This window comes from Ranitomeya variabilis, chromosome 5 (genome assembly GCF_051348905.1).
Source record: "Ranitomeya variabilis isolate aRanVar5 chromosome 5, aRanVar5.hap1, whole genome shotgun sequence".
Lineage (NCBI taxonomy): Eukaryota > Metazoa > Chordata > Amphibia > Anura > Dendrobatidae > Ranitomeya > Ranitomeya variabilis.
This window is the reverse complement of record NC_135236.1, coordinates 478,983,804-479,055,892: the sequence shown is the minus strand read 5'-3', so window position 1 is coordinate 479,055,892 and position 72,089 is coordinate 478,983,804. Positions and strand designations below refer to the sequence as shown.

Sequence of the window (72,089 nt, the reverse complement as noted above, 5' to 3'; positions counted from 1 at the left end):
TCAGATAATACTCAGTTTCTTCCTGAAAATTATTGCAAACACAAATTCTTTGGTATTATCTTCATTTAATTTGTCTTAAATGAAAAAACACAAAAGAGAATGAAGCAAAAAGCAAAACATTGATCATTTCACACAAAACTCCAAAAATGGGCCAGACAAGTATTGGCACCCTCAAGCCTAATACTTGGTTGCACAACCTTTATCCAAAATAACTGCGACCAACCGCTTCCGGTAACCATCAATGAGTTTCTTACAATGATCTGCTCGAATTTTAGACCATTCTTCTTTGTCAAACTGCTCCAGGTCCCTGATATTTGAAGGGTGCCTTCTCCAAACTGCCATTTTTAGATCTCTCCACAGGTGTTCTATGGGATTCAGGTCTGGACTCATTGCTGGCCACCTTAGAAGTCTCCAGTGCTTTCTCTCAAACCATTTTCTAGTGCTTTTTGAAGTGTGTTTTAGGTCATTGTCCTGCTGGAAGACCCATGACCTCTGAGGGAGACCCAGCTTTCTCACACTGGGCCCTACATTATGCTGCAAAATTTGTTGGTAGTCTTCAGACTTCATAATGCCATGCACAAAGTAACCCCAAAACATCAGGGAACCTCCACCATGTTTGACTGTAGGGACCATGTTCTTTTCTTTGAATGCCTCTTTTTTTTTCTCCTGTTAACTCTATGTTGATGCCATTGCCCAAAAAACTCTGCTTTTGTCTCATCTGACCAGAGAACATTCTTCCAAAACGTTTTAGGCTTTTTCAGGTAAGTTTTGGCAAACTCCAGCCTGGCTTTTTTTTGTCTCGGGGTAAGAAGTGGGGTCTTCCTGGGTCTCCTACCATACAGTCCCTTTTCATTCAGACGCCGACGGATAGTACGGGTTGACACTGTTGTACCCTCGGACTGCAGGGCAGCTTGAACTTGTTTGGATGTTAGTCAAGGTTCTTTATCCAACATCCGCACAATCTTGCGTTGAAATCTCATGTCAATTTTTCTTTTCCGTCCACATCTAGGGAGGTCAGCCACAGTGCCATGGGCTTTAAACTTCTCGATGACACTGTGCACGGTAGACACAGGAACATTCAGGTCTTTGGAGATGGACTTGTAGCCTTGAGATTGCTCATGCTTCCTCACAATTTGGTTTCTCAAGTCCTCAGACAGTTCTTTGGTCTTCTTTCTTTTCTCCATGCTCAATGTGGTACACACAAGGACACAAGACAGAGGTTGTCAACTTTAATCCATGTCAACTGGCTGCAAGTGTGATTTAGTTATTGCCAACACCTGTTAGGTGCCACAGGTAAGTTACAGGTGCTGTTAATTACACAAATTAGAGAAGCATCACATGCTTTTTCAAAAGGTGCCAATACTTTTGTCCACCCCCTTTTTTTATGTTTGGTGTGGAATTATATCTAATTTGGCTTTAGGACAATTCTTTTTGTGTTTTTTCATTTCAGACAAATTAAATGAAGATAATACCAAAGAATTTGTGTTTGCAATCATTTTCAGGAAGAAACTGAGTAGTATCTGACAGAATTGCAGGGGTGTCAATACTCTTGGCCATGACTGTACATACATACATATTCTAGAATACCCGATGCGTTAGAATTGGGCCACCATCTAGTGTGTGTGTGTATATATATATATGTGTATGTATATATATATATATATATATATATATATATATATATATATATATTTGTATAGTCTAAGGGTCTGTTTGTCTGTAACCGAACTCCCGCTTCGCTGATTGGTCGAGGCCGGCCGGGCGCTACCAATCAGCGTTGGAGGACAGTCTGTGAAGGAGAGAATAACATGGAGGACAGTCTGTGAGGGCGATAATAACATGGAGGACTGTGTGAGGGAGAGAATAACATGGAGGACAGTGTGTGAGGGAGAGAATAACATGGAGGAGTGTGTGAGGGAGAGAATAACATGGAGGGCAGTCTTTGAGAGAATAACATGGAGGACAGTCTGAGGGCAAGAATAACATGAAGGACAGTCTGTGAGGGAGAGAATAGCATGGAGGACAGTGTGTGAGGGAGAGAATAACATGGAGGACAGTGTGTGAGGGAGAGAATAACATGGAGGACAGTGTGTGAGGGAGAGAATAACATGGAGGACAGTCTTTGAGAGCGAGAATAACATGGAGGACAGTCTGTGAGGGCAAGAATAACATGGACAGTCTGTGAGGGAGAGAATAGCATGGAGGACAGTGTGTGAGGGAGAGAATAACATGGAGGACAGTGTGTGAGGGAGAGAATAACATGGAGGTCAGTCTGTGAGGGAGAAAATAGCATGGAGGACAGTCTGAGGGAGAGAATAACATGGAGGTCAGTCTGTGAGGGCGATAATAACATGGAAGACAGTCTATGAGGGCGAGAATAACATGGAGGACAGTGTGTGAGGGAGAGAATAACATGGAGGTCAGTCTGTGAGGGCGATAATAACATGGAGGACAGTGTGAGGGCGAGAATAACATGGAGGACAGTGTGTGAGGGAGAGAATAACATGGAGGACAGTCTGTGAGGGCGAGAATAACATGGAGGACAGTCTGTGAGGGAGAGAACAATATGGAGGACAGTGTGTAAGGGAGAGAATAAAAATGTTCCCTGTTTTTAAGTTTATCATATGGTAAAATAAATGGTGTCTTTGAAAACTATAAGTCATCCTGTAGAAAACAAGCTGTCACACAGCGATAGATGACTAATAAAGTTTTGATTCTTAAAATAAAGACAGGAGAAAAACAGTGGCAGTGTGTCCAATGGGTTAAAACATAAATGTAAGCACCAATGTTTATATGAATACTAGATGGTGGCCCAATTCTAACGCATCAGGTATCTATAGTACTATATAATCGTCTAATTCTGTCTGTCCGTAACGGAAATCCCGCGTCGCTGATTGGTCTCGCCAGCTGCCCGTGACCAATTAGCGACTGGCGCAGTCCGGCCGCGAATTTGCCCGGGATTTGAACCACGCTTTGCTGATTGGTCGTGGTTGGCCGCGACCAATCAGCGATATTGGCTTGAGATTTAAACCCCGCTGCGCTGATTGGTCGCGTCCGGCCTGCCGCAACCAATCAGTGATATTGGCGCGGGATTTAAACACTGCTTCACTGATAATGTAGATATTTTACCCGGAAAATCCTGTGTATTCATTGCATTATTCTTAAATCTTACTGTCTGCCATTATCAGATATAATCGCCACACCGTCCGCCCTTATGAACCATGGCCTATACCATGGTTGTCCCCTCTCCACTGTTTTCCCTTACACTCGCTATATCTCCAAACTGCTAACCTCTCTCCATACTGTGCTCCCATTTCAGGCTGCCCCTTCTCCATATCCATTCTATGCTCCCTTTTCACATTATGTCCTCATACCACGCACCACGTTGTACCCCCTCCTCACATTGTCACCCTACCAAGTATGATGGTCACAACACAGCAGCCCAAACAGTATGATAGCCCCAACAGCTCCCTAATATACACTATGATGTTCACTACAGTCCCTTGTACAATATGGTCACCATAGCCTCCCTATACAGTATGATGTCCTCAACAGCCCATTACACAGTATGGCCACCACAGCCCCAACACAGTATGGTCATCAGAGCCCCCTTTACAGTTTGTACAATGACACTATATACAGAGCTCCTGCATATGTCACTGGTGATCCCTGTATTACCTGTATACTGACACTATATACAGAGCTCCTGTGTATAATGTCAATGGTGATCACTGTATTACCTGTACAATTACAATATATACAGAGCTCCTGTGTATAATGTCACCGGTGATCCCTGTATTACACGTACACTATATAGAGAGCTTCTGTGAATCACGTCATCAGTGATCATTGTCTACACTATATACAGAGCTTCTGTGTATAACATCACTGGCAATCACTATTACCTGCACACTGACACTAGATACAGAGCTTATGTGTACAATTTCACTGGTAATCACTATATTAGCTGCACATTATATGCTATATACAGAGCTCCTGTGTGTCACTCACTGGTGATCACTGTATATAGTACCAGTGTACAGGTAATACAGAGTTCCTCTGTTTGATATCACTGATGACTGTTGTATTACCTGTACACTATATACAGGGCTCTTGTGTATAATATCACTGACGATCCCTGAATCACCTGTACACTGACACTATATACAGATCTCCTGTGTATGTCACCAGTGATCCCTGCATTACCTGTACACTGACACTATATACAGAGCTCTGGTATATAAGGTCACTGGTGATCCTTGTATTACCAGTACACTGACACTACATACAGAGCTCTTGTGTATAATGTCACTGGTGATCCCTGAATTACCAGTACACTGGCACTATATACAGAGCTCCTGTGTATAATGTCACTGGTGATCCCTGTATTACCTCTACACTGACACTATATACAGAGATCCTTTGTAAAATGTCACCAGTGATCCCTGTATTACCTGTACACTGACACTATATACAGAGATCCTGTGTATCATGTCACTGTGATCACTGCATTATCTGTACCCTTACATTATATATTAATACTAAATGTCCATAGAGGAGTAACAACCAATAATTGCTCCTGCTATATGTACCAGAGATGGCATGTAACAAATAATTGATAAACTATAAAGAAAGCAGGCAGATATATTTCTCAATATATATTAGTATAATGAAGCTCCGTCTACCAAATCCTCTCTATAATGGGGGCCAATATCTTATCCCCATGTGTGGATATACAAATGGTCTTTTTTTTAGCCCTGTTTACTGATTAGGTTTTTTAAAAAAATTTGTAATAAAATATAATTTTTTTAAAAAATTGCTGCCTACATCACTTACTATCCATGGGCAATTGTAACTAGATGGATATTGTTGTTTCCTTACATTATATAGTATTTAAAGAGCTCCTGTGTATAATGTCACCAGTGGTAATATTAGAGCTATTAGCACTGTGGTTTTTATTCATGATCAGTATTGTATTATTATTTGGCCACTATGGGTGGTAATAAGTGATCTGGTCATAGTCAGGTGGTATTTGTTCCTTGTATGTGGTATTATTGGTCTTGGTATAGTAGATTGTGGATAGTGATCACTTGTTCACTCTAATGTTAGTAAGGAGAATATTCTTTTTTTTTTTCCACTAGAGATGATGTACAATAACAAATTGTATTGGGTTAGCCAGAAAAATCGATGTGACTACTTTTCTGCCCAATGATGACAGAAGTATTCTAGGAGTGATACCTTTATTGGCTAACCAGAAAATATGTTTGCAAGCTTTCAGAGCACAGTGGCTCCTTCTTCAGGCAAGAATACAAATAGATTAATAGGAAAAAAGCACAACATTTAAAGAATACTACAGCAGGACATTTGTTTAGGGGGTTGGAAAGTGTGATGCCTCCTAAAGATAAGCCAAGGAAATCAAATTAGGCATTTTCTTACAAATGGAGAAGCAGTGGGAATAATGTTCTTAGTTATCCTGAGTCCAGTAGAGATGAAATACTTGGAAGTTTAACCCCTCCCTGTCCTGCGACAAACCATTACACAATAACGAAGATGCACTTACAGGGATTCTCTGGTGAATAGTGTTGAGCGATACCGTCCGATACTTGAAAGTATCGGTATCGGAAAGTATCGGCCGATACCGGCAAAGTATCGGATCCAATCCGATACCGATACCCGATACCAATACAAGTCAATGGGACTCAAGTATCGGACGGTATTCCTGATGGTTCCCAGGGTCTGAAGGAGAGGAAACTCTCCTTCAGGCCCTGGGAACCATATAAATGTGTAAAAGAAAGAATTAAAATAAAAAATATCGCTATACTTTACCTCTCCGACGCAGCCGGGACCTCAGCGCAGGAACCGGCAGCGTTGTTTGTTTAAAATTCCCGCTTTTACATGGTTACGCGAACTCCCGGCTTGTGATTGGTCAGGGCGCCCATGTTGCCGGGCCGCGGACCAATCACAGCAAGCCGTGACGAAAATACGTCACGGCTTGCTGTGATTGGTCCGCGTCCCGGCAACATGGCCGCCATTAACCAATCACAAGCCGTGACGTCACGGGAGGCTGGACTTGCGCGCTTTTGAAAAAGCGCGCGTGTCCAGCCTCCAGTGACGTCCCGGCTTATGATTGGTCACGGCGCCATGTTGCCGGGACGCGGACCAATCACAGCAAGCCGTGACGAAAATACGTCACGGCTTGCTGTGATTGGTCCGCGGCCCGGCAACATGGCCGCCATTAACCAATCACAAGCCGTGACGTCACGGGAGGCAGGACAAGCGCGCATTTTAAAATTGCGCGCGTGTCCAGCCTCCCGGCTTGTGATTGGTTGATCGCGGCGCAACCAATCATAAGCCGGGACGTCACTGGAGGCTGGACACGCGCGCTTTTTCAAAAGCGCGCAAGTCCAGCCTCCCGTGACGTCACGGCTTGTGATTGGTTAAAAAACCTAAAAAAACAGTGGGAGAGTAATATTGCCCTTTCAGCTTGTGTGCCAGTCTTGACTCCTGGGTGTGCCACCTCTCTCCCTCTCATTCAGTGGGCCATAGAAAGCCTATTTATTTTTTTTTTTAAATATTATTGGGTTTCTAAAGTCTCCCTGAAAAAAACAAAAAATACATAAAAAAACAGTGGGAGAGTAATATTGCCCTTTCAGCTTGTGTGCCAGTCTTGACTCCTGGGTGTGCCACCTCTCTCCCTCTCATTCAGTGGGCCATAGAAAGCCTTTTTTTTTTTTGGTTTTTTTAATATTATTTGGTTTCAAAAGTCTCCCTGAAAAAAAAAAAAAACCTAAAAAAACAGTGGGAGAGTAATATTGCCCTTTCAGCTTGTGTGCCAGTCTTGACTCCTGGGTGTGCCACCTCTCTCCCTCTCATTCAGTGGGCCATAGAAAGCCTATTTATTTTTTTTTTTAAATATTATTGGGTTTCTAAAGTCTCCCTGAAAAAAACAAAAAATACATAAAAAAACAGTGGGAGAGTAATATTGCCCTTTCAGCTTGTGTGCCAGTCTTGACTCCTGGGTGTGCCACCTCTCTCCCTTTCATTCAGTGGGCCATAGAAAGCCTATTTATTTTTTTTTTTAAATATTATTGGGTTTCTAAAGTCTCCCTGAAAAAACAAAAAAAACCTAAAAAAACAGTGGGAGAGTAATATTGCCCTTTCAGCTTGTGTGCCAGTCTTGACTCCTGGGTGTGCCACCTCTCTCCCTCTCATTCAGTGGGCCATAGAAAGCCTATTTATTTTTTTTTTTAAATATTATTGGGTTTCTAAAGTCTCCCTGAAAAAAAAAAAAAAACCTAAAAAAACAGTGGGAGAGTAATATTGCCCTTTCAGCTTGTGTGCCAGTCTTGACTCCTGGGTGTGCCACCTCTCTCCCTCTCATTCAGTGGGCCATAGAAAGCCTATTTATTTTTTTTTTTAAATATTATTGGGTTTCTAAAGTCTCCCTGAAAAAACAAAAAATACATAAAAAAACAGTGGGAGAGTAATATTGCCCTTTCAGCTTGTGTGCCAGTCTTGACTCCTGGGTGTGCCACCTCTCTCCCTTTCATTCAGTGGGCCATAGAAAGCCTATTTATTTTTTTTTTTAAATATTATTGGGTTTCTAAAGTCTCCCTGAAAAAACAAAAAAAACCTAAAAAAACAGTGGGAGAGTAATATTGCCCTTTCAGCTTGTGTGCCAGTCTTGACTCCTGGGTGTGTCACCTCTCTCCCTCTCATTCAGTGGGCCATAGAAAGCCTATTTATTTTTTTTTTTAAATATTATTGGGTTTCTAAAGTCTCCCTGAAAAAACAAAAAAAACCTAAAAAAACAGTGGGAGAGTAATATTGCCCTTTCAGCTTGTGTGCCAGTCTTGACTCCTGGGTGTGCCACCTCTCTCCCTCTCATTCAGTGGGCCATAGAAAGCCTTTTTTTTTTTTGGTTTTTTTAATATTATTTGGTTTCTAAAGTCTCCCTGAAAAAAACAAAAAAAACATAAAAAACAGTGGGAGAGTAATATTGCCCTTTCAGCTTGTGCGCCAGTCTTGACTCCTGGTTGTGCCACCTCTCTCTCTCTAATTGTGGGCCATAGAAAGCCTTTTTTTTTTTTTTTTTTAATATTATTTGGTTTCTAAAGTCTCCCTGAGAAAAAAAAATAAATAAATTAGGTGGGAGATTAATATTGACATTAGTGCTTGAGTGACAGTCCTGCGTGTGTGTCATCTCTGTGATTTTGTGCCACAGAAAACAGAGTGTGTAACATTGTGCCTGATTTTCCTTGTGGTCTCACCAACCTGTTAAGGGATATTGAAATCATACTGAAGTTATAGCTCACCGTGTAAGTTGTTTGATAGCAACAAATAAAGTTACTTTGGTTAAGATTTTAAAACAATGAGGAAGTCTGGTGCAAGAGGTCGTCGTGGGCGTTCATTGTCAGCTGGTAATGATGGTAGTGGTAGTGGAGCATCAGGTGGTCGTGGGGATAAAAATATTCCACCTAAGTCTGGAGCTGTGGAGCCAGTTTCGTCGTCAGGCTACACAAGGCCTCGAACGCTCTCTTTTCTGGGAGTAGGAAAACCGCTTTTAAAGGCGGAGCAGCAACAGCAAGTTTTGGCTTACATTGCAGACTCAGCCTCTAGCTCTTTTGCCTCCTCTTCCGAAACTGGTAAATGTAAAAGCAGCGCGTCGCTTGTGGATGTTCACGGTCAGGGACAAGTCGCTTCCTTGTCCTCCTCAGCAAAAACTACAACAAGAGAGAAGGATGCAGCAGGCGACACAACGGGTCACTCCATGGAGCTCTTTACACATACCGTCCCTGGCTTAGAAAGTGAAACATTTAACAGGCCATGCCCATTACAAGTATATTCTGACATGGAGTGCACTGATGCACAGCCACAGCCAGAGTACTATGCTGCTCCTTTGACTCAGACCACCACATTGCCCTCTCAGGGTACAGATCCACAATCAGACCCTGATGAGACTATGTTGCCCCGCCACGAACGCTATACCACCGACCGACACAGTGACACAGACGAAGTTGCACACGAGCTCGAAGAGGAGGTAATAGATGACCCAGTTATTGACCCCGATTGGCAGCCATTGGGGGAACAGGGTGCAGGCGGCAGTAGTTCAGAAGCGGAGGTGGAGGAGGGGCCGCAGCAGGCATCAACATCGCAACAGGTTCCATCTGCCGGGCCCGTATCTGGACCAAAACGCGTGTCAAAGCCAAAACCTGTTGGAGCACAGCGTTGCCATCCGGTTAAAGCTCAGTCTGCAATCCCTGAAAAGGGATCAGAGTCTAGGAAGAGTGCAGTCTGGCATTTTTTTAAACAACATCCAACTGATCAGCGCAAAGTCATCTGTCAAAAATGTTCAACTAGCTTAAGCAGAGGTCAGAATCTGAAAAGTCTAAATACTAGTTGCATGCATAGACACTTAACCACCATGCATTCTCAAGCCTGGACTAACTACCAAACGTCCCTCAAGGTTGTAGCACCCTCGGCCAATGAAGCTAGTCAGCAACGCAACATCCCTTCCGTCACTGTAAGGCCACCATTTTCCGCACCACCGGCAGTATCTGTGCAGGTTTCTTTGCCAGCCAAAAGCAGTCAGGGTCAGGGAATCACCAGTTTTGTAGGAGGAAATATTGCATGTAGGGCACCGGCGGAAACAATACCGTCTCCAACCGTCTCTCAGTCTGCCATGTCCACCGGCACACCCGAAAGTTCCACGATCTACAGCTCTCCAGTCCAGCTCACCCTACATGAGACTCTGGTTAGAAAAAGGAAGTACTTATCCTCGCATCCGCGTACACAGGGTTTTAACGCCCACATAGCTAGACTAATCTCGTTAGAGATGATGCCCTACCGGTTAGTTGAAAGCGAAGCTTTCAAAGCCCTGATGGAGTACGCTGAACCACGATACGAGCTACCCAGTCGACACTTTTTTTCCAGAAAAGCCATCCCAGCCCTGCACCAGCATGTTAAACAGCGCATCGTCCATGCACTCAGGCAATCTGTGAGTACAAAGGTGCACCTGACTACAGATGCATGGACCAGTAGGCATGGCCAGGGACGTTATGTGTCCATCACGGCACACTGGGTGAATGTGGTGGATGCAGGGTCCACAGGCGACATCAATTTAGGGACAGTTGTGCCTAGCCCACGGTCTAGGAAACAGTTGGCTGTAGGCGTTCGCACCCCCTCCTCCTCCTCCTCGTCCTCCTGCAGAAGCTACAGCTCTTCCACAGAACGCAGTCGGCCAACCACTCCATCGGCAGATGACACTGTTGCACACCAGTTGTCCCATTATGGGCCAGCTACTGCCAAGCGTCAGCAGGCTGTATTGGCTATGAAGTGTTTGGGCGACAACAGACACACCGCGGAAGTTCTGTCCGAGTTCTTGCAACAAGAAACGCAGTCGTGGCTGGGCACAGTAGATCTTGAGGCAGGCAAGGTAGTGAGTGATAACGGAAGGAATTTCATGGCTGCCATCTCCCTTTCCCAACTGAAACACATTCCTTGCCTGGCTCACACCTTAAACCTGGTGGTGCAGTGCTTATTGAAAACTTATCCTGGGTTCTCCGACCTGCTCCTCAAAGTGCGTGCACTTTGCTCACATATCCGACGTTCGCCTGTACACGCCAGCCGTATGCAGACCTATCAGCGGTCTTTGAACCTTCCCCAGCATCGCCTAATCATAGACGTTGCAACAAGGTGGAACTCAACACTGCACATGCTTCAGAGACTGTGCGAACAGAGGCGTGCTGTTATTTATTTGTGGGAGGATACACGGGCAGGCAGTAGGATGGCAGACATGGAGTTGTCAGGTGTGCAGTGGTCGAAGATACAAGACATGTGTCAAGTCCTTCAGTGTTTTGAGGAATGCACACGGCTGGTTAGTGCAGACAACGCCGTAATAAGCATGAGCATCCCCCTAATGCGTCTGCTGATGCAAAGTTTGACGCACATAAAGGAGCAGGCGTCTGCACCAGAGGAAGAGGGAAGCCTTGATGACAGTCAGCCATTGTCTGGTCAGGGCAGTGTACAGGACGAGGTAGCGGGCGAAGAGGAGGTGGAGGACGAGGAGGATGATGGGGATGAGTATATTTTTAATGCGGAAACTTTCACGGGGGCACAGGAAATTGGTTGCGTGTCACGGCCGGGTTCTGGTTTTTTGAGGGACACAAGTGACGTAGATTTGCCTGCAACTGCCCCTCAACCAATCACAACCGGAGATTTGACAAGTGGAACTTTGGCCCACATGGCGGATTATGCCTTACGTATCCTACAAAGGGACACACGCATTACGAAAATGATGAACGATGACGATTACTGGTTGGCCTGCCTCCTTGATCCACGCTATAAAGGCAAATTGCAAAATATTATGCCACATGAGAACTTGGAACTAATATTAGCAACCAAACAATCAACTCTTGTTGACCGTTTGCTTCAGGCATTCCCAGCACACAGCGCACGTGATCGTTCTCACACGAGCTCCAGGGGGCAGCAGACTAGGAGTGTTAGGGGTGCACACATCAGAAGTGGCGTTGGACAGAGGGGTTTTCTGACCAGGTTGTGGAGTGATTTTGCTATGACCGCAGACAGGACAGGTACTGCTGCATCAATTGAAAGTGACAGGAGACAACATTTGTCCAGTATGGTTACTAACTATTTTTCATCCCTTATCGATGTTCTCCCTCAACCGTCATTCCCATTTGATTACTGGGCCTCCAAATTAGACACCTGGCCAGAATTGGCAGAATATGCATTGCAGGAGCTTGCTTGCCCGGCAGCAAGTGTCCTATCAGAAAGAGTATTCAGTGCTGCAGGGTCAATATTAACCGAAAAAAGGACTCGTCTGGCTACCCAAAATGTTGACGATCTAACATTCATTAAAATGAACCACAACTGGATTTCAAAATCTTTTGCCCCACCTTGCCCGGCCGACACCTAGCTTTCCTATGAAAAGCTCTTGCCTGTGAATTACTTTTCTAATGTCTAATTTGCTGCTGCAGATTGTACAGCATACGACATGTTTACACCTCCCTAAATGGCCAAACTCCCCACACGGGGCCGTGGTATCGCGACTTGGCGCAAGCACCCGTGAGACTGCTGTTTGTCTGAAGAGGTGGGTGTGCTCGCTTTTGGTTGACGGCATTGCTACTGGGTCCCTCATAGTACAATGTAGTGTCTCTGGCGGTGGTGGTGCGCACCCAACGTCAGACACACCGTTGTAACATGAGTGGCCCTGGGGCGGTCCCGCCGGCCTCAAGAGAGTTCCCCCCTACCCCAGCTCAAACTGGGCTCTACTACGTGCAAAATTATGTCGCACAGCTCCACCAATCTTTAGTCTATTCGCTGACATCATTCAATGTCTGGCACTGACAATACAAATTTGTAGACATCTATGATGCAACTTAAAGTAGTCTGTGTCTGTGTCCTATATTGGCACCATTAAATAGTTACTGCCAAATTACTATGTCAGAAACACAGCAGATGAGCCCACCCCTGTACCTAAGTATGCCATCTTTTTTTTTGTTTTGGTTGTTTTGCGAGACATTAACATCTATTTATATTTTGGGAGTACTGGGACAGACACTCCTTGCACTACTCCTCCACTCAGCACCAAGCTGCCTGCCCGTGTATCCATGTAACCGCTGTAAAACTGCCATGAGCCTATTGTTTGTTATTTTAGGCCTTTGATAGCCTGTCTGCGGTCCCTACTCCTCCACTGACCACCAAGCTGCCTGCCCGTGTATCCATGTAACCGCTGTAAAACTGCCATGAGCCTATTGTTTGTTATTTTAGGCCTTTGAAGCCTTTCTGCGCTCCCTCCTTCCACTAGTCCTCCACTGACCAGACCACTGCTGCCCGTGTACCCCTGGAACCAATTTTAAAGTGCCTACAGCCAGCCCATTTTATTGTGTTAGGCCTTCGAAGCCTGTCTGCGGTCCCTCCTTCCACTAGGCCTCCACTGACCAGACCACTGCTGCCCGTGTACCCCTGGAACCAATTTTAAAGTGCCTACAGCCAGCCCATTTTATTGTGTTAGGCCTTCGAAGCCTGTCTGCGGTCCATACTTCCACTAGTCCTCCACTGACCAGACCACTGCTGCCCGTGTACCCCTGGAACCAATTTTAAAGTGCCTACAGCCAGCCCATTTTATTGTGTTAGGCCTTCGAAGCCTGTCTGCGGTCCATACTTCCACTAGGCCTCCACTGACCAGACCACTGCTGCCCGTGTACCCCTGGAACCAATTTTAAAGTGCCTACAGCCAGCCCATTTTATTGTGTTAGGCCTTCGAAGCCTGTCTGCGGTCCATACTTCCACTAGGCCTCCACTGACCAGACCACTGCTGCCCGTGTACCCCTGGAACCAATTTTAAAGTGCCTACAGCCAGCCCATTTTATTGTGTTAGGCCTTCGAAGCCTGTCTGCGGTCCATACTTTAAATACTCCTCCACTCACCACCAAGCTGCCTGCCCGTGTATCCATGTAACCGCTGTAAAACTGCCATGAGCCTATTGTTTGTTATGTTAGGCCTTTGATAGCCTGTCTGCGGTCCTTACTTTAAATACTCCTCCACTCACCACCTAGCTGCCTGTGTATCCATGTAACCGATGTAAAACTGCCATGACTGCCTACTGTTTGTTATTTTAGGCCTTTGATAGCCTGTCTGCGGCCCCTACTTGCAATACTCCTCCACTGACCACAATGCTGCCTGGAGTGCCTGCCTGTGTATCCATGTAACCGATGTAAAACTGCCATGACTGCCTACTGTTTGTTATTTTAGGCCTTTGATAGCCTGTCTGCGGCCCCTACTTGCAATACTCCTCCACTGAGCACAATGCTGCCTGGAGTGCCTGCCTGTGTATCCATGTAACCGATGTAAAACTGCCATGACTGCCTACTGTTTGTTATTTTAGGCCTTTGATAGCCTGTCTGCAGCCCCTACTTGCAATACTCCTCCACTGACCACACCAATGCTGCCCGTGTACCCCTGGAACCTATTTAAAAGTTCATAGAGCCTAGTTATATATTTTATTTACTATTAATAAGGCCATGATGGACTACGCTGTACCACGCTACAAGCTAACCAGTCGACACTTCTTTTGCGAGAAAAGCCATCCCAACCCTCCACCAGCATGTAGAAGACCGCATTGTCCATGCACTCTGGCAATCTGTGAGTACAAAGGTGCACCTGACAACAGACGCATGGACCTGTAGGCATGGCCACGGAAGATTACGTGTCCATTACGGCGCAATGGGTTAATGTGGTGGATGCATGGTCCACAGGGGACAGCCTACTAAGTCTGTCTGCAGTCCCTAATTCAAATTGTCCTCCACTGTCTAAATCGGAACTTCCACCTTCTGGCTTTCGGCCTATAGTATCAGAAATTAAACTGCATTTGGCCTTCAACTTTGGTTAGGGCCTACTAACGGCTTCTGCCCCTCCCTGGTGTTGCCCTCAACTAAATAAAGCTGAGCTTCAACCTTCCGGCTCTCATTATGTGGTTTTAAAAAAAAAAATGGTGGTTAGGGCCTACTAACGGCTTCTGCCCCTCCCTGGTGTTGTCCTCAACTAAATAAAGCTGAGCTTCAACCTTCCGGCTCTCATTATGTGGTTTTAAAAAAAAAAATGGTGGTTAGGGCCTACTAACGGCTTCTGCCCCTCCCTGGTGTTGCCCTCAACTAAATAAAGCTGAGCTTCAACCTTCCGGCTCTCATTATGTGGTTTTAAAAAAAAAAATGGTGGTTAGGGCCTACTAACGGCTTCTGCCCCTCCCTGGTGTTGCCCTCAACTAAATAAAGCTGAGCTTCAACCTTCCGGCTCTCATTATGTGGTTTTAAAAAAAAAAATGGTGGTTAGGGCCTACTAACGGCTTCTGCCCCTCCCTGGTGTTGTCCTCAACTAAATAAAGCTGAGCTTCAACCTTCCGGCTCTCATTATGTGGTTTTAAAAAAAAAAATGGTGGTTAGGGCCTACTAACGGCTTCTGCCCCTCCCTGGTGTTGCCCTCAACTAAATAAAGCTGAGCTTCAACCTTCCGGCTCTCATTATGTGGTTTTAAAAAAAAAAATGGTGGTTAGGGCCTACTAACGGCTTCTGCCCCTCCCTGGTGTTGCCCTCAACTAAATAAAGCTGAGCTTCAACCTTCCGGCTCTCATTATGTGGTTTTAAAAAAAAAAATGGTGGTTAGGGCCTACTAACGGCTTCTGCCCCTCCCTGGTGTTGTCCTCAACTAAATAAAGCTGAGCTTCAACCTTCCGGCTCTCATTATGTGGTTTTAAAAAAAAAAATGGTGGTTAGGGCCTACTAACGGCTTCTGCCCCTCCCTGGTGTTGTCCTCAACTAAATAAAGCTGAGCTTCAACCTTCCGGCTCTCATTATGTGGTTTTAAAAAAAAAAAAAATGGTGGTTAGGGCCTACTAACGGCTTCTGCCCCTCCCTGGTGTTGCCCTCAACTAAATAAAGCTGAGCTTCAACCTTCCGGCTCTCATTATGTGGTTTTAAAAAAAAAAATGGTGGTTAGGGCCTACTAACGGCTTCTGCCCCTCCCTGGTGTTGTCCTCAACTAAATAAAGCTGAGCTTCAACCTTCCGGCTCTCATTATGTGGTTTTAAAAAAAAAAAAAATGGTGGTTAGGGCCTACTAACGGCTTCTGCCCCTCCCTGGTGTTGTCCTCAACTAAATAAAGCTGAGCTTCAACCTTCCGGCTCTCATTAAGTGGTTTTAAAAAAAAAATGGTGGTTAGGGCCTACTAACGGCTTCTGCCCCTCCCTGGTGTTGTCCTCAACTAAATAAAGCTGAGCTTCAACCTTCCGGCTCTCATTAAGTGGTTTTAAAAAAAAAAAAAATGGTGGTTAGGGCCTACTAACGGCTTCTGCCCCTCCCTGGTGTTGCCCTCAACTAAATAAAGCTGAGCTTCAACCTTCTGCTCCAAATTACCATTTTAAAAAATGCAATAGGCTTTTCCGGCCTACTAAAGGTGTCTGCCCCTCCCTGGTGTTGTCCTCAACTGAACAAAGCTGAGCTTCCACATTCTGGCTTTCGCCCTATACTATCAGATATTAAACTGCATTTGGCCTACTAGTGTGGTTAGGCCCTTGAAACAGTGTCTGCTGCTCTTGGGTTTGCTACTCCACTGAACAAAGCAATGCCGCCTGTTTAGTCCTGTTACCAATTTTGAACTGCATGTAGCCTACTTTATTCTTTGGCCCTATATCTGTTTCCTCCTCATCCTGCCCATTGCCCAGCCACTGCTAAATGAGTCTGCTGGTACATTGACCTAGACCACTACATTCCCCTTGTACTCTACACAGCCAGAATCTGTCCCTGCTGAAAGTAAGGTTCCCCTTCCCGCATGTTATACCACCTTACACAGGGACAAAGAGGAAGGTGCAGATGAAAGTGCAGGTTCCTTCATCAGGTGGGGGGGCATACTCGTTGGCGACGTCACTGGCACAGGGCCCCTCAGAGTACGCAAAAGTGTCGCTGCTGGTGGGAGGCGCCCCCGCCATGCAAACACACCGCCGTACTTTGAGGGGCCCTGTGCCAGTGGCAATGCGAACGAGTGGGCCCCCCCTGCTTGCTCAGGATCACAGCACTTGCAACTTTTAAATACTTACCTTTCCCTGCAACACCGCCGTGACGTAGTCCGCATTTCCTGGGCCCACGAAAAACTTGAGCCAGCCCTACTCCCCCCACAACTTTCCCCCAATTCCCTATGCCCAACTATTATTATACAGTTAATTAAGATTGGCAAGCTTCAGAAACAAGAATGGATGTTTTTGGCATTAAAATGGGCACTGTAGGTGTTTTCCTGGCCTCCACTCACTGCCGACTATGCTTCCCCATTGACTTGCATTGGGTTTCGTGTTTCGGTCGATCCCCGACTTTTAGCGATAATCGGCCGACTGCACTCGACTCGACTCTGGACAAAATCGGGTTTCCCAAAACCCTACTCGATCTTAAAAAAATGAAAGTCGCTCAACCCTACTGGTGAATACTAGTAATCGCCTATCCACAGCAGAAGTGTTAGGCCATGTGCACACGTTCAGGATTTTTCGCGGTTTTTTCGCTATAAAAACGCGAAAAAAACGCTAACCTATGCCTCCTATTATTTACAGTGTATTCCGCATTTTTTGTGCAAATGTTGCGATTTTTTTTCCGCGAAAAAATCGCATCGCGGAAAAAAAAGCAACATGTTCATTAAAAATGCGGAATTGCGGGGATTCCGCACACCTAGGAGTGCATTGATCTGCTTACTTCCCGCACGGGGCTGTGCACACCATGCGGGAAGTAAGCAGATTATGTGCGGTTGGTACCCAGGGTGGAGGAGAGGAGACTCTCCTCCACGGACTGGGCACCATATAAGTGGTAAAAAAAAAAAGAATTAAAATAAAAAATAGTGATATATTCACCTTCGATGTCTTCCCGCCTCCGCTGCATGCTGCCGCTTCGGTTCCTGTAGCTGGTGTGCGGTGAAGGACCTGTGATGACGTCACTGTCCTGTGATTGGTCGAGACCGGTCATGTGACCGCTCACGTGACCGCGACGCATAAGCAGCATCTATAGTAAAAAGTTGGTCACACTTGTCAAACGCTATGTTTGACAAGTGTGACCAACCTGTCAGTCAGTTTTCCAAGCGATGCTACAGATCGCTTGAAAAACTTTAGCATTCTGCAAGCTAATTACGCTTGCAGAATGCTAAAAAAACGCAAAAAAAAAATGCGGATTTCTTGCCGAAAATTTCCGGTTTTCTTCAGGAAATTTCTGCAAGAAATCCGGACGTGTGCACATACCCTAAAGCTATTGATTGGTGAGGTTCCAACTGCTGGGAACCAGCTCAGAGTGGCAGAATATGGAACTTCTATCATGATTAGAATGGAGCGTCTTGGAGGACTTGACTACTGATCCATTCATTCCCTATGTGACAGCGAGGGCTGCACGTGGCTTTTGCTGGCAGTCCCAAAAAGGATGAATGGAGCTGTGGTCAGACATTCCCCCCCAGTTGGCTAAGGCTATGTGCACACATTGCGGATTCTCTGCAGATCCGCAGCGTTTTTTATGGTGCAGAAACGCTGCAGATCTGCAATTGATTTAGGCTATGTGCACACGTTGCGGATTAGCCTTAGGAATTTCTGGTGCGGACTCTGCCTCTCCTGGCAGAAAACACAGCTGCGGATTTGTTGCGTTTTTTTGTGAGGATCTGCAGTGTTTTTGTGCATTTTTGCTGCGGATTTCTACAATGGAATGGGTACAAAAACGCTGCAGATTCCCAAAAAGGAAGTGACATGCTACTTCTTTTAACCCCTTCCCGACCTGTGACACCGTATGCGTCATGAAAGTCGGTGCCAATCCGACCTGTGACGCATATGCTGTGTCACAGAATGATCGCGTCCCTGCAGATCGGGTGAAGGGGTTAACTCCCATTTTACCCGATCTGCAGAGACAGGGGGAGTGGTACTTCAGCCCAGGGGGGTGGCTTCACCCCCCCCCCGTGGCTACGATCGCTCTGATTGGCTGTTGAAAGTGAAACTGCCAATCAGAGCGATTTGTAATATTTCATCTATGAAAATGGTGAAATATTACAATCCAGCCATGGCCGATGCTGCAATAGCATCTGCCATGGCTGGAGACCCCGATCTGCCCCCACCCCACCGATCACCCCCCCAGTCGTCCTTTTTGCCCCGATCTCCGTTCCGCTCCCCTCCTCCCTCCTGTCGGCTCCCCCGGTCCTCCTGTCCGCTCCCCAGGTCCTCCGATCCCCCCCCCCCCCCCGTGTTCCAATCCCACCCCCCCATACTTACCTAGCTCCGATGTCCCTCCCGGTGTCCGGCCGTCTTCTTCATGGGCGCCGCCATCTTGGAAAATGGCGGGCGTATGCGCAGTGCGCCCGCCGAATCTGCCAGCCGGCAGATTCGTTCCTGCACATTTTGGTCGCTGTGATAAGTTCTATCACAGCGATCAAAATAAAAAAAATAGTAAATAAATCCCCCCCTTTATCACCCCCATAATAAAATATAGAAAATATAATTATTTTTGTTTTTCCATTAGAGTTAGGGTTAGGGGTACGGTTAGGGGTAGGGTTGCACTTAGGGTTGCACTTAGGGCTAGGTTATTCACATGTAATCTTGCGGTGCAGGGAGGGTTTGTGAATACAAAGAGGATGACAGCTGTTTCATGCTAGGTATGCACTTCAACAGATCCAATGACGAGTGAGAGGGAGAAAAGGCTTTTTGACTGAAAAGGTCTTAAAACCCCTCCCATTATTCACTTCATCATAATGGACAATTAGCCACTATCCGGAGAGAAAATATAGTGAAACAGTGAAACATTTAAAACAAAATAAAAACATTTAACGGGTGATGAATGATAACATTTAGGAAGAAATATACTATAATACAATAACAATGAAAAAGAGATCTCTTACAAAAAAACCGACATATCTACTCTGTCATTGAACCCTATTGGTCCAGATGCATTTGCTCTTAAAATCCACCTTGCCTCATTGCGCAAAAGTATGCGATTTAAATTACCGCCATCCTGTGGTAGGGAAGTTTTCTCTATCCCTGCAAAGCGGAGCATTTTTATATCCCCCCTGTGTTGTTCATTCATATGTTTTATCAAACGGGGGACTCCTTTGCCAGTGCGCAATGAGTTCAGGTGTTCTCTGAATCGGACAAACATTTTTCTAAAAGAAGTCATACTTGGAGAAAAAATCAAAATAAAAAAGACTACCTCACTACTGACTCTGAGTCCAGTGCAGGAGAAGACATGGGAGTAAGGCCAGAACCATCCACTTCGGTTGTCAGTCGCTATTCAGACACAGCATCCCTCCCTTTAGACGGAGGACACGGCGTGGAGGAAAAAGAAGGAGTAAATGGCAACGAACGGAAGAGAAAACAAGTTTCATGGAGACCGCAGTAGCGGGGAATGACAGAAATTTAATTGTTAATTTAACGGATTTTCCTTTGACTGAGGCACATGTGTCAGCCCTGTCAAAGGGTTTGAATTATTGCCTCCCAGAGGAATTTGATATAGTTGATTTTAAGATAGATCTGTATAAGGCTGTAAGAAAAGTTCACCTATATAAAACATTTACGCAAAAAACAGGTGATAATAATAAAAAACAAAATGAGAATGAGAAAAAAATATTTTCTGCAGAACAATCTGGTAAAATGGGCCCCCTAGGTTTTTCATTACTAATGGATCTCTCAGAAAATGTACAACAAGAAGCGGAGTTATTGGTTAGTTTAACTAATGATTTATTACCAAACACAAGAATGCCCCCAACAAGGCCTTTTAGAAAAGGGGTTAAATCCACATATGTCCCTCCGGTATCCCCAGGAAACCTAATTGATGCCTTTGAGGCTCAAGTAGTGAAGGACGTGGAAGCAATACTATACAATAAAATCGGTATAAATTTGAAACCAACAGAATTAGAAGCTATAAAAGATATACAAAAACGTCCGGACATTATAGTTCGCAGAGCAGATAAAGGAGGTAACACTGTTCTCCTTAAAAAAGAGCTTTATATGAAAGAAGCTTTAAAACAACTTTCAGATAGAAAAACCTATAAAGTATTGAAAGGGGATCCCACTTTTAAAATTCAGAACTCACTGCGTTCCCTTTTGAGAGTTTTTGTGGAGAATGGTACCATGTCAAAAACACAAGCGGAAAAACTTTTCCCGGAATTTCCGAGAAAACCGCATTGGTACCATTTACCGAAAATCCACAAATCTCTAGAGGAACCGCCAGGACGCCCTATCGTTTCCGGGGTGGGTTCGGTAACGGAACCTCTATCAGCCTACATGGACTGGCTCTTGCGTCCTTTATTGTGTGATACACCGGCATATGTAAGAGACACTAAACATTTTCTAAAGACTGTGCGAGATTTTGACTGGCAAGAGGGATTTTCCTTAGCATCAATAGATGTGGAGAGCCTCTACACCCGTATCCCACAAGATGCGGGGGTAGAGGCAATCCAAGAAATTTTGAAAAGTACTCCTACAGACCTAAATACTATTTCATTTATAAGGGAAGGCTTGACCTTTATATTAAAAAACAATACCTTTCAATTTGATAATACTTGGTACAGACAGGTAGAAGGTACCGCCATGGGTACACCAGTCTCCTGTACCCTGGCGAACCTCTTCCTGTCTGTATTTGAAGAAAGGTATATATATTCAATGAAAAATCCATACCTCAGACACATAAAATTCTACGTGAGATTCGTGGACGACATGTTCGTGGTGTGGGACGGTGACCAGGCCTCTTTCACACAGTTTGTGGAATACCTGGCGCTGTCCAACACCATGAACATGCAGTTCACCCATCAGTTTGGAGGTACAGAATTGACATTTTTAGATGTGTGTTTAAAAGTAATTGATGGTATTTTACACACAGAAGTACATCGCAAACCCTCTTCTTGTAATTCCTTACTGCACTTCAACAGTGCCCACCCAATGTACGTAAAAAAAAAGCCTTACCTTATAGCCAGTTCCTGCGAGTGAAAAGAATAAACAGCAATGATGAGAGTTTTCAAAAACAATCCCAAGAATTATATGGAAGGTTCAGAGATAGAGGGTACCCTCAATCAGTTTTGAACTCAGCTCTGGAACAAGCAAAAGCATATAATAATAAAAAAGAGAAAACATCTAAAAATGATAAAAAATTCGTTTTTTGCTTTAAATATGGTCCAATGGACGCACAAATTAGAACAGCAATTCGAAAAAATTGGCAAATTCTTTGCCAAGACCCAGCGCTGAAGGAAATGACAGAAAATGGTCCCCTCTTTGCCTGCCGCCGCAGTAAAAATATAGGGGACTTAATAGTTCGAAACCGAGTAACTTCACCTTGTAAAAATTGGCTCCAAAATACTGCGCCCAAAGGAAATTTCCGATGTGGGCATTGTAATTACTGTGATCAACATCAAACAGGGACCACTTTAAAAATCGGCCCAATAACGCATACAGTACGTAACTTTATCTCATGTAGAACAACCCATGTGGTTTATATTTTATATTGCCCTTGTGATTTTTTCTATATTGGAAAAACAATTCGCCCCATGTTTGTCCGATTCAGAGAACACCTGAACTCATTGCGCACTGGCAAAGGAGTCCCCCGTTTGATAAAACATATGAATGAACAACACGGGGGGGATATAAAAATGTTCCGCTTTGCAGGGATAGAGAAAACTTCCCTACCACAGGATGGCGGTAATTTAAATCGCATACTTTTGCGCAATGAGGCAAGGTGGATTTTAAGAGCAAATGCATCTGGACCAATAGGGTTCAATGACAGAGTAGATATGTCGTTTTTTTTGTAAGAGATCTCTTTTTCATTGTTATTGTATTATAGTATATTTCTTCCTAAATGTTATCATTCATCACCCGTTAAATGTTTTTATTTTGTTTTAAATGTTTCACTGTTTCACTATATTTTCTCTCCGGATAGTGGCTAATTGTCCATTATGATGAAGTGAATAATGGGAGGGGTTTTAAGACCTTTTCAGTCAAAAAGCCTTTTCTCCCTCTCACTCGTCATTGGATCTGTTGAAGTGCATACCTAGCATGAAACAGCTGTCATCCTCTTTGTATTCACAAACCCTCCCTGCACCGCAAGATTGTGAATAAACCGCCCTGATAGTTCAAAACTGGTGAGTGCGCTTTTTATTTTCTTCTTATACGTTACAGTGGAATTGTTTTTTTCAAAAGCAGCACCAAGGTGGAACCTTTGCAGCGTTTTTTGGTTTATTTGACAAAAGGTATAGACGGTGCGATTTCATGCCTCTGGAGCAAAAAGGGTCTGGCGTATAGCGGCTGTGCGATAGCATTTTTTTTCTTTATTGTGCACTTAGGGTTGCACTTAGGGCTAGGGTTGCACTTAGGGTTGCACTTAGGGTTGCACTTAGGGCTAGGGTTGCACTTAGGGTTGCACTTAGGGCTAGGGTTGCACTTAGGGTTAGGGTTGCACTTAGGGTTGCACTTAGGGCTAGGGTTGCACTTAGGGTTAGGGTTGCACTTAGGGCTAGGGTTGCACTTAGGGCTAGGGTTGCACTTAGGGCTAGGGTTGCACTTAGGGATGCACTTAGGGCTAGGGATGCACTTAGGGCTAGGGATGCACTTAGGGCTAGGGTTGCACTTAGGGCTAGGGTTAGAATTAGGGTTAGAATTAGGGTTAGAATTAGGGTTAGAATTAGGCTATGTGCACACGGTGCGGATTTGGCTGCGGATCCGCAGCGGATTGGTCGCTGCGGATTTGTATCAGTTTTCCATCACGTTTACAGTACCACGTAAACCTATGGAAAACCAAATCCGCTGTGCCCATGGTGCGGAAAATACAGCGCGGAAACGCTGCGTTGTATTTTCCGCAGCATGTCAATTCTTTGTGCAATTCCGCAGCGTTTTACACCTGCTCCATAATAGGAATCCGCAAGTGAAATCCACACAAAAAACACTGGAAATCCGCGGTAAATCCGCAGGTAAAGCGCAGTGCGTTTTACCTGCAGATTTTTCAAAAACTGCGGAAAAATCCACACAAATCCGCAAAGTGAGCACATAGCCTTAGGGTTAGAGTTGGAATTCGGGGTAAGACAAGGGTTAGGGGTGTGTTGGGGTTAGGTTTGTGGTTAGGGTTGGGATTAGAGTTAGGGGTGTGTTGGAGTTAGAATTGAGGGGTTTCCACTTTTTAGGCACATCAGGGGGTCTCCAAACGCGACACGGCGCCACCATTGATTCCAGCCAATCTTGCGTTGAAAAAGTAAAATGGTGCTCTCTCCCTTCCGAGCCCCGACGTGTGCCCAAACAGTGGTTTACCCCCACATATGCGGTATCGGCGTACTCAGGAGAAACTGGACAACAACTATTGGGGTCAAATTTCCCCTGTTACCCTTTGGAAAATAAAAAATTCAGGGCTAAAAAAAATTTTTTGAGAAAAGAAAAATTATTTTATTATTATTTATTATTTTTTATTTTCATGGCTCTGCGTTATAAACTTCTGTGAAGCACTTGGGGGTTCAAAGTGCTCACCACACATCTAGATTAGTTCCTTGGGAGGTCTAGTTTCCAAAATGGGGTCACTTATGGGGAAGCTCCAATGTTTAGGCACACAGGGGCTCTCCAAACGCGACATGGTGTCCGCTAATGATTGGAGCTAATTTTCCATTCAAAAAGCCAAATGGCGTGCCTTCCCTTCCAAGCCCTGCCGTGCACCCAAACAGTGGTTTACCCCCACATATGGGGTATCATCGTACTCAGGACAAACTGGACAACAACATTTGGGGTCCAATTTCTCCTGTTACCCTTGGGAAAATAAAAAATTCTGGGCTAAAAATCATTTTTGAGGAAAGAAAAATTATTTTTTATTTTCACGGCTCTGCGTTATAAACTTCTGTGAAGCACTTGTTGGTTTAAAGTGCTCACTATGCATCTAGATAAGTTCCTTGGGGGGGTCTAGTTTCCAAAATGGGGTCACTTGTAGGGGAGCTCCAATGTTTAGGCACACAGGGGCTCTCCAAACGCGACATGGTGTCCGCTAACGATTGGAGCTCATTTTCCATTCAAAAAGTCAAATGGCGCGCCTTCCCTTCCGAGCCTTGCCATGCGCCCAAACAGTGGTTTACCCCCACATATGAGGTATCGGCGTACTCAGGAGAAATTGCCCAACAAATTTTAGGATCCATTTTATCCTGTCGCCCATGTGAAAATTAAAAAATTGAGGCTAAAAGAATTTTTTTGTGAAAAAAAAGTACTTTTTCATTTTTACGGATCAATTTGTGAAGCACCTTGGGGGGTCTCCTTTCCAAAATGGGGTCACTTGTGGGGAAGCTCCAATGTTTAGGCACACGGGGGCTCTCCAAACGCGACATGGTGTCTGCTAAAGATTGGAGCCAATTTTTCATTCAAAAAGTCAAATGGCGATCCTTCCCTTCCGAGTTCTGCCGTGCGCCCAAACAGTGGTTTACCCCCACATATGAGGTATCAGTGTACTCAGAACAAATTGGACAACAACGTTCGTGGTCCAGTTTCTCCTTTTACCCTTGGGAAAATAAAAAAATTGTTTTGTGACTAAAAAGTTAAATGTTCATTTTTTCCTTCCATGTTGCTTCTGCTGCTGTGAAACTCCTGAAGGGTTAATAAACTTCTTGAATGTGGTTTTGATCACCTTGAGGGGTGCAGTTTTTAGAATGGTGTCACTTTTGGGTATTTTCAGCCATATAGACCCCTCAAATTGACTTCAAATGTGAGGTGGTCCCTAAAAAAATGGTTTTGTAAATTTTGTTGTAAAAATGAGAAATCACTGGTCAAATTTTAACCCTTATAACTTTCTAGCAAAAAAAAATGTTGTTTCCAAAATTGTGCTGATGTAAAGTAGACATGTGGGAAACGTTATTTATTAACTATTTTGTGTCACATAACTCTCTGGTTTAACAGAATAAAAATTCAAAATGTGAAAATTGCAACATTTTCAAAATTTTCGCCAAATTTCCATTTTTTTCACAAATAAACGCAGAAATTTTCGACCTAAATTTACCACTAACATGAAGCCCAATATGTCACGAAAAAACAATCTCAGAATCGCTAGGATCCGTTGAAGCGTTCCTGAGTTATTACCTCATAAAGGAACACTGGTCAGAATTTCAAAAACCGGCAAGGTCATTAAGGCCAAAATAGGCTGGGTCATGAAGGGGTTAAACCACAGCGTTTCCACAGTGGATTCTCTACAAAGTGTGCACAGCTTTTTTTTTTCTCTCATTGATTTACATTGTACGGTAAATCAACTGCGGATCTGCAGCGTTTCTGCACTGCAAAAAACGCTGTGGCTCCGCAGAGAATCCGCAACGTGTGCACATAGCCTGAAAGCTCCACATTCTCCCAATAGGTGCGGTTTCCAATGGCCAGAGCCTCCAGTGACCAATAAGTTATTACTTGCCTCACCTGTGGATCGGTGATAACTTGTCTTCACCACAGAACCATTACTACCATGATTGTGCGTCCCAGCTATGGCGGTGCACAGTAGAGGCAGGAGCCGCCTGGGGTTACAGTGCACGCTCCACTATAAGGGGCTACCAGGCATTGTGTAGAGCTGCAGTATGGCCCCCTAGAGTCAGTTCCTCCTGAAGGCCCCAAACCCCCCAGTCCAGCCGTCCGGAACATACTTTTTCTTAGAAGCAATGTGCCGAAGGTGTGCGCAATGGCGGACATGTCGTGTACTCCTGCATATGTGCAGGCTGGGCAGGCACTAGAATATCACCAGCACACATGTAAGGAAAGGTCACTGTGTGGAGACGACCTCTTCCTGTGACATTGGAGACGATACTGAGGGATATACTAAGCCCAGAGTCACGCAGGACACCGGTCAGCTGAGACGCACGCTCCCTACGCAGCGCTCTCCTTCACTGGGGTCACGTGACTGAGACCGTCCTTCCTTTGAGCAGCAGCCAATAAGACTATAGGAATATATGACGTCGGTAGCAGAAGCCAATTAGCTTGGCGATAGAGTTGCAGGGGCGGGGCGCTGACGTCACGGAAGGACAAATTCATTAGGTCTGGAGGACGTTCGCTCTCTGTTAGCCGGTGACGGCAGAGTGAGCGCCATCTTCTAGGTGAGTGCGGCAGTGTGAGGGAAGCCTCGGGCCTCTCGCCGGCTAGTAATGTGGGTGACGCCGCTATGGCCGGGTTAGCGCTGTGGAGAGCCGGCTGTACCGCTGTGTGCCCAGAGCTCACTTGTGGTCGGCGCAGGGACGTTTGGCCTCGTGGCTATAGTGAGCTGTATATGCGGGGGTTACACATTCTGCTTCAGGCCCCCATCCGTGGGCGGCTGTCCTCAGAGAATGCCTGCGCCCTCCATGGCAGCGGTGGCCTATAAATAGCCCGGAGGCCCAGCCTTCCCTCCCGTGTGCCAGTGATGATGCCACACATGGGGTTTCCACCAATGGCAGCTTCCATATTGCCTGACTTACAAACTTCCTGTGTCTGCAGGGAGTGGGAAATGGCTGGTGCCCTCGGGCTTCTCCATGTCTCCGCTGCTCTGATGTCTCTGGAGAGGTTGGTGGTCTGAGCCTTTGTGTCCTCATACGAGAGAGTAGGCGTGGGTCGTTCATGACCCATCTGTCAGGACTAGCTGGCCGCCGGCGCTGCTGGTAATGGTGGGAGCAGGCCACCATCATCTCTGAGCGCTCTGGCTTTATAGGGTTAAAGGTGGGAAGGTGCACCTAAATGTTTGGCCACACCAAGGGTGCACTGAGTGTCTGCTTGGTTTGAACCAGGGCTGTGGAGGCGGTAAGCCAAACCTCCGACTCTGACTCCTCAATTTCCATGACTCCCACTCCACAGCCCTGGTTGTAACAGTCATTCTGTGCTGACAGACGTAAACTTTTAATGTCTTAACTTGCAGTTGAACACATAATTAATACAGATAGGAGATCTAATAGATCCGGCTCATTCTGGTGAGCAGAGCCGAGTGATCCAGGACACCCATCACTGGTAAAGAGGACTTTCCCACAGTGACCAATCATAGTATATCTTTTGTTTCTTAGAAGCCTTTTTTTAAATGAAAGGGGAAATCTGATTGGTTTCTTGGACAGCCAGCTACAGCACTCTTCTTGTGACCTGTTCTGACTCCATCCATGTGCAGCACCAGCCTCAGGTTCTTCTGTCCGCTTAGTTGTCACATCCAGATACTGAAGTCTAATAGTCTACCAGTGCACTCTCTGAAGATCTTCCGACTGTAGTTTTCATCAGTGTGTGACTACCTACATGTATGATGACGGTCCTACTTTATATCCACAGCTGCCACCATGTACTCCACTGTAGCCCAGTTAGCCCGGGTGAACCCGTTTAATGCTCCTCACTTCCAGTTGGGACCGGAGAATGTGACTTTACGGAAGAACGGTTCCTCCCAGGTCCAACCAGTTCGCCGGCTGGCTGCTGCTGCGGCTGTGCAGGAAGGTATGTGTACAGAGCCGTGACACCAAGGGGTCCTAGTGACCAAGGTCATATCATTTTCAATATGAAGGCCTTGTGTAAATAACTGGAACGACTTCTTACCATTAACTCTTCAGAAGCAATAGTGATTTGCCTCATGCAGATGTTATCTAGAATTTCTGTGGTTATACTCTTCATACTGTCTGTCAGTGTTGTCTCATGTGGCCTATTAGCCAAACTAAAGTGACGACGTTCAAACATTGATCCCTTCCTACAACATGACGTACGTTTACGTCATGCGGGTATGTGAGCTGTGCCTACATGATGTCGCCGGGCGATCATGAAAGTGATCAATAAACGTTGTCTTGCAAGAATCAAGTCCTCACATGACTGTCGATATAAATATAGAAAAAAAATTATAGCTCTCAGTATATGGCAATACAAAAAAAAGTGTCTTAGTGTGACAGCAGCCAAACATAAAAAAATATATAAAACTGGCATCACAGTAATGTGCCAACCTGAATAAAGTCGCCTAATAACTTATACCGCACGAGGAACAGCATAAAAAAAAAACCGATTTATTCTTCCTTCTAAAGATCGCAGTAAGTCTCAACACATGTTTAATCCTGCGCTCTACGCTGAGTGCTTACAGTGGGATCTTGGTGTAAATCTCAGAAACATGTGATTCAGACAAAACCCCCAGTGGAAGATTCCCTATAATGAGGCAATATATATTTGCTGGATCCGTTTTTTTCCCAAAGCGACGGATGCCAAACGACGCAAGTGTGAAATAAGCCTTACTGTGATGAGAATAATTTTATTCACACTTAATGTATTAATTTTGATTAAACAGAGGAATATAGCTGTGCGTATGGATCTGGGAAGTTCTTTGCACTATGCGGCTTTGGTGGAATCATAAGCTGTGGTACAACGCATACTGCATTGGTCCCATTAGATCTGGTTAAATGCAGAATACAGGTTTGTCTGCATGTATCCTGGAGTGTAAACTAACCAGTGTTTCCTAAATGAGCTTGTTGTGCCACTAAACAGTGTGAGCAGCGCATGTTTGTTATAAAAGCATGGTGTGTTCTGGTTTGTTCATGCAGGAGAATACAGTTGTGAATATGGCTCGGCACAGTTCTATGCAGTGTGTGGCTTTGGTGGCATCCTCAGTTGTGGTATAACACACACTGCACTTGTACCTCTGGATCTGGTGAAATGTCGAATTCAGGTTGGTATAACACAATCAAATTAACATTCTTGTGTGTCCGTTTTTTTTTTAAATTTAGATTTAAGCTGAATATAATGTAAATATCCCCCATCTACCAATGTGGCTTTGCAGCACTTTCCCATAAAGGGGGTGATCCAGTCACTGCCCCCAAATAGTTATTTAGTAGTGATGAGCGAGTGTACTCTTGCTCGGGTTTCCCCGAGCACGCTCTGGTGATATCCGAGTATTTATGACTGCTCGGAGATTTAGTTTTCATCATGGCAGCTGAATGATTTACAGCTACTACCCTGCTTGATGTGGGGATTCCCTAGCAACCAGGCAACCCCCACATGTACTCAGCCTGGCTAGTAGCTGTAAATAATTCAGCTGAGGCCATGAAAACTAAATCTCCAAGTACCACTGTACTCGTTGCTCGGAGATCACTCGAGCAACGAGTACAGTCTCTCATCACTAGTATTTAGTTGTCCTCTTCTGTCCTTTTTGCTGCAGATCAGGTAAATCTTACTGAAGTGAAGCACATGTTTAGTGATGAACATTAATGGGAATGTACCTAGCTTGGAATTTTGATTCCCTATCCTAAACTCACCGATTGATAGGGGAGTGACCTTTGGGACTCTCACAATTCCAAGAACCAGGTCCTTATGAGTCCTGTGTGAATGGAGCGGTGGTCAGCCGTGTGCACATCCATTCATTCTTAATGGGACAGGTGTAGGTAGCTGATCTCTCATTAGGAGTAGTGATGAGCGAGTGTACTCGTTGCTCAGGTGGTCTCCCGAGTATTTGTAACTGCTCGGAGATTTAATTTTTGGTGATGCATCTGCATGATTTTATGGCTGCTAGCCAGCCTGAGTACATGTGGGGGTTGCCTGGTTGCTAGGGAATCCCCACATGTATTCAAGCTGTCTATCAGCTGTAAATCATGCAGCTGAGGCAACGAAAACTAAATCTCCGAGCAGTTACAAATACGGAGACCACCCGAGCGTGCTAGGGAAAACCCGAGCAACAAGTACACTCGCTCATCAGTAATTAGGAGTCAAAGGATCGGATGTGCACATGATCCACCATTGCTCCATTCACATGGAGCTCTTCAGAGCCCTGGTTCACGGATTGGTGAATTCCTGATCTCTGGGAACCTTATTGCCTATCAGATGGATAAGGAATAATTTCCAAATTTGGTACAACCCCTTTGAAGGTTATTTGAATCTAAATTGCATTGAACTCTTGTCAAAAGTCTAACATATTCTGTTATATTGGAAAGTCTGTGGATTGGTTACTGCAAATTCCACTTGAACTGAGCACTTCCAAATAGTAAACCACCTTTTCCAGGTCACCACCTGACAGCACACTGGAGGACGTCCTTCTTAGCCATGATGGGACAGGAAACACGAGAGGTTAAAAGGACCCTCCCCCTACCACCCTTCAGTGTTTTTCCTGTCCCATTATGGATAGGAACGGCGAGAGGAAGCTACCGTTCTGTGCGGGGGGATGTGGATCGGGGGGGCTTTGCCTCACCCTTCCCTCCATAAGGCGCCCGCTGGCCGACACCCGACCGAGGGTCCCTCTGCCTACCAGTGTAGCGCTGCTCCTGGTATGAGGATCGCTTCCCCCTGCCGGGGGCTCTCGATCCTTCCGTCACGCCCCCTGGTGCATGCGAATCCCAGCGGCGGCCTCTGCTGATGTCGGCGTCTCCATGCGGCCGGCATGGGGAATGGAAACCCTCGCTGCACCATCCTCTCTTTCCGGCCGCGCGTCACTTCCGGTTTGCGGCTGAGGGGGGCGGGCGGCGTCTCTGCAGGCGGTAGTGAGCGCGGGAGCGCTGTACAGATGAAGAGGAACAGAAGTATAAAGGTATGTGCAGGGGCAGTAAGCGATCTCCAGTGCAGTAACATGGAGGACGCAGCTAGAGCAGAGGGGCAGGAGTCCACAGCGCTAGTAAGTAGAGCAGGGCTCTTTGTTATGGATATCTTAAAAAAAAAAAAAAAAAAAAAAAAAAAAATGGGGCATTATCCTAGAGTTTGTTATTTTCTATAGGCTGCCTCATTACCTGAAAAACCGTTAAAGAAACCGGGCAAAAGCAAGAAGTGCCCTATTTGTGCAGCCAAGCTGAAAGATACCTGGCAGAAACCCCTATGTGAAGCATGCACCTGCAAAATCATAGGAGAGGAGCAGGCTTCTCTTATGTCAAATATGAGAGCCATGATAAGAGAGGAGGTCCAGGCTTCGGTATCAAGTCTGGTACTACCGCAAGCCTCACCTTCAGAGAGACCGAGCAAAAGGCAGAGGGTCGATTACTCTTCAGGAGACTCGTTATCTGCGGTATCGGATATAGGGGAGGAAGAGGAGAGCAGAGACCCTCCAGAGAGAGGGAGGAAATACTTATTCTCCGCAGCAGACACAGGAGAACTGTTGGAAGCTGTACGGCATACTATGCAGATTGAGGATCCACAACCATCTTGTTCGGTTCAAGATGAAATGTTTGGTGGCCTGCGCTCACAAACTGCGATGGTGTTTCCTGTAAATTCCCATATTAGATCCATGATTTTGGATGAATGGGAGGAGGCGGAGAAGAGATTGACTATTCCTAAAGATTTCCGACTCCGCTTGCCGTTTGACCCGGAGGATGTTAAAGAATGGGTCGATGTTCCTAAAATAGACATTCCATTGGCGAAAGTGTCCAAAAGAACCTCAATCCCCTTTGAGGACTCTTCCAACTTAAAAGAGCCCATGGACAGAAAGGCAGATGGACTTTTGAAACGGGCCTGGGAGAGTTCTTCGGCGGTTATCGGAGCTAATATTGCAGCAACATCAGTGGCTCGCTCCATGGACCTGTGGCTAAATGATCTTCAGGATCAATTAATAGCCAAAACTCCTAGAGATACTATCCTGAAATCTCTGCCTCTGTTAAAATTGGCAACCACCTTTTTAGCAGACGCGTCCGCAGAGACTGTTAGATTTGCGGCTAGAGGGCAATCTCTCTCTAATGCAGCCAGAAGAGCTATCTGGCTCAAAAGCTGGTCGGGTGATATGCACTCCAAAAATAAATTATGTTCCATACCCTTCTCTGGGGGCAGGGTCTTCGGACCAGTCCTCGACGATATCTTAGAGAAAGCCGCAGATGTAAAAAAGGGGTTCCCCGAAGAAAAGCCTAAAAAATTCCAGCCCTTTCGGAGACCCCGCTATAATCAGAAACAGGATTACAGGGGTAAAGGGAAGCAAGGTAGATGGAGCTACCAGAAAGGGGGAGATAGTAGACCCAAAACCAAGGACTCGAGTTACTCAGGTCCGAGGTCCAGCTACCATAGAAAATGACGCCATCAGAGTAGGGGGTCGTCTAGCCGGATTCCTAGAAGGTTGGAGGGAAATAACAACGAGTCCTTGGGTGTTACAAGTGGTGTCCCAGGGGTACAAAATCGAATTTTCCTCCCTTCCGCCCGAAAGATTTCTGGTGTCCAGTACACATCTAAAATCATCGTCCCCCATGTGGTCGGATATACAGGACCTCCTAAAAATGGCAGCAATTGTTCCGGTCCCCTCTCAAGAAGAGTACAGAGGTCATTACTCGAATCTCTTCTCGATAACAAAACCATCAGGAGAGTCGAGAACAATTATAAATCTGAAGCACCTAAACAACTGGGTGGTATACAAAAGGTTCAAAATGGAGTCGATTCGGTCTACCATTCCTCTGTTGGGAAAGGGTATGGTGATGTGCACTCTGGACCTAAAGAGTGCATATTACCATGTTCCCATTTACTTAAACCACCAAAAGTTCCTGCGGTTCGCGGTAAACATGGAAGGGAAAATCTATCACTTTCAGTTTCGCTGTCTCCCCTTCGGCCTGGCGTCGGCTCCCAGAGTTTTTACAAAACTTATGGTAGAGGTAGTCGCATATCTGAGAAATCAGGATTTGTTGGTAATCCCTTACCTAGACGACTTTTTGGTAGCGGCAGAGTCAGTAAACCAGCTCAGGATCAACTGTCAGTTCCTCATATCCACTCTAGAGAGTCTCGGATGGATCATAAACTGGGAGAAGTCAGATCTAATACCAAAATCCAGAATAAAATTCCTAGGAGTCATGCTCGACTCGGAAACAAGAATGTCCTACCTTCCGGAAGACAGGCTAAAGGGTATAGTAAAAAAGGTCCATCTTTTCTCGCGAGGCCGAAATACGATCAGAGACGGGATGATAATACTGGGGCTAATGACGGCCTGTATCCCTTGCGTGAGATGGAGTCAGTTTCATTCCCGACAGCTTCAGCAGGGAGTTCTGAAGAGCTGGAACAGAACGCAAAATTCTCTAAATCAAAGACTAAATCTTTCTTTTCAGATCAAGAGGTCTCTGGTATGGTGGACTCTCTCCAAAAATCTCCGGCTGGGAGTACCATGGCTCCAAACTCCGAGTGTGTCAGTCACGACAGACGCAAGTCAGGAAGGTTGGGGAGGTCATGTCCTGGGAAGATATTTCCAAGGTCGCTGGGAAAGAAAGGACCGCAAGAAGTCATCAAACCACAGAGAGTTGCATGCGGTTTGGAAGGTCTTAACGGCGGCACAACATTTGCTGAAGAACAAGCATGTAAAGATCTTCTCGGACAATACGACGACCGTAGCCTTCCTTCGACACCAGGGGGGCCCAAGACATCTGGCATTGCAAGATCTAGCAGAACAGATCTTCAAGTGGGCAGAGAAGTCGGTGCGGTCAATCTCGGCGGTACATCTGGAGGGATCCAAGAACCAGTTGGCGGATTTCCTGAGCAGGAAAAGTGTATCCCCTACAGAGTGGGAACTAAACGACGAAGTATTCAGGGATCTTTGTCATCGTTGGGGGAAGCCGGCTGTGGATCTATTTGCTACAAAGCAAAACGCAAAAGTCAAGACCTTTTACTCCCTAAACCCCTGGGAAAGCCCAGCTGCGATCGATGCCCTGTCACAGCCTTGGAACGACGGTCTTCTGTATGCGTTTCCACCTCTGGCATTGATTCCAAGAGCACTCAGGAAAATCTGCGAGGACGGGGCCAAAGTTATCCTCATAGCTCCTCACTGGCCGAAACGAAGTTGGTTTCCAATGCTAAAGAGATTATCAGTGGAAGAACCCTTCCGGTTACCAGACAGAGAGGATCTTCTTCTACAAGGTCCAGTTCTACACCAGAACCCAGGAGCGCTTCAGTTGGCAGCCTGGATCCTGAACGGAAGGTCTTGAGGGCAAAAGGTCTTTCAGATGACGTCATTTCTACCCTTCAAGCCAGCAGGAAGCCGGTGACATCTGCCATCTACACAAAAATATGGAAAACATTCTGTGGATTCTGTGGGAAGATGACAGTTGATACTGACCATCCAGATATCCCAAAAATTCTTGACTTCTTGCAGTCAGGATTTCAGAAAGGTCTCAGACCAAGTACATTAAGAGTCCAGATAGCGGCCCTAAGTGTATTTTTTGATTTTTCTTTATCTACTCACCCCTGGATTAGTCGATTCTCTAGAGCAGTCCAGAGGCTAAGGCCATTTATTAGGAAATCAGTCCCACCGTGGGATCTTAATCTGGTCCTGAATTTTCTCTGTGATCAGTCCTGGGATATATCGGGAGACATAGACATCAACAAACTCTCTCTTAAAACCGCGTTTTTAGTTGCGATCACATCGGCAAAAAGGTTGGGGGAACTACAGGCTCTTTCGGTACAGAACCCGTATTTACAGATCTTCGATGATAAAATAGTACTAAAGCTTGATCCGGCCTTTCTCCCTAAGGTCGTTTCTGATACTAATATGAATCAGGAGATTGTTTTACCGTCTTTTTGCCAATTCCCTAAAAATCAAAAAGAAAGATTTTTTCATAACCTTGATGTAAGGGAATCAGTACTCAGGTACCTTGATCTATCTAGACCCTGGAGACAGGACAATAACTTGTTTGTTCAGTTCAGAGGTTCAAATAGGGGGAAAAAAGCGTCTAAAGCGACTATCGCACGGTGGATAAAATCTACAATTGATTTAGCCTACAAAGCTAAAGGTCTAAATTCCCCGGTTAATCTTAAAGCCCACTCATCTAGGGCCATAGCCACATCATGGGCGGAGAAAGGGGGGGGCTACGGCAGACCAGATCTGTAGAGCTGCATCATGGTCTAATCTTAGTACCTTTTCTAAACACTATAAACTAGATGTAGTTTCGCCTCAGTTGGCTTTTGGTAGGAAGGTACTTCAAGCAGTGGTCCCACCCTGAATACCATTCTCCTTTGGTATTTCTCCAGTGTGCTGTCAGGTGGTGACCTGGAAAACAGTAATTAGACTTACTGGTAATTGTATTTCCAGGAATCCATCCTGACAGCACTGTTAGTTCCCTCCCTATGGTTTGATCTTTATACTTATGTGATGTAACATTTGTATGATTGATTATCTTGTTGTAATAAAACTTGTTTTTGCATCCATCCAGATGTGTTACTTTGGAAAAACACTGAAGGGTGGTAGGGGGAGGGTCCTTTTAACCTCTCGTGTTTCCTGTCCCATCATGGCTAAGAAGGACGTCCTCCAGTGTGCTGTCAGGATGGATTCCTGGAAATACAATTACCAGTAAGTCTAATTACTGTTTTTTTTTATACAGCATTTTCCCTAGTTGGGCAGAGTCTTGCAGATTGTCATCTGACCTTTGCTCTGCCATTTACATGTGTCCGTCTCTGAGCAACTTCTGATTGTACTGTCGAAGGTGCTAAACTTTGAGAGTTCTCTTGTCATACTATAGACTTTTGGCAGGTGTTTCCACAGTTTTCCTCCACCTTTTTGTAGTCCTGATCATGCAACTGTTAATTAAAATCTCTGTTTAAACTTGCCCATTTTTGTCTTCTAATCTTGGTTATTCTTTTAAATTGTAGGTGGATCCTCAGAAGTACAAGAGTATTTTCAATGGCTTTTCAGTAACGCTCAAAGAAGATGGTGTCCGTGGTCTTGCTAAAGGATGGGCACCTACGTTCATTGGCTATTCAATGCAAGGATTATGCAAGTTTGGATTCTATGAAGTTTTCAAAATCTTGTATGCAAATATGCTCGGTGAGGTAAGACTATACATAAAAGATTTAATTGAGTATTTAGTTTGACTATCATAGAATAGTAGAGTTGGAAGGGACCTCCTGGGTCATCTGGTCCAACCCGCTCTTCAAAGCAGGATTCACTAAATCATCCCAGACAGATGTCTGTCCAGCCTGTTTGAAGACTTCCATTGAAGGTGAACTCGCCATCTCTCGTGGCAGCCTGTTCCACTCATTGATCACCCTGTCAAAGTTTTTTCTAATATCTAATCTGTCTCTTCCCATTCAGTTTTATCCCATTGCTTCTAGTCTTTCCTTGTGCAAATGAGAATAAAGATGATCCTTCTACAATGTGACAGCCCTTGAGATATTTGTAGACTGTTATTAAGTCTCCTCTGTCTTCTTTTTTGCAAGCTAAACATTCCCAGATCCTTTAACTGTTCCACATAGGACATGGTTTGTAGAACGGTCACCATTCTGGTCGCTCTTCTCTGAACTTGCTCCAGTTTGTTGATGTGTGTTTTTTTTTTTTTTTTTTTATATATAATGTGGTGCCCAAAACTGGACACAGTATTCCATGTGAGGTCTGACCAAAGGGGAGTAGAGGGCAATAATGACTTCACGTGATCTAGACTGTATGCTTCTGTTAATAAATCCCAGACTTGCATTGCCTTTTTTGCTGCTGCGTCACACTGTTGACTCATGTTCAGTTTGAGATATTCGTATACCAAGTCTTTTTCACATGTGCTGTTGCTCTCCCCCCAGTAATATCCTCCTAGCTTTGTGTCATCAGCAAATTTAATCTGTTTACCTTCAATTCCTTCATCTGAATCATTGATAAAGATGTTGAACAATGCAGGGCCCAGAACAGAACCCTGTGGTACCCCACTTGAGACATTTTTCCAACTGGATGTGCAGCCATTTATGACCACTCTTTGGGTCCGATCACTAAGCCAGTTATGAATCCACCTAACAGTTGCCTTGTCCATTCCATACTTAGTCTTTTTTTTCAATAAGGGTGGTGTGAGAATTTTTCAAATGCTTTGCTGAAGTCAAGATATAGTATATCTACAGCAGTTCCCTGATCCACCCAGTCAGTGATTCTGTCATAGAAGGAAATTAAGTTACAGTATATACTCGAGTATAAGCTGAGATTTTCAGCCCACTTTTTTGGGCTGAAAGTGACCCTCTCGGCTTATACTCGAGTCATTGGCAGTGGGGGGGTTGGCGGGGGAGGGGGAGCAGCGCTGTGACATACTCACCTGTTCCTGGCGCGGTCCCTGCATGTCCGATGGTCTCTGGGAGCCGGCGGTATCTTCCTGCGTTCAGCGGTCACGTGGTACCGCTCATTAAAGTAATTAATATGCACGCATATTCATTACTTTAATGAGCGGTACGTGACCGCTGAACACAGGAAGATACCGCCGGCTCCCGGAGACCATCTGACAGTGAGACGCTGCCAGGGACCGTCCGGGAGCAGGTGAGTATATCGGGGGAGGTGAGCATTGCGCGATAGTCACCTGCCTCGTTCCATCGCTGCGCGCTGCTCTGTCTTCCGTCCTCTGCACTGTTCAGGTCAGAGGGCGCGATGACGTGATTAGTGTGCGTACCGCCCTCTGCCTGAACAGTCAGTGCGGAGGATGGAAGACAGAGCGGCGCCTGGAACGAGGAAGATGACTATCGCAAGGGCCGGAGCGAAGAGGGGTGAGTATGTGGTTTTTTTTTTATTATTATTTTAATCGCAGCAACAGCATATGGGGCCTAATGTGTGGAACATCTATGGGGCCTAATGTGTGGAACATCTATGGGGCCACAGTGTGTGGAGCATCTTATGGGGCCACAATGTGTGGAGCATCTAATGGGGCCACAATGTGTGCAGCATCTTATGGGGCCACAAACCTTTGTGCAGCATCTTATGGGGCCACAAACCTTTGTGCAGCATCTTATGGGGCCACAAACCTTTGTGCAGCATCTTATGGGGCCACAAACCTTTGTGCAGCATCTTATGGGGCCACAAACCTTTGTGCAGCATCTTATGGGGCCACAAACCTTTGTGCAGCATCTTATGGGGCCACAAACCTTTGTGCAGCATCTTATGGGGCCACAAACCTTTGTGCAGCATCTTATGGGGCCACAAACCTTTGTGCAGCATCTTATGGGGCCACAAACCTTTGTGCAGCATCTTATGGGGCCACAAACCTTTGTGCAGCATCTTATGGGGCCACAAACCTTTGTGCAGCATCTTATGGGGCCACAAACCTTTGTGCAGCATCTTATGGGGCCACAAACCTTTGTGCAGCATCTTATGGGGCCACAAACCTTTGTGCAGCATCTTATGGGGCCACAAACCTTTGTGCAGCATCTTATGGGGCCACAAACCTTTGTGCAGCATCTTATGGGGCCACAAACCTTTGTGCAGCATCTTATGGGGCCACAAACCTTTGTGGAGCATCTTATGGGGCCACAATGTGTGGAGCATCTTATGGGGCCACAATGTGTGGAGCATCTTATGGGGCCACAATGTGTGGAGCATCTTATGGGGCCACAATGTGTGGAGCATCTTATGGGGCCACAATGTGTGGAGCATCTTATGGGGCCACAATCCTGTGTGGAGCATCTTATGGGGCCACAATCCTGTGTGGAGCATCTTATGGGGCCACAATCCTGTGTGGAGCATCTTATGGGGCCACAAACCTGTGTGGAGCATCTTATGGGGCCCATCATGAACTGTATGGAGCATTATATGGTGCTCCAGATTCAATATGGATATTCAAAAGCACTTAACCTACTGATGTCTCAATTAATTTAACTTTTATTGGTATCTATTTTTATTTTTGACATTCACCGGTAGCTGCTGCATTTTCCACCCTAGGCTTATACTTGAGTCAATAAGTTTTCCCAATTTTTTGTGGCAAAAAAGTATATACGGTAGTCTGGCATGACTTATTAGTTACAAACTCATGCTGACTCTGTTTAATCACTTCATTCTTATCCAGGTACTTACATACATGTTGTTTTATAATTTGTTCAAAGATCTTTCCTGTTATGGATGTCAGACTCACCGGCCTATAGTTCCCTGGGCCTACAATCTTCCCCTTTTTGAAGATAGGAACAACATTTGCTCTTCTCTAGTCTTCTGGGACTTCTCCTGTTCTCCAAGAATTTTCAAAGATTATGGAGAGTGGTTAAAAAATTTCTTCTATCTCCTTCCGTACTCTGGGGTGTAATTCATCTGGACCTGGAGACTTGAATTAATTTGTTAGCTAAGTGTTTCCTCACTATCTTTCTGTTTATAGATATCGTGGATTCTTCTATTCCTTTAATAGGACAGTGAAGATCAGTTGATGTTACATTTCCTTTCTGAGAGAAAACAGATGCAAAATAGGAATTATAAAGTTCAGCCTTCTCCACATCCTTTCTTACCATTTCATCATTTTCATCTTGTAAAAATCCTATATCATCTTTGACTTTTCTTTTACTTTTGACATATCTCAAGAATCCCTTTATTCAGTCGCCATGACAGCACAACGAGAGAGGGGATCCGCCCTTCAGGGACAGGAAACCTACAGACTATAAAAGGGCGGTACCTCTCTCCCGCATCAGTTGGTTTCCTGTCCCTGACAGCGGAACCTCTTCAGGCAGGCCTAGTGAAGAAGGTCGAAGATATGAAGATCCCACTCCTGACACGCCGATCCAGGTAGCGGGGGTCCCCTACCTCGGCCTGATCAGGAGGCAGGATGCACCACACGGCAGGGGGACTGCCTGTGTAGGTGTCAGCAGGAGGAAGCAGCCTTAGATTATAGGCTGGCTTCTATGGTGGCCGCAGCTGTTACCTGCTGTATGGGGGGCTTAGTGCTGCGCCTGCCGGGTCCTCCGGGTCTGCCCGTGCCCTGCGGTGGGGGCCCATATCGATCCGGGAGGTCTGCTGCCATCCTGGACCGCTTCTCGGCTTGCTGGCCGCTGCGGCATCCGGAAGGGGCGTGTCCGGATGACGCGGCGGGCGGCGCGGCTTGATGACGCGGCCGGGCATGCGCAGTAGCGCTGTTTTCCGGCCGATGGCGGCGTCTGGGGCGGGCCTGGGCCCGGGGGGTCCGTGGTCCAATCGGCGGGCAGCGGCGCCACAGCACAGTCGGACCCTAACGATATTCCTATCGTCACCGGCACCTGGAGCTCCCTGCTGACCCCCATCTGGGGGCGGTACCATGGGGGCATGGAGGAGGCTGTATTTAAGGCTGCACATTGGGCTGCTGAGTGTTCCTGACTCGGTCCATAATGGAGTCGCCAGAAGGAACTCAGAGCAGCCAGCAGCAGCTTCAGTCTGTAAAGCCTCGGAGAAGCTCCCAGCATCGGTCTAGTGGCAGTAGCCGCGCTGGTGGAGCTAAAGGGGCCCAGAGGCCAAGACCAGAGTCCTCAAGCCGCAAGGAATCATCGGCTACGAAGGACCCCCCGTCTACGGTACCACTCATTTCTGGCGGGGTAAGTGATCTCCGTGAAAGTTCACTTATTGATTGATTGTTCCCCTTATATTCCCTCTCTCCTTATTAGGGGAGGAAGTGTCTATCTAAGGCCAAACATAGGCAGTGTGCAGAGCCGCTTCCGGATGAGCATTTAAAAAGATTATGCAAATCCAGTTACTACAGGAAGAGGCTCCTGATCTGACCTCTACAATAAAAGAGATGGTTAGACAAGAAGTTAGAAGTTCTGTGAGATCCAGGTCTCATATAACGGAAGTTAAAAAGTCATCCCCTGTATCAGAAGTGTTATCGGACTCTAGGGAGCTGAGCTCGGGGTCCCTTCCATCGTCTGCCTCCTCTGAGGAATTGGACTTTAGTCGGGCCTGTCTGTCCCTTGATAGGGTTAACCATCTGGTTAAAATGGTCAACAGTACAATGGGGATAGAGGACACCCAGTCGGAGAGCTCCATTCAGGACATTATGTTCAGGGGTATAGAGCGGAAATCTCGAAGGGCCTTTTCAGTCGTCGATAAGATTAAGACACTGATTTCTAAGGAATGGAAGAAACCCGAGAGGAAGGGGTCGCTTCTGCCCGCATTTAAAAGATATCCCTTCGAGGAGGAGGCTTCATCCTCATGGGATAAGGTCCCGAAACTAGATGCAGCAGTCGCCAAGGCGTGCAAAAAGACTTCTCTCCCCTTTGACGACCTGTGAAGCCTAAAGGACCCATTAGACAAGAAAGCTGATAGCTTCCGTAAGGGTGCCTGGGAGACTTCGGCTGGATCCTTGAGAACAGCTATAGCAGCCACCTGTACAGCTCGATCCTTGATGGTGTGGTTAGGTCACCTTGAGGATCAGCTCAGGGATAAAGTTCCCAGATCTGAAATGTTAGCCTCTATGCCTTTAATACAGGATGCTGCAGCTTTCCTCTCAGACACGTCAGCAGACTCGATCAGATTGGCTGCCAGGTCCTCAGCGTTATCTAACGCAGCCAGGAGAGCACTATGGATAAAATGCTGGCCAGGGGACTTGCAAGCTAGAACAAAGTTGTGCAGCATTCCCTGCGAAGGAGCTCATTTATTCGGACCTGTCCTGGATGAACTGTTAGAAAAAGCAGGAGATAGTAAGAAACGCTTCCCTTTTCTAGGAAGACCCTTCTACAGACGAGACTCCAATAGAGGATGGTCTAACCGCAGAAGGCCCAACAGGGATTCTAACAGATACGAAAGTAACAGAAGAAGGGGTAAAGGATTTATATTTAACCCTTCATGAGATTTCAAGAAACCACAATGACTGGCGGACCAGGTGGGGGGGTAGGCTTTTGGCCTTTCACCCGGCCTGGGTACAGATCACGAGCAGTCCATGGATTCTAAACATTGTGAAGATGGGCTTAAAATTCGATTTCCACCATATTCCTCGAGACAAGTTTAAGTTGACACCTGTTCGTTCCTCCTCTACAGAGTAGTTGGCGCTAGAGTCAGAGGTCCGGGATCTCCAACTGAAGAAGGTTCTGGTTAGAGTCCCTACAGAAGAGGAAGGTGGTGGGGGGGTTCTATTCCCCTCTATTCCTGATCAAAAAGCCTGACTGTTCACATCGCACCATTATTAACTTAAAAGGATTGAACAATTTTTTGTTGATTCCATCCTTCAAGATGGAATCAGTTAAGACGGCAATAAAGTTACTTTTTAACCATTGTTTTATGGTCGTCTTAGACCTCAAAGATGCCTACTACCATGTTCCAATACATGTAGATCACCAAAAATTCCTTAGGCTGGCGGTTTCACTTGCCGGCACGGTGGAGCATTTCCAATATCAGGCACTTCCCTTCGGAGTCGCGGTCGCACCCCGGGTGTTCACAAAAATCATGGTGGAGGTTATGGCACACCTGCATTAACAGGACATATTAATAATCCCATACTTGGATGATTTACTGATTGTAGGTCATTCAGAATCACATTGCAAGGATCAGTTAGAAAAGGTGATGGGAGCATTGCACAGGCTAGGCTGGATTATCAACCTTAAAAAATCACGTCTACAGCCCCTAACATCACAAGAGTTTCTGGGGTTTATTATTTATTATTATTATTATTATTTATAAAGCACCATTGATTCCATGGTGCTGTACATGAGAAGGGGTTACATACAAGTTACAGATATCACTTATAGTAAACAAACTAACAATGACAGACTGATACAGAGGGGCGAGGACCCTGCCCTTGCGGGCTTACATTCTGCAGGATTATGGGGAAGGAGACAGTAGGTTGGGGGTGTTATAGACTCTAGTCGGCAGGAATGTCGCCTGCCGGATGCAAAAGTAGCTAAGATTCAACGACTAGTCACAAGGGCAATCGGCAAACCCTTAGTGTCTTTGAGAAGTGCAATGTCGCTCTTGGGTTCCCTCACTTCTTGTATGCCGGCGGTTCTCTGGGCTCGGTTCCACACCAGAACACTACAATGGGACGTCTTACACAATTCCCGTCGTCTAGGAGCTCACCTCAATAGTAAATTTTCACTTTCTGTGGAATCTACGCATTCACTTGTTTGGTGGACACACACTTCAAATCTTCGTAGGGGGGTCCCTTGGATAAATCATGTATCTAAAGTATTGACTACGGATGCCAGCCCTAAGGGATGGGGAGCTCACTTAGGGGAGGATTGTGTTCAGGGGCTTTGGTCTCAGTCTGAGCAGGACTCATCCTCTAATCTGAAGGAACTGTTGGCCGTAGATCACGCCTTAAATAGGTTCCTTATACCCCTACAGGGTCGACACGTCAGGCTGTTATCGGACAACCGGGTAACCGTGGCCTACATTAATCGTCAAGGAGGTACGCGATCCAGTTCGTTAATGAAGGTCGCAAATCATATTTTTCAGGTGGCCGAAAAACATCTTCTCTCCCTAACGGCTCTTCATTTAAAAGGAAGCCTCAATACCAAAGCCGACTATCTAAGTCGCAACATGCTCAGACAGGGGGAGTGGTCGCTGAACCCGGCTGTCTTCGAGCAGATCATACAGATGTGGGGTTGTCCAGAAATAGACCTTTTTGCCAGCAGGGAGAACAAAAAATTACATCAGTTCTGCTCCCTAAATCCAAAAGACAACTCATATGCAGTAGACGCTTTTCTGATATCATGGCACTTCAGTCTCGCTTATGCCTTCCCCCCCTCTGAACCTAATCCCATTAGTTCTGAGGAAGATTCGGGAGGACAGAGCCCGGGTAATCTTAATAGCCCCATTTTGGCCCAAAAGAGCATGGTTCCCGTGGCTGAGGAAGTTGTCTGTCTGCCAACCGTGGATTCTTCCAGAAATGCCAGATCTGCTCTCCCAAGGCCCAATCCTCCATCCGCGAGTAGCCAACTTACACCTAGCAGCGTGGAGTTTGAGAGGTTACTAAGGGGGAAAGGATTCTCTCAAGGTTTAATAAATACACTCCTTAAGAGTAGAAAACCCGTTACAACAAACATCTATGTTAGAGTGTGGAAAAAATTTCTTGCTAGTACAGGTGCTCAGATTGACCAAAAACCAGGTATAAATCAGATTCTTGAATTTTTACAGAAAGGTCTAGAGATGGGCCTGGCCACAAGTACTCTCAGAGTTCAAGTATCGGCTTTGGGGGCGCTATACAATTTTAACTTGGCCAGCAATCACTGGATTTCTAGGTTTTTCAAAGCAGTGACTAGGTCCAGACCAATCATAAAACAAAAGTTAGTCCCATGGGACTTAAATCTAGTACTCTCAGCCTTAACGCAAGCTCCATTCGAGCCTATTTATACTATCCCTGTAAAAATCCTTTCTATCAAAACAGCCCTTTTGGTCGCTTACATCTGCAAGAAGGGTTAGTGATCTACAGGCACTTTCCAGACATCCACCATACATGCAGTTTAGGGAGGATAGAGTAATCATGAAACCTGATCCCCCTCTATCTTCGAAAAGTTGCTTCAAAATTCCATAGATTACAAGAAGTAGTCCTACCTTCGTTTTGCTCTAATCCTTCCAATGATAAGGAACGTAGATTTCATTCCTTAGATGTAAGAAGATGCCTCCTTAAATATATTTCTGTTTCGAATAACTGGAAAAAAGATAACTCCTTATTTGTAGCTTATTAGGGAGTGAGGAAGGGTCTTAGAGTATCTAAAAACACCTTAACCAGATGGATCAGGGAGGCGATCTCTCTCGCTTATACGGCAGGTGGCAACGAAGTTCCAGATGGTATAAAGGCACACTCCACGAGGGCCGTAGCATCTTCATGGGCAGAGAGAGCAGAGGTATCGATAGAAGACATATGTAAGGCGGCCACATGGTCTTCTCCTTCTACCTTTCTTAAGCACTACAGATTAGATCTGGGTAGTTCCTCAGACCTCACGTTTGGGAGAAGGGTACTTGAGGCTGTTATCCCTCCCTAATGTTTCTTATTTCTCTGAAAGTCTCTCGTTGTGCTGTCATGGCGACTGAATAAATACGTACGCTACTTACCTGGTAGCAGTGTTTTTTCAGGAGCCCATGACAGCACCCTTAATTCCCTTCCCTATTCTTTCTTGGATGATGTGACACACTTTCGTGTTTTCCTCTTCCATGTTCACTCATATAATAAAATGTTCACTAATGTATGCTGCATCTGTTACTAACCAAGGTGGTCCTCTCATGCTCTGGAACCAACTGATGCGGGAGAGAGGTACCGCCCTTTTATGTCTGTAGGTTTCCTGTCCCTGAAGGGCGGATCCCCTCTCTCGTTGTGCTGTCATGGGCTCCTGAAAAAACACTGCTACCAGGTAAGTAGCGTACGTATTTTATTGCTTTCGGCGTCTCTTGCAAGCCTTAATTCATTGTCAGCTTTAGGTAATCTGACTCGTGCCCTGCAGGTTCTGCAGACATCAGTATATTCTTCTTTAAATATGCCTCCCTCTTTCCATTTGATAAACATTTCTTTCTTCCTTTTTAGCATGTGTTTAAGTTCTGTGTTCATCCATCGTGGTTCTTTATGTTCACACGCTTCCTTTTTACGCAAATTAAAAGCTGCGTTTTACATTACCAGCAAACGTTATGAGCTTTCAGAAATCTCCTGCACTTTTTTTCTTTTTTTTTCCTGACTGAATTTGAATTTTTTTTTTAACCCCTTCACAACATGTGCTGTACATGTACTGCGCATGTTGTCTCCCCCTTTGATGTGCGCACCGACACTGAGCCGACATCTTTCCTGTCACATGTCAGCTGTTTTGAACAGCTGACATTTGCCTCTAACAGCGGCGGGGGGGATCGCGATCCACCTGTGGCTGACTAGTTAAATGCCTCTATCAATCTCTGACAGCAGCATTTAACATGCTTTCACAGAGCGCGTCACTAATCCCGCCCATCGGTGACAGCCACATGACCGCGGGTTAACGCTGGGTTTGCATGACAGCCCGGGGTCTGCAGCAGACCCGTGTGGTTGTCATTGCCGGATTGGTGTGCGTGCCGCCCAGCGGTCAGCGCTCATAGCAAATGAACATTTTAGCTACATGGATCGCGCTGGAAATCCCACCCATCGGTGACCCCCATCACAGGGAAACCGATGGGTTGGCATGACAACCAGAGGTCTCCAGCAGACCTCTATGGTTCACTGCCGGATTGCTGTGAGTGCCACCTGGTGGTTAGGATGGCAGTTAGGGCCCCTTCACACTGGTCGATTCTGCTACGATTACGACGCATTTGCGTCATATTCGACATCGCAGTACGAGCTCGTAGCCAGCGGTCACACTCTACGATGTTAACGCTTTTTCTGACGTAGTTGCGATGTGAACGTCACGCGTCGCAATCGTACGCTACCCTTCACACCGCCATAGTCCTACGACTCCGAGCGTGACGTATTACCAGCATGGGCGTGCTAAAACGTCACGCCCAATCAGGAGACAGGTATGCGGAAGCCCAACCCACGTAGTCGCATTACGAGCTCGTATGACCGCCGTCACATACTACGATTTCGACCGCCACAGCGAGACATTTACGACGAAAGAAAGTTCTGCTCTTTCTTTCACATCGTACGATGCTGGGCTGCGTCGCAAATCGTAACGCCATGTCACACTTTGCAACCTCGGAACGAGGACGGATAAACGTCACAAATCGAACGCTCGTTCAGACTTTGATTGCACAGTGTGAAGGGGCCCTTAGGATTAGTGCAGTTTAATTAAACTAGTGATATCACCAACCAAGGTGTGAAATGAACAATACCTGACCAACTCAAGGGCTGACCAAGTGTATACAATTTCCCAACCAATTCACCTCCCTTGCTGTTACATTTGTTTAATTTTTCATGAACTCTTATGAACTTTTTTTGTTTAAATAATCATTATTATTTTCAGAACTAAAATCTTTTCCCACTAAATTTGCAAAATTTCCAAAGATGGCTTTGATTTCACATATGTTTTGCATTGGTGCCCGGTGTTCATGCTTCTGTGGTGGAAGCAAAGCTGAGCTTTGTGATCCTGAAAAACCTGCTTTTTGTAAGTAGCTTCTGTACTGTTAAGAGAGCAGATTTTGCTGTAGGACAAAACGCAGCAAAAACTCAACGTGTGAACATTGCTTAAATGTCCAATGAAATTGCCTTCTTTAAGATCAAAGGAAGAATATATGTAGTAGTCGTAGAATGTTTTTCTTTCTTTTATTTGTTTTTCTGTTTTGTTTTCAGGAAAATACCTACTTGTGGCGCACATCCCTGTACCTGGCTGCATCTGCCAGCGCTGAGTTCTTTGCAGATATTGCTTTGGCTCCAATGGAAGCTGCAAAAGTACGTATCCAAACACAGCCAGGATACGCCAACACTCTGCGGCAAGCCGCCCCCAAGATGTATGCTGAAGAAGGAATTTGGGCGTAAGTGCTGGTTCATCTCCTCCTTATTTTCGGTTTGGAAAGGTTGTGTTTTACCGCTGTTCAGAACGTCACATGCTCCCTTAGATCCACCTTTGGGGTTGTTTTATCTCGTTCTGAGTTCAGCTGGTTCACTCCCAGCGGTTCCAGTTCAGTGACAACCAGCAACTTTTCCGGTTGTACAGTCAAAGGTGCTTGAGTCATTGGCATGTAAGAGTAATATACCTTCACATTAGCCATTTCTGTTCTAATGGCAGCAGCTGCAGTATGACTGTGCCGTTTATCACCTTTAGAACATGGCTATTGTGTGGACAATGATGCACTCTGTGCTGGCTGACACTCCTCTTGTAGTGCAACATTTAAGAGACTTCTTACTTATTCATAATTTAAATATTAACTTGCACAGGTTCTACAAAGGTATTGCTCCCCTATGGATGAGGCAGATTCCATACACCATGATGAAGTTTGCCTGCTTTGAGCGTACAGTTGAAGCCCTGTATAAACATGTTGTACCCAAGCCACGCAGTGAATGTTCAAAGGGCGAACAGTTGATTGTCACTTTTGTCGCTGGTTACATTGGTAAGTTTGTATCAAGTCCTTTACAGCAGTAGAATGGGGAACTTTAAGCTGTTTTGCTGAGTTTTCTAGTAATCGGCCTTGCATTTGCAGTCTGCTTCCCAATAATATCACTGTAAAATGGTATTTGTTTAAGACAATTCAGTTGATGGGGGATTCCGCTGCTGTGACTACCACCAACCCGGGCCTCTGAAATCTCTAGCCTCTGTGCCATCTGGCCATTTCACAGCCTCGTTTGTAACCTGTCACGCCCCTTCTTAAAGCCTTTACTTTAGCATGTCTGTTTCTACATAGTAAGGTACAATCTCCTAAATGTTCAAATTGAGCAGCTGTAATGGTCTTTGGACAGTAAGTTTTTTGTTACTAACTCTGGATGACTCTATTTCTTCACCCTTTCACTGTATGCATCACATTTCAGTACTTCACAAGCTTTCTTTTTGATTTTAGCTGGGGTGTTCTGCGCTATTGTGTCCCATCCTGCTGATTCTGTAGTCTCTGTGCTGAACAAAGAAAAGGGAAGCACTGCTGTCGAAGTCCTCAAGAGGCTTGGACCAAAAGGTACAAATCTCCCCCTTGATTGAATAGTTTCCCTCCTCATCCCCCTCTCTCTCCACCCTTGTTTCACTTTTTCTTTGCATTTGTAGGAGTCTGGAAGGGGCTGACGGCTCGTATTATCATGATTGGTACCTTAACCGCTCTGCAGTGGTTCATCTATGACTCTGTGAAGGTCTACTTCAGACTTCCTCGTCCTCCTCCCCCTGAGATGCCAGAGTCTCTGAAGAAGAAGCTTGGCCTGACCCAGTAAACACATGGACTAAAATAATGTAAACTTACATGACTTTAAAGGTTTTTTTTAAAGGAAAACGCAACCATGTAGGATCTACCATTTCCCAGATGTAATTATTGGTTGTATGTTCACTCTGCTTGGTAGCTCACCTGTCAATTGGTTTTACCAGTGTGGTTGTCTGTTGAAATAAACAGAAGGTCCACAAGAATGGAAGAATGTGTCTTCTGGCCTTCGTGTCCTATCCCTTTCTTAATTTATACAGGTCCCCCTCCATGCAAGACACTTGAAGGGAATCTCATTAGACTTTTTATAGACAAAGGAAAATAACCAGCTCACCCGGTTGTGTTGAAGCACGGAATATAAATGTAGAGAAAATCCAAATTAACCAGTTTTCCACTTTAGACTTATAGTTATGTCCTAAAGTGGGCTCCCGTGGTGAGCCCGCAACTTAACTGGCACATGTCAGCCTCTTTGAACAGCTGACATGTGCCCCGAACAGCCACAGGTGGAATCGCGATCCACCTGTGGCTGTTAACTAAAATGCCGCTATCAATCTCTAGTATAGAAAAATAGGAGACAAAAAAAGCGCAAATAGGGTCTTATCCCCAGGATTGCTTCTAATCAATTATGAGAGAACTGCTCACCTGGTGGTACAATGTAAAGGCGTGTAGTTTGTCAGCTGCTGCAGATCCACAGGTCGGTGCTGCAACCTCTTAGAGACGTTATAATAGATGAATGTGGATAAAATCTGCGCTGCTGTGACAAATAATGGATCCAGATATAGTTGTAAGGTGTTCGGGTGGTTTATTCAACGCGTTTCGAAGCTCATGGCTTCTTCTTCAGGAAGTTTCCACACAAAGATATCTTTGTGTGGAAACTTCCTGAAGAAGAAGCCATGAGCTTCGAAACGCGTTGAATAAACCACCCGAACACCTTACAACTATATCTGGATCCATTATTTGTCACAGCAGCGCGGATTTTATCCACATTCATCTATTATAACGGCTATCAATCTCTGACAGAGGAATTACTGAGTGCGTCACTAATCCTGCCCATCGGTGACCAAGTCACATGACCGCGGGTTAACGCTGGGTTCGCATGATAGCCCGGGGTCTGCAGCAGACCACTGTGGTTGTCATTGCTGTGAGTGCCGCCCAGCGGTCGGCGCTCATAGCACGTGAGCAATTTTAGCTACATAGAGCAGGGCTGAAGGCCTGCTATATGTAGAACAAGCAATTCGATGGAAGCAAGTAAAAAATGTTTTTAAAAATATTTTACAAATATACATTCAAATCACCCCCCCAATTCTCCCCATTCAAAGTAAAACAACACTGTATGTCTCTAAAACAATGTGAGTGCTCATAGACTGAGCAATGATTTCTACAGCCATGTCTGCAGATCCTTTGTGTACTTCTTCATTCACAGCGCTCCCCTGCTTCTGCCTAGACATTGAAATACCTATGAACGCCTCAGTCTGAATCGGAATTGGCAAAAAGATTCACACTTTAGCTTGTTTTCTGATATATACTTCTCCAAATCCCATGTACGAGCGACAGTGAATTTTGAGTTGTCTTTATTTTTTACCATTTGATCCACAATCTTTCTGTCCCCCATGACTGCACCACGGATCTTTCTGTATTAATCAATAAGAAAAATATGCCAGTGAAGACAGAGCAATATGATCTGCATCCAAAAATCAAATCTAATGTTTACGCCTGAATATTTCACCAACGGGAATTATTATTAAATGACTTCACTCCATTTTCGTTTTCCCTCGTTCAACATCCATCTCTAAAGGGACCAGCTTATGTATTCAGAGGAGACGGTTAACAATTGTGCCACTTCAATTGGAAAATTAACCTCCGTAATTGTTTGCTGTTATTAATTAGTGTGCCGATGGAGAGAGAGAAGTGTGATCTGCATCCAAAAAGTAATCCAATATGTCGGTGGTGACTATTTTACCCAAAAAAACTATTAAATGGCTTTCCATTTTGCTACAGTCAATACACATCTTAAAAGGGACAATCTTAACAATTAGGTAAATTGTAGCACCAGTGTATTGAATTGGCAGAAAATAGTGGAAAGAATTACACTGTAACATGTGAATAAACGCATGGGCTCCTAGTGTTATTTCATTGCAGTAGAAGTAGTCTTTGGAAACCCAATGTGGATATTTAAAGCTGAGAATCTTTCTTAAATGCAGCCAGAGATACAGAGTAATATTTACTACAGCAGTTAGGGCTGTATTTGGCATTCCTGCAGCTCTAGACATGTTAAGTGGTCACACCCACTACTAAGGCTACTTTCACACTTGCGTCGGTACGGGCCCGTCGCAATGCGTCGTACCGACGCATGCTGTGAAATAACTGCAAGACGTGGGCAGCGGATGCAGCTTTAGGCTATGTTCACACTTTGCGGGTTTTGCCGCGGATCCGCAGCGGATTTGACACTGCAGATCCGCAGCAGTTTTCCATGCAGGGTAAAGTACAATGTTACCCTATGGAAAACAAAACCCGCTGTGCACATGCTGCGGATTTCCGCGGAAAAAGCCGCACGGCTTTTCTGCGGAAAAAAAGGAGCATGTCACTTCTTGGTGCAGAATCGCAGCGATTCTGCACCCATAGAAATGCATTGATCCGCTAACTTCCCGCATGGGGCTGTGCCCACGTTGCGGGAAGTTAAGCGGATAATGTGCCGATGGTTCCCGGGGTGGAGGAGAGGAGACTCTCCTCCAGGCCCTGGGAACCATATTTTGGTGTAAAAAAAAGAATTAAAATAAAAAATGATGCTATACTCGCCTCTCAGCGCTGCCCGCGGCGTCCGGTCTCAGTTGCTGTGCCGAGCAGGACCTGTGGTGACGTCGCGGTCACATGACCGTGACGTCACGAAGGTCCTTGTCGGCACAGCCGCTTGCAGCGCCGAGGAGATCGGGACGTTAGAGGGTGAGTATAGCCAATTTTTATTTTTTACATTACTATTGATGCTGCATATTGCTGCATATGCAGCATCAATAGCACAGGAGTAATCCCGCAGCGGAAACCGCGGAACAAACCGCGATAAATCTGCAGGGATAACCGCAGCGGTTTTGCCCTGCCGATTTATCAATTCCGCTGCGGGATTAACCCGCAGAGGAACCCGCAAAGTGGGAACGTGGCCTTACAACGCATCCGCTGCCCATTCTGCAGTCCGGGGAGGAGGGGGCGGAGTTTTGCGCTGTCGAAAATGGCAGACGCGACGCAGAAAAAAGTTACATGGAACTTTTTTTGTGCCGACTGTCCGCCAAAACACGACGCATCCGTCGCACGACGGATGCGACGTGTGGCAATCCGTTGCTAATGCAAGTCTATGAAGAAAAAACGCATCCTGCGGGCAACTTTGTAGGATGCGTTTTTCTCCAAAATGACGCATTGCGACGTACGGCACACAACGCTAGTGTGAAAGTAGCCTAATTGATCAGATTGGGGTACTTTCACACAATGGCCCCGATTCAACAAGATCGTCAGGCTTTGGTTTTTTTTGTGGTGTGTGGTGGACATGGCCGCCATCAGGGCATTACTGCCCTTAGGCTACTTACACACTAGCGTCATGCACTGCACGTCGCAATGCGTCGTTTTGTAGAAAAAACGCATCCTGCAAAATTGCTTGCAGGATGTGTTTTTGCTCCATAGACTTGCATTAGAGACGCAGTGCGACGGATTGCGACACATCGCAACCGTCGGCACAAAAAAATGTAACGTTTTTTGGTGCGTCGTGTCCGCCATTTCCGACCGCGCATGCGCGGCCGCAACTCCGCCCCCTCCTCCCTGGACATCACAATGGGGCAGCGGATGCATTGTAAAACTGCATCCGCTGCCACCGTTGTGTTTTCTACTCAGTTTGCGTCGGTACGTCGCATTGCGACGTACGACGCTAGTGTGAAAGTAGCCTTACTGGTGTAAGGGGCCCGGGAGCAGAAGGAAAGAGGAGGGGCCTGCACTGGGTGAGACATGCTGGCAAGAAAAAGTGCCGATCCCTCAAACGGCGTCACAGCTATCAGGCTGTAGAATAACATGGAGGGGTGGGGCTAAACCGAGGGGGTGGAGCCACAGACAACCAAGGAGACGAGGCAGCAGGAAAGAAAGAAAAGAGCGAGGAATATTAGAAAAGATGGTCGAAGTGTCAAGAGAGAGAGGCAGGAGCCAGCAAAGATGAAGACAGGAGAGGAATGAGACACGAGAGGCAGGTGAGGGGGCTGAATATAAGACACTGGCTGTCTCCTCTCTGACTACCCCCTTTTTCCTGAACTGTCCTCCCTCTTGTCTGGTTGCAGTATATTGGCAATACATGCCAGTGCTGCTTGTGATTTATGATAAATTCAGTGTATTATTTTGTGTCCCTTTTCTATTGGCTGCAGCCTATAATTTTATAAGCTGTCAGAAAAGGACAAATCCAGGGGTGGGATGTGTCCGGTTTGGGGGGGACCAATTGTTCAAATTGCAGCTGGTGCCCTGATCCGGTTCTGTGTGCCGCCTATTTGAACTGAATGTGCATCCTCAGTCTGGGCCCTTCCCCTCACCAGTCAGGGCCCCTCTCCTCATTGGACTCCAGGGTCAGGATTCAGCCATTCGCTCAGTAATTGAATGTGCGTCCTTGGTCTGGGCCCTTCCCCTCACCAGTCAGGGCCCCTCTCCTCACTAGACTCCAGGGTCAGGATTCAGCCATTCGCTCAGGAACTGAACGTGCGTCCTCGGACACAAGTTCAGTTTAAATCTATTGTCATGCAGGACCGCTTCCTGCACGACAATAGTACCCACTAGCCATTTAGGCTATGTTCCCACAATCAGGAAGTAGCAGCGCTTTGGACGCAGCGTATTTTCCAAAACTCTGCATTCTAATCACGTAGGTAAATACGAATGTGTTCACTGAACCATGTGGATTCACTGCATGCAAATACATTTCTATTGTTGACATTTCTGTTGCAGAGACGAGCCTCTCCACAAGAGAAATTGACATGCTGTGGCTCATAAACCTGTGCCGCGCTGTCCGTAGGTGCACATACACGCATAGTGAACATGGGATTTTAGAAATCCCATCCACTATGCTGTAACATCTGGCCGCTGCAGTTTTGATTTTGCATAAGTAGGCATAGTCAAAACCGTAGCAATTCCTGAACGTGGGCATAAATTCTGTCAGGGAGTGTATATCACTTATCCATGTTATGTAAATAAAAACTTTATAACCGGACGTTAAATTCATCCATTGGTTGAAAATTATTCTTTTGAAAGCTGAAACCCTCCGAAATGTGGTTTAGATTAAGAAAATTGTCATCAATGCAGAAATATTGATCAGTTAATGGACACAGAATGGTGAGATTTTGGCAAGACAAAAGTTTTATCACCTGGTCATATAATGCACCCAATCCTAGTTTACATCCTCACCTGTGCTCAGTAAATGATCGGTTAATTAGTGTGTGTGTGTGTGTGTGTGTGAAAAGAAACCCAGGACCCCAGGCCTTCACTTGAACTGCAAATTAAAAAAAACTGACCATCACATCCAAACAGACTAAATGTGAACAGGTGCTGAACCTAGAGTCACCAACTCATATACAGTCAAATAAATAAGGCAGCACACTGCAACGCTAAAACATGCAAACATGAAAATTGAACTGCATTGCTGCACTAGAATTATGAAAAATGAGAGCGTTTAGCGCATAAATTGGCCAATTCATGTGTACCTGGTAGCCACATTAAGGGTACGTGTCCACGTTTAGGATGGCCGGCACTTTGGACGGAGCGGAAAACGCACTCCGCCCCCTTCTGTAGACACGATGATGCCGGATGAACCTAGAGCCACCAACTCGTATACAGTCAATTTTCATATTTCTAGTGCAGCAATGCAGTTCAATTTTCATGTTTGCATGTTTTAGCGCCGCAGTGTGCTGCCTTATTTATTTCACTTGAATTGCAACTTGAGCTCTGACAACATGGCAAAAATCCACCCTGCGACCAAAGCCTGGATTATCAAGAGGCTGAAGACCAGATCCACTGCAGACGTGGCTGGCACCTTTAATGTGTCTCAGCGTCAAGTACAAATTAAAAAAATATTTGAAAAGATTGGAGATGTGTTTGAGAAGCCCAGGTCTGGCAGACCCCGCAAGACAGCTGCTCAGGAGGAAAGTTTGTTGGTTAGAAAATCCAAAGCAAGCCCCTCTTCCACTGCAGCAGAACTCCAACAGGCCTGGTCACCTCAAGTCCCTGTGTCAACTAGAGCAATTTGTAGGATTCTGTCTCGAAATGACCTCCATGGTCGAATCAGTGCCCAGAAGCCAGCACTAAACAAAAGGCAAATAAAAAACCGTGTGGCATTTGCAAAGTCCCACAGCCTGCTAAACAGATGGACGCTGGAAAAGTGGCAGAAGGTGGATTTCTCTGATGAATCTTCTTACACCACAGCTGCCGCAAATACTGCAGGAAACCTACTGGAGCCCGTATGGATCCAAAATACACCCAGAAAACAGTTAATTTTGGTGGTGGAAAGAGCATGGTCTGGGGTTACATTCAGTATGGGGGTGTGCGAAACATTTGCAGGGTGGAAGGCAATATCAATAGCCTAAAATATCAAGAAGTATTAGCTACCTCTTAGGCCGGCCTCACACTGGGCGTAAGACAATACGCCACGTATTATACGGCCGTAATACGGAGAAATGTTCCCAAAATATTGATCCGTAGTCAGGGTGTGTCAGCGTATTTTGCGCATGGCATCCTCCGTATGTAATCCGTATGGCATCGGTACTGCGAGATTTTCGCGCAGGCTTGCAAAACTGACATCTAATGGATTTATGTGCTCAAATGTTCGGGAAAACATATATACAGTGTATATATATATATATATATATATATATATAATATCATTGAGACACACATATATATATATATATATATATATATATATATATATATATATATATATATTCTGTATTTAGATTTCATTCAGCGCGATATGTGTTAAAAGCCGGTAATTCTATTGCCGGCTTCTCATTTCTCCTGCACAAACCCGACATGATATGAGACATGGTTTACATACAGTAAACCATCTCATATCCCCATTTTTTTTGCATATTCCACACTACTAATGTTAGTAGTGTGTATGTGCAAAATTTCAGCGCTGTAGCTGATGAAATAAAGTGTTAAATTGCGGAAAAAATTGGCGTGGGCTCCCGCGCAATTTTCTCCGCCAGAATGGTAAAGCCAGTGACTGAGGGCAGATATTAATAGCCAGGAGAGGGTCCATGGTTATTGGCCCCCCCGTGGCTACAAACATCTGCCCCCCGCCACCCCAGAAAAGGCACATCTGGAAGATGCGCCTATTCTGGCACTTGGCCACTCTCTTCCCACTCCCTGTAGCGGTGGGATATGGGGTAATGAAGGGTTAATGCCACCTTGCTATTGTAAGGTGACATTAAGCCAGATTAATAATGGAGAGGCGTCAATTTTGACACCTATCCATTATTAATCCAATTGTTGGAAAGGGTTAAAAAACACACACACACACACATGATTTAAAAGTAGTTTAATGAAATAAACACAGCGGTTGTTGTAATAATTTATTGTTCTCTCAATCCATCAGGAACACCCTCGCTTGGAAAAATAATAAACGCACAAGATACATACCTTCTGGTGAACCGTCTCGTCCCACGAAGTAATCCATCTGAAGGGGTTAACTAATATTACAGGCAGGAGCCCTGCTAATGCAGCTGTGCTCCGTGCCTGTAATCCCCGGCGAATGAAGGAAATGTAGGTCATTGACCTATATTTCCTTCAGTCGCGGTGATGCGCCCCCTGGTGGATGTCCTCATATGACCTGGAGCGTGGGAAAAAGTTCCCAGGCTGCAGTTCATGAGAACATCCACCAGAGGGCGCCTCACCGCGACTGAATGGAAGTACAGATCCTGCTTTCCTTTCAGCACCCGGGGATTACAGGCACGAGCGAGTGGTTTATCGCAGCTCGTGCCTGTAATATTAGTTAACCCCTTCAGATGGATTACTTCGTGGGACGAGACGGTTCACCAGAAGGTATGTATCTTGTGCGTTTATTATTTTTCCAAGCGAGGGTGTTCCTGATGGATTGAGAGAACAATAAATTATTACAATAACCTGTGTGTTTATTTCATTAAACTACTTTTTAATAATGTGTGTGTGTGTTTTTTAACCCTTTCCAACAATTGGATTAACCCCTTCACCCCCAAGGGTGGTTTGCACGTTAATGACCGGGCCAATTTTTACAATTCTGACCACTGTCCCTTTATGAGGCTATAACTCTGGAACGCTTTGACGGATCTTGGCGATTCTGACATTGTTTTCTCGTGACATATTGTACTTCATGTTAAAGGTAAAATTTATTCGATATAACTTGCGTTTATTTGTGAAAAAAATGGAAATTTGGCAAAAATTTTGAAAATTTTGCAATTTTCCAACTTTGAATTTTTGTGCCCTTAAATCACAGACATATGTCACGCAAAATACTTAATAAGTAACATTTCCCACATGTCTACTTTACATCAGTACAATTTTGGAACCAAAATTTTTTTTTGTGACGGAGTTATAAGGGTTAAAAGTTGACCAGCAATTTCTCATTTTTACAACACCATTTTTTTTTAGGGACCACATCTCATTTGAAGTCATTTTGAGGGGTCTATATGATAGAAAATACTCAAGTGTGACACCATTCTAAAAACTGCACCCCTCAAGGTGCTCAAAACCACATTCAAGAAGTTTATTAACCCTTCAGGTGTTTCACAGGAATTTTTGGAATGTTTAAATAAAAATGAACATTTAACTTTTTTTCACACAAAATTTATTTCAGCTCCAATTTGTTTTATTTTACCAAGGGTAACAGGAGAAAATGGACCCCCAAAGTTGTTGTACAATTTGTCCTGAGTACGATGATACCCCATATGTGGGTGTAAACCATTGTTTAGGCGCATGGCAGAGCTTGGAAGGGAAGGAGCGCCATTTGACTTTTCAATGCAAAATTGACTGGAATTGAGATGGGACGCCATGTTGCGTTTGGAGAGCCCCTGATGTGCCTAAACATTGAAACTCCCTACAAGTGACACCATTTTGGAAAGTAGACCCCCTAAGGAACTTATCTAGATGTGTGGTGAGCACTTTGACCCACCAAGTGCTTCACAGAAGTTTATAATGCAGAGCCGTAAAAATAAAAAATCATATTTTTTCACAAAAATGATCTTTTCGCCCCCAATTTTTTATTTTCCCAAGGGTAAGAGAAGAAATTGGACCCCAAAAAATGTTGTGCAATTTGTCCTGAGTACGCTGATACCCCATATGTGGGTGTAAACCATTGTTTGGGCGCATGGCAGAGCTTGGAAGGGAAGGAGCGCCATTTGACTTTTCAATGCAAAATTGACTGGAATTGAGATGGGACGCCATGTTGCGTTTGGAGAGCCCCTGATGTGCCTAAACATTGAAACTCCCTACAAGTGACACCATTTTGGAAAGTAGACCCCCTAAGGAACTTATCTAGATGTGTGGTGAGCACTTTGACCCACCAAGTGCTTCACAGAAGTTTATAATGCAGAGCCGTAAAAATAAAAAATCATATTTTTTCACAAAAATTATCTTTTTGCCCCCAATTTTTTATTTTCCCAAGGGTAAGAGAAGAAATTGGACCCCAAAAAATGTTGTGCAATTTGTCCTGAGTACGCTGATACCCCATATGTGGGTGTAAACCATTGTTTGGGCGCATGGCAGAGCTTGGAAGGGAAGGAGCGCCATTTGACTTTTCAATGCAAAATTGACTGGAATTGAGATGGGACGCCATGTTGCGTTTGGAGAGCCCCTGATGTGCCTAAACATTGAAACTCCCTACAAGTGACACCATTTTGGAAAGTAGACCCCCTAAGGAACTTATCTAGATGTGTTTTGAGAGCTTTGAACCCCCAAGTGTTTCACTACAGATTATAACGCAGAGCCGTGAAAATAATTTTTTTTTTCTCAAAAATGATTTTTTAGCCCCCAGCTTTGTATTTTTACAAGGGTAACAGAATAAATTGGACCCCAAAATTTGTTTTCCAATTTGTCCTGAGTACGCTGATACCCCATATGTGGGGGGGAACCACTGTTTGGGCGCATGACAGAGCTCGGAAGGGAAGGAGCGCCATTTGGAATGCAGACTTAAATGGATTGGTCAGCAGCCGTCACGTTGCATTTGCAGAGCCCCTGATGTACCCAAACAGTACAAACCCCCCACAAGTGACCCCATATTGGAAACTAGACCTCCCAAGGAACTTATCTAGATGTGTTTTGAGAACTTTGAACCCCCAAGTGTTTCACTAAAGTTTATAGCGCAAAGCCGTGAAAATAAAAATTCTTTTTTTTTTTTCACAAAAATGATTTTTTAGCCCCCAGTTTTGTATTTTCACAAGGGTAACAGGATAAATTAGACCCCAAAAGTTGTTGTCCAATTTGTCCTGAGTACGCTGATACCCCATATGTCGGGGGGAACCACTGTTTGGGCGCATGACAGAGCTCGGAAGGGAAGGAGCGCCATTTGGAATGCAGCCTTAAATGGATTGGTCTGCAGGCGTCACGTTGCATTTGCAGAGCCCCTGATGTACCCAAACAGTACAAACCCCCCACAAGTGACCCCATATTGGAAACTAGACCTCCCAAGGAACTTATCTAGATGTGTTGTGAGAACTTTGAACCCCCAAGTGTTTCACTACAGTTTATAATGCAGAGCCGTGAAAATAAAACATCTTTTTTTTCCCACAAAAATGATTTTTAGCCCCCCAAATTTTTATTTTCCTAAGGATAACAAGAGAACTTGGACCCCAGAAGTTGTTGTTCAATTTGTCCCGAGTACGCTGATAACACATATGTTGGGGTAAACCCCTTTTTGGGCGCACGGGAGAGCTCGGAAGGGAAGGAGCACTGTTTTACTTTTTCAACGCAGAATTGGCTGGAATTGAGATTGGACGCCATGTCGCGCTTGGAGAGCCCCTGATGTGCCTGGACAGTGGAAACCCCCCAATTCTACCTGAAACCCTAACCCAAACACACCCCTAACCCTAATCCCAACGGTAACCCTAACCACACCCCTAGCCCTGACACACCCATAATTCTAATCCCAACCCTAATCCAAACGTAAATGTAATCCAAACCCTAACCCTAACTTTAGCCCCAACCCTAATTTTAGCCCCAACCCTAACTTTACCTCCAACCCTAACCCTACCCCTAACCCTAACCCTAAACGTGACTGAAATACGTGGCACTGAAATACGTGGCACTGAAATACGTGGCACTGAAATACGTGATACGTGGCACTGAAACACGTGGCACTGAAACACGTGGCACTGAAATACGTGGCACTGAAATACGTGGCACTGAAATACGTGGCACTTAAATAAGTGGCACTGAAATATGTGATATGTGGCACTTAAATACGTGGCACTGAAATACGTGGTACTGAAATACGTGGCACTGAAATACGTGATACGTGGCACTTAAATACGTGGCACTGAAACACGTGGCACTGAAATACGTGGCACTGAAATACGTGGCACTGAAATACGTGGCACTGAAATACGTGGCACTTAAATAAGTGGCACTGAAATATGTGATATGTGGCACTGAAATACGTGGCACTGAAACACGTGGCACTGAAATACGTGATACGTGGCACTGAAATACGTGCAACTGAAATACGTGGTACTAAAATATGTGGCACTGAAATACGTGATACGTGGCACTGAAATACGTGGCACTGAAACACGTGGCACTGAAATACGTGATACGTGGCACTGAAATACATGGCACTGAAATACGTGGCACTGAAATACGTGGCACTGAAATACGTGGCACTGAAATACGTGGCACTATGACTGTCAGAAAATGTTCATTAAACGGTTAGGGGTGAGGTTAGGGGTAGAGTTAGGGTTTGGATCCCTTTATCACCTTGATGGTGGTGGGTGGCTTTTCAGTGTGTTTTCTGTTTTTTTCGATAAAAATGCATGCGTTTTTAACGCAAACAAACGCATGTGCTTAAAAACGCAAGAAAATACTGCAGGTTGTATTTCTGAAAATGAACGCATGCAGAAAAAAACCGCATGCGTTTGAAAACGCGACCAAACGCGTACAAAAAAAACGCATGCGTTTTCAATGTTAAATATAGGGAAAAAACGCATGCGTTTTTTTGTGCAAAAAACGCTGCAGACAAAAACGCAAGTGTGAAACCAGCGACGCTTTTTATAGCAAAAAAGTTTTTGCGTCTCCACATTTTGAGACCTATAATTTTTCCACATTTGCTCCACAGAGTCATGTGAGGACTTGTTTTTTGCGGGACGAGTTGACGTTTTTATTGGTAACATTTTCGGACACGTGACCGTTTTTGATCGCTTTTTATTCCGATTTTTGTGAGGCAGAATGACCAAAAACCTGCTATTCATGAATTTCTTTTGGGAGAGGCGTTTATACCGTTCCGGGTTTGGTAAAATTGATAAAGCAGTTTTATTCGTCGGGTCAGTATGATTACAGCGATATCTCATTTATATCATTTTTTTTATGTTTTGGCGCTTTTATACGATAAAAACTATTTTATAGAAAAAATAATTATTTTGGTATCGCTTTATTCTCAGGACTATAACTTTTTTATTTTTTTGCTGATGATGCTGTATGGCGGCTTGTTTTTTGCGGGACAAGATGACGTTTTCAGCGGTACCATGGATATTTATATCTGTCTTTTTGATCGCGTGTTATTCCACTTTTTGTTCGGCGGTATGGTAATAAAGCGTTGTTTTTTGCCTCGTTTTTTTTTTTTTTTTCTTACGGTGTTTACTGAAGGGGTTAACTAGTGTGGCAGTTTTATAGGTTGGGTCGTTACGGACGTGGCGATACTAAATATGTGTACTTTTATTGTTTTTTTTTTTTAATTTAGATAAAGAAATGTATTTATGGGAATAATATTTTTTTTTTTTTCATTATTTTGGAATATTTTGGAATTTTGGAATATTTTGGAATATTCATCCCTGCGCGATGCTTCCCTGCATCGCCGGCACATCGCGATCATGTTTGATCGCGGTGTGCCGGGGGTTAATGTGCCGGGGGCGGTCCGTGACCGCTCCTGGCACATAGTGCCGGATGTCAGCTGCGATATGCAGCCGACACCCGGCCGCGATCGGCCGCGCTCCCCCCGTGAGCGCGGCCGATCGGCTATGACGTACTATCCCGTCGGCGGTCATACGGGCCCACCCCACCTCGACGGGATAGTACGTCAAATGTCGGGAAGGGGTTAATAATGGATAGGTGCCATAATTGACGCCTCTCCATTATTAATCTGGCTTAATGTCACCTTCCAATAGCAAGGTGGCATTAACCCTTCATTACCCCATATCCCACCGCTACAGGGAGTGGGAAGAGAGTGGCCAAGTGCCAGAATAGGCGCATCTTCCAGATGTGCCTTTTCTGGGGTGGCTGGGGGCAGATGTTTGTAGCCACGGGGGGGCCAATAACCATGGACCCTCTCTAGGCTATTAATATCTGCCGTCAGTCACTGGCTTTACCATTCTGGCGGAGAAAATTGAGCGGGAGCCCACGCCAATTTTTTCCGCCATTTAACCCTTTATTTCAGCAGCTACAGCGCTGAAATTTTGCACATACACACTACTAACATTAGTAGTGTGGAATATGCAAAAAAAAAGGGGATATGAGATGGTTTACTGTATGTAAACCATGTCTCATATCCTGTCGGGTTTGTGCAGGAGAAATGAAAAGCCGGCAATTGAATTACCGAGTTTTTACTAACACCGCTGCGTATTTCTCGCAAGTCACACTGCTGGTCCGTGTGGAATCCATATTTTTCTCGCCCCCATAGACTTTCATTAGCGATTTTTTTTGCGCAATGCGATGACAAACGCAGCATGCTGCGATTTTGTACGGCCGTAGAAAGCCGTATAATACTGAACCGTAATATACGGCTAATAGGAGCAGCCCCATTGAGAATAATTGTGCCGTTTATTTTGCGAGTTTTACGGACGTAATTTCTGCGCTCTTACGTCCGTAAAACTCGCTAGTGTGAGGCCGGCCTCATATTTCAAATCATAAAAGGTCAAATTCTGCAGCAGGACGGTGCTCCATCCCATACATCCATATCTACAACAAAGTTCCTCCAGGCAAAAAAGATCAAGGTGCTCAAGGACTGGCCAGCCCAGTCACCAGACATGAACATCATTGAGCATGTTTGGGGTAGGATGAAAGAGGAAGCTTCGAAGACAAAACCAAAGAATCTAGATGAACTCTGGGAGGCATGTAAGACTGCATTCTTTGCTATTCCTGATGACTTCAGTAATAAATTGTATGAATTATTGTTTAACCGCATGGATGCAGTCCCTCAAGCTCATGGAAGTCACACAAAATATTAAATATGACTCTAATAGCACCACAACTTCATTCACCATTGTTCTGCAACATATATTTGTATTTTAAGTTAATTATTTGTTTGAATATCACATTACTTTCTGTTCGCGACAAAACTTATCTTGCCAAAATCTGACCATTCTGTGTCCATTAACTGATCAATATTTCTGCATTGATGCCAAATTATTTTCTTAACCTAAACCACATTTCGGAGGGTTTCAGCTTTCAAAAGAATAATTTATACAACCAATAGATGAATTTAACGTCAGGTTATAAGCTTTTATTTACATAACATGGATAAGCGACATAACTTCTGTCAGGGAGTGTATACCTTTAGAGGCCAGCAGCTCAAGTCACCGGCATGTAGCATCACTGTCATGCTCCAGTGCCCCAAATGGTTGAGGAAGAGGCCACTGGTGGGGAGTGGCCAGGTAAGGAGAAACTTTTTTTTTTTACTAAAATCCGTAATATGGAGAGACATATGGGGGGGCAGGGTGAGAGGACATACATGTGAGCAGGATGGAAATATATGGGGGGCAGGATGGAGACGTGGGGGGACAGGATGGAGTCATGTGGGGGTACAGTATGAGGGGACAAATATGGTGGCAGGATGGAGACATATTGAACCAGGATGGGAGGACACATGGAGCCAGGATGAGAGGACATATGGGAGCAGGATGGAGGTCGTTATTACAGGAAGGTGCCAGGATATAGGACATTATTACTGTTGGGGCTAATTAAGGGATATAATTACTGCGGTGGTATATTTTATTTCTGAGAATACTGTTTTCAATGGGGGGGGGGGCTCCTGTTATTGTGCAGTGCGACACTCAGTTTTTTTCTTCATCTGGCATAGTGTAGAAGTTGGGGAAACATTGGGGAATGCGTTTTGGAAGCGGTGCTCTGGATAACTGTGTTATTTTCTGCAGAGACGAGTCCTGGCTGGAAGACGTGATGGCGGTCTGTGCTGGATGAAGATGAAAAGCGAACATGAATATCTTCAACTAGAGACGTCACTGGTTAGTCAATGTGTACACTACACTTGCGCTAAACACTGACACTATATACAGAGCTTCTGTGTATAATGTCACTGGTGATCCCTGTAATACCTGTACACTTTATACAATGCTCCTGTGCATAAAGTCACTGGTGATCACTGTATTACCTGTACATTGACACTATATACAGAGCTCCTGTGTATAATGTCACTGGTGATTACAGAACTCCTATGTATGTCACTGGTGATCATTGTATTATCTGTACACTGACACTGTATACAGAGCTCCTGTGTATAATGTCACTGGTGATCACTATTACCTGTACACTGTCAGTATATACAGAGCTCCTGAGTATAATGTCACCAGTGATCACTGTATTACCTGTACACTGACACTATATACAGAGCTTCTGTGTATAATGTCACTGGTGATCCCTGTAATACCTGTACACTTTATACAATGCTCCTGTGCATAAAGTCACTGGTGATCACTGTATTACCTGTACACTGACACTATATACAGAGCTCCTGTGTATAATGTCACTGGTGATTACAGAACTCCTATGTATGTCACTGGTGATCATTGTATTATCTGTACACTGACACTGTATACAGAGCTCCTGTGTATAATGTCACTGGTGATCACTATTACCTGTACACTGTCAGTATATACAGAGCTCCTGAGTATAATGTCACCAGTGATCACTGTATTACCTGTACACTGACACTATATACAGAGCTCATGTGTATAATGTCACCAGTGATCACTGTATTACCTATATACAGAACTATGCATAATGACACTGGTGATCATTGTATTATCTTTACACTATGTAGAGAGCTCCTGTGTATAATGTAATATTAGTGTGTTTTTTTTAATGATCAGTATTGTAGCACTCAGTCGCTATGTGGTGGCAATATGTGGTCCGGCCATGGTGTGGTGGTATTTATCCCTTGTATGTGGTATTATTTGGTCACTTGTAATATGTTGTCTGGTCATGGTGTGGCGGTATTTGTACCTTGTATGTGGTATTATTCAGTCACTTGTGATGGTAATATGTGTTCTGGTCATGGTGTGGCGGTATTTGTCCCTTGTATGTGGTATTATTCAGTCACTATGTGGTGGTAATATGTGGTCTGGTCATGGTGTGGCGCTATTTGTCCCTTGTATGTGATATTATTCGGTCACTTGTGATGGTAATATGTGGTCTGAATAAAAAAAAAAATGATTCACAGCACCTCATGGCAACAGAGGGTTAACTTTACCCACGGAGGGGGTGCACGTAACATCCAAGGAGTCATACTTGGGAAAACGTCCAAATATCTCATAAAAAATAAAGCCAGCGCCTCACCAATTGGTGAATTTACATCTCCTTTATTCTGCCTTCTGTGGCGACGTTTCGATCCATCATGATGTGCTTGATAAAGATCATGATGGATCGAAATGTTGCCACAGAAGGCAGAATAAAGGAGATGTAAATTCACCAATTGGTGAGGCATTGTCTTCTTTTTTTTTTTAGGTAATATGTGGTCTGGTCATGGTGTGGCGGTATTTGTCCCTTGTATGTGGTATTATTTGGTCAATATGTGATGGTAATATGTGGTTCGGCTACAGTGCTAAAAAATGTATGTGATACATTTCCTTAAAGAAAAATATATTTAAAACGAGTATTGGATTTTTCAAGAGATGTTTAAAAGGTTAGAGTCTACCTTGTCATGATCGCAGCTTAAAACATTTTTTGGCCAAAACAAAAGCTGCTGGCTATGATCTGGTGTTAGATGGGAACTGTTAATGTGTAATTGGTGAGGATGTGGTGCAGAAGTGATGTTTTTCCAAGAGTGGGCAATGGGACTGTGAAAGGTTCAAGGTGTGGAGGCAGAGCTGGGGTGGAGGCTCAAGGGGGGCCCTGAAAATCCTGGTGGTGGAGTCTGCTGCTCCTGATTTATGAAGAGTTGCATGTTCACACATAAATTTAATTATTCTTTATCCACTCCCCAAAGGTATAAAATTCAGTGAGGCATATGTGGTGTCAATATAATCACTGCACCCCTACATGAATGAACTGGAGGATGTAGTTTGTAAAATGAGGTCACAAATGGGGGGGGGGGGGGGGATTCTGCTGTTCTGGTACCTCAGGGGCTCTGTAAATGTGACATGGCACCCTCAACCCATTTCAGCAAAATCTACACTGCAATATGGCACTTCTTCTGTTTGCACTGTGTCTCAAAAGTAGTTTTCAACCACATGGGGTATTGTTGTACTCAGAAGAAATTGCACAGCAAATTTTTGGGTCCATTTTTTTTCCTGCTATCTTGGTGAAATAGAAAAAAAGTTGGAGGTAAAACAACTTTTTGGGGGATGTTAGAAGGGGGAGTCTATGAAGCATCAAGGTACTCACCACACTTCTATATAATTGCATTGAGGGGTCCAGTTTCCAAAAAGGGGTTCATTGTGTGGGGTTTCCACATCAGGGGCTCTCTAACTGTGACATGACACCCACAGACAATTCCTTCAAAGTTTGCATTCCAAAATGTCACTCCTTCCTTTCTGAGCCCTGCTGTGCACTCAAACAGTAGTTTAACTCCACATATATAGTAACATTTTTGAGGGAAAATGTGATTTTGTATTTTTTTTTTTCACAGCTCAACGTTATAAACCATGAAGTGCCTGGGGATTTATAGTGCTCACTGCACATCTAATATATTCCTTAAAGGGACTCTGTCACCTGAATTTGGAGGGAACAATTTTCAGCCATAGGGGCGGGGTTTTCGGGTGTTTGATTCACCCTTTCCTTACCCGCTGACTGCATGCTGGCTGCAATATTGGATTGAAGTTCATTCTCTGTCCTCCGTAGTACATGCCTGCACAAGGCAATCTTGCCTTACGCAGGCGTGTACTATGGAGGACAGAGAATGAACTTCAATCCAATATTGCAGCCAGCGGGTAAGGAAAGGGTGAATCAAACACCCGAAAACCCCGCCCATATGACTGAAAATTGTTCCCTCCAAATTCAGGTGACAGTGTCCCCTTTAAAGGGTCTAGTTTCCAAAATTAGTTCACTTGGGGGGGGTCCACTGTTGAGCCACATCAGGGGCTCTCCAAATGCAACGTGGCGTCTGCTAATGATTCAAGCCAATTTTGCATTCAAAAAGGTGACTATTGCGCTCTGTAATGGTGACTGTCGGTTACGCTCTTATGACGGTCGGTTGCGCTCTTTTATGATGACTGTCGGTTGCGCTGTTATGACTCAGTTGCACTCTTTTATGGTGACTGTCGGTTGCACTCTTATGACTGTCAGTTGCGCTCTTATGATTGTCGGTTGCGCTCTGTTATGACGGTCGGTTGCGCTCTGTTATGATGACTGCCGGTTGCACTCTTTTATGACTGCTGGTTGCGCTCTGTTATGATGACTTTCGGTTGCGCTGTTATGATGACTGCCAGTTGCGCTCTGTTATGACTGACGGTTGCGCTCTGTTATGACTCAGTTGCCCTCTTATGATCACTGTCAGTTGAGCTCTTTTATGATGACTCAGTTACGCTCCTTTATGGTGACTGTTGGTTGCGCTCTGTTATGATGACTGTCGGTTGCGCTCTGTTATGATGACTGTCGGTTGCGCTCTGTTATGATGACTGTCGGTTGCGCTCTGTTATGATGACTGTCGGTTGCGCTCTGTTATGATGACTGTCGGTTGCGCTCTGTTATGATGACTGTCGGTTGCGCTCTGTTATGATGACTGTCGGTTGCGCTCTGTTAGGATGACTGTCGGTTGCGCTCTGTTATGATGACTGTCGGTTACACTCTTGTATGACGACTGCCAGTTGCGCTCTTTTATGGGGACTGTCGGTTTGCACTCTTATGACTGTCAGTTGGGCTCTTTTATGATGACTGTCGGGTGCCCTCTTTTATGACGACTGCCGGTTGCGCTCTGTTATGGTGACTGTCGGTTGCGCTCTGTTATGATCACTGTCGGTTACGCTCTGTTATGGTGACTGTCGGTTGCGCTCTGTTATGATCACTGTCGGTTGCGCTCTTTTACGCCTCTCCCTGTGACGCTCCGACCACTCTTCAAAAATGCTGCTGCAGACAGGACCGGTGGCAGGAAAAGTCCCATTCTGGCAAAAACTGAACAATCAGCTCTGAAAAAGTGACAATAAAAACGCAAGTTTTATTAATCAGGAAAAAAAATGATAATTTGCCCAAATACATAAAATATATAATAGTGTACAAAAGAATTCATGTCTGACTTGTCATGTTTACTTCATAGAGCAATTCCATAAAAATAAAAAAACATTAAAATATCCTGGAACCAACTACATTGTGTCCTGTCAGTGCTGAGCTGAGTGCAGCGGAGGGGTTATCTGAGGGCCTCGCTCCCGCAGCTCCGGTGTAGTCACCTCAGCGCTGAGAGGACTAGGTAAAATCATGAGGTCCTCAAACTATCACCCCCGACCTAGAAGCTTCAGCAGCACGCTGCTTCCGGTGACATCATCGCGTCACATGGGCATGACGTCGGCAGGACCTCTAGCCTCTACCTGTTGGTCAGCTAATGACCCAGAGAGTGAACGCCATCTTAGGTGAGTGCGGCAGGCCGCAGTGTGGGGGAAGCCTCAGGCTTCTCGCCGGCTAGTAATGTGGGTAACGCCACTATGGCCGGGTTAGCGCTGTGGAGAGCCGGTTGTACCGCTGTGTGCCCAGAGCTCACTTGTAGTCGGCGCAGGGACGTTTGGCCTCGTGGCTATAGTGAGCTGTATATGCGGGGTTACACGGTTCCAGCGCTCTGTGTGCAGGGGCGACACATTCTGCTTCAGCCCCCCATCCATGGGCTGCTGTCCTCAGAGAATGCCTGCGCCCTCCATGGCAGCGTTGGCCTATAAATAGCCCGGAGGCCCAGCCTTCCCTCCCGTGTGCCAGCAGCCTCTCTGGTAAGGACCACTTGCAGGTTCTGGTTGGCTCCTACTGGGAGTTAGATGATGGTGTTTGGCTGCTGGTCTGACCAAATTGGCGTCCACCTAGCCTGAAGACTGGCTGCTGTGGGTGGGGTTATGGATCATCCTGGACTGTGGTGACTCTTGTTGCACCCAGACATTGGGCGCACCATCCCACCAAGTTGTTTTCATGCTAATTACCACACCACCATCTTCTCTGACAGCTCTGGCTTTGTAGAGTTAAGGTACCGTTACACTAAGCGACGCTCCAGCGATATAGACAACGATCCGACCTAAACTAGATCGCTGGAGCGTCGCTGTTTAGGTCGCTGTAGAAACGTCAAAAACAGCAACTCCAGAACGATGCAGGAGCGATCCAGTGACGTAACGGCGACTCACTTATCGTTCACGCTCCATGTAAAAACATTGCTGACATCGTTGCTTTTTTTTGTCAAACACGACGATACACGCCGATCTAGCGACCAAATAAAGTTCCAGACTTCTAGCTCCGACCAGCGATATAACAGCGGGATCCAGATCACTGCTGCGTGTCAAACTCAACGAGATCGCTAACCAGGACGCTGCAACGTCACGGATCGTTGTCGTTCTCATTGGAAAGTTGTTTAGTGTGAAGGTACCTTTAGGCTGGGCTCAGACACTTGGAGTGTGATGTGAGAAACTCGCACACCAATACCCAGGACTGGAGCGTTCAGCTACATAGAGATACAAACAGCCACACACTCCGGTGCCGGGTATTGGTGTGCGGGTTTCTCACGTCACACTCCAAGTGTCTGAGCCCAGCCTTCGAGAGAGGCTGGAGTCACAGTAGCGATTTTGATGCAGGAGAGTCAGACGAGTGCCATGCGTTTTTCATGCGAGTACAATCCGATTTTTCACACCTAGCATCCGAATTACAACCAAATGCAGTGCGATTGCTATCAGACTGCAATGCAATTTTTAATATAAGTTTATGTGAAGAGCAATTCTCTGCCATTTACACATCATTTTCAAAGGAAATATTCTTCAAAGATAGAAGAAAAGCCAGTTATTCATCTGCCATGTACTGTAAAATCACAGCAGGAGCCGACAGGATAGTAGAGATGGATTACATACAGTAAATACAAATAGAATAGGTAGATATGTAGATGTCAGTGACGAATACAATTAGTGCAGTGTGTGTGCTAATTACTGTACATGTATTTAATTAATGAAAGATTATTTTTTTCTGGAAAAAAAATGCCATCCCACGCAATTTTCTTAAGCAGCAGCATGGTGGCTCAGTGGTTAGCATTGCAGCCTTGCAGGGCTGGAGTCCTGGGTTCAAATCCCAAGGACAACCTCTGCAAGGAGTTTGTATGTTCTCCCCGTGTTTGCGTGATCTGAAGTCATTGCTGCGAGGCATTATTGGGAACGGGAGCATCGCGAGGAGCAGGAAGGCTGCGCGAGACGCCGGAAGGTGAAAATATCATGATTTTTTTTTTTTAATTATTTTTAACATTATATCTTTTTACTATTAATGCTGCATAGGCAGCATCAATAGTAAAAAGTTGGTCACACTTGCCGAACACTATGTTTGACAAGTGTGACCAACCTGTCAATTAGTTTTCCAAGCAATGGTACAGATTGCTTGGAAAACGCTAGCATTCTGCAAGCTAATTACTCTTGCAAAACGCTAGTGTTTAGCGGGAAAACGCATGCCAATTCCACAGTTGCGGAATTGCTGCAGAAATTTCGGGGACAGTTCCGGACTCGTGCACATAGCCTAAAAATAAAAAACAGGTAAAGCCAACGGCAAATGTTTAGCCTGGGAAGGGGGTAATACCCATGGAGCTTCACAGGATATTAATATGAGCTCACAGCTGTATATTTAGCCTACTGGCTATTAAAATTGGGGAGCCTAAAAAAAATGACTTGGGGGTCCCCCTATAATTAATAACCAGCAAAAGCTATGCAGACAGCTACAGGCTGATATTAATAGCCTAGGAAGGGGCCATGGATACTGCCCCCTCCCCCGGCTAAGATGAGTCAATTTTGGCACTTAGCCTCACTCTTCCCACTTGCCCTGTAGTGGTGGCAAGTGGGTTGATTGTTGGGGAGGTGGATGTCACCTTTGTATTTTAATAGCCAGTAAAGGCTAATTATACAGCTGTGAGAAGATATTAATAGCCCACAAAGCTCCATGGGTATTACCCCCTTCCCAGGCTATAAACATCGGCCTCCAGCCATCGGCTTTCCCTCTGATTACGAAAACTATGCCGAAGTCCACACAATTTTTTCCCGAAAAATAATCTTTTATTTATTAAATGCATGTACAGTAAGCTATACATCTGTATATCTACCTACTCTATGAGTATTTACTGTTTTTAATCCATCTCTTCTATCCTGTCGGCTCCTGCAGTGATTTTACAGTACACGGCAGATGATTTGCCGGCTATCTATGTAATAAATATATATATACAGTATATAATGTATGTGTGTCACTGACATCTATATATCTATGTAACCTATGTGTATATAGCTATTCTATCTATTCTACTCTAACTTGTCAGTGTGATTTTACTGTATGCGGCACAGGAATTGCCGACTTTTATAAGGAGATGAGTGTGTAAAAATCGGACAGCACTCGCATGGTCCGAGTGCTTTGCGTTTTTATGGTTTTTTTTTTCTCACACCCATTAACTTCTATTGCGGGACACGGTCCGATGTCTGATTACAAACGCAGCCTGCTGCGAGTTTTTTCTAGTCCAATCTTGATCCATTCTGGAAAAAAAACCGCAGATGAACACACAATGATAGAATAACATTGGTCCGAATACAATTTTTAAACGGATTGCATTAGTCCGATTCCATTGCATGTAGGAATGAGCCCGAAGGTGGAAAACGTGAAGGTGCACCTAAATATTTGGCCACATCAAGGGTGCACTGAGTGTCTGTGCTTGGTTTCAAC

General features: G+C 45.1%; 1 protein-coding gene and 1 non-coding gene across 3 annotated transcripts; both read left to right on the top strand.

The window, feature by feature from the left end:
• Positions 1 to 26,178: 26,178 nt before the first annotated feature.
• Positions 26,179 to 49,023, top strand: LOC143776291 (solute carrier family 25 member 3-like). 2 transcript variants are annotated; one of them, XM_077265516.1, is made up of 8 exons: positions 26,179 to 26,592; positions 27,779 to 27,937; positions 29,020 to 29,144; positions 35,999 to 36,178; positions 47,266 to 47,447; positions 47,851 to 48,023; positions 48,468 to 48,578; positions 48,665 to 49,023. In XM_077265516.1, exons 2-8 carry the CDS (start codon positions 27,787 to 27,789, stop codon positions 48,823 to 48,825), a joined length of 1,083 nt encoding a protein of 360 aa, XP_077121631.1. In that variant the 5' UTR covers positions 26,179 to 26,592; positions 27,779 to 27,786; the 3' UTR covers positions 48,826 to 49,023. The 2 variants fall into 2 exon arrangements, with proteins under 2 accessions (XP_077121631.1, XP_077121632.1); XM_077265517.1 differs by lacking the exon at positions 29,020 to 29,144 and adding an exon at positions 28,767 to 28,891 and having other exon boundaries at positions 26,442 to 26,592.
• Positions 47,517 to 47,760, top strand: LOC143777273 (small nucleolar RNA SNORA53). The gene has a single exon (XR_013216068.1). It is a non-coding gene; the product is annotated as a small nucleolar RNA SNORA53 (small nucleolar RNA).
• Positions 49,024 to 72,089: the final 23,066 nt, after the last annotated feature.

Excerpts from the sequence above, each read along its gene's own strand:
- LOC143776291 (XM_077265516.1), top strand. The coding sequence starts at position 27,787 with ATGTACTCCACTGTAGCCCAGTTAGCCCGGGTGAACCCGTTTAATGCT. Across the intron at positions 27,938-29,019 it reads TGCTGCGGCTGTGCAGGAAG|GAGAATACAGTTGTGAATAT; the intron begins GTATGTGTACAG and ends TTGTTCATGCAG. Across the intron at positions 47,448-47,850 it reads GCTGAAGAAGGAATTTGGGC|GTTCTACAAAGGTATTGCTC; the intron begins GTAAGTGCTGGT and ends TAACTTGCACAG.